Below are 72,089 nucleotides of genomic sequence, written 5' to 3' on the forward strand. Positions count from 1 at the left end.
TCAGACAGTGCCATTTGTACCTACTGTATATCGAAGGCAGAAATCTATGTTGGTGGTTGCAGAGTAGGCTGATCTGTGGTCTGACAGCATGCACTCCAACCGGCCAACCAAGCAGAGGAGGGGTGGCTATGGTTCCACCGTGTTTCTACACCTCTGCATTTGGGACACAGAAACGGGCTGTTCCCCTACCACTGGCTGTCCTGAGATTGGTTTTTCCTTTCGCCTGCAGTAAGGCGAATGATGGGACAGTTCCTAGTATATGTCATGGCCACCAAATATCTTGCCCTCACCACAAATCTCCTTGCTTAAGATGATGATGCCTGTTGATTAAAAGGGCCTAAAATCTAGTTCATTGTTTTAAGAGAAAGTACAACTAGGCAACCATCCCCTATATATATATTAGTAATCGGAGAGAAGAAATGGAAGGGGGCTGACACTAGGAAAAATGATGGTATCAGCTAGAAGGACCATGCCCTTTGAGGAAAATAAGACTCCCTAGGCCTCCATACATAATACAATCGGGGGCAGAAAAGAACAGGTCGTGATCGAGGTAGATCAGATAGGATAGATGAAAGTGGGAAGCCTGGCACAAGTAAGCGGAAGCAGTGCCAAAATTCAATTAAGGGCTCCGTGGTCGCCTACCCAAGCTCCCAAGTACAGAGCCCACATGGAACCCCTTTTAGTCGTCTCTTACAGCAGGCAGAGGATGCTGTGGCTGTTATTCTACTGCCCCTACCCACAGGGAGAAGAACTATGATAAGGCCAGTTGCTTTACGTTGCACCGACACAGATAGGTCTTATGACGATGATGGGACAGGAAAGGCCTAGGAATGGGAAGGAAGCAGCCGTGGCCTTAATTAAGGTACAGCCCCAGCATTTGTCTGGTGTGAAAATGGGAAACCACAGAAAATCATTTTCCGGGCTGCCGATAGTGGGGTTCGAACCTATCTCCCGAATACTGGATACTGGCCGCACATATGTTTCAAATTATCTGAAATTCATTTGCCTTGGTGTGGTATGTTTTCATGTTCTGGCCTCAGGAGATTAGTAAAACAAGAACAGTAAGGATGCTTACATCAAATATCTTGTACTTTTTCTTCAAACACGCAAACGAAGATAACAGATATACGCATACAAATCAAAGTAAAGCAAAATGTCACAAACGTCAAAAACGTGGTCGTCCCACGTGGTCCAAGTTGTCAAACTCAAATCAACCAATAGCAATCGGGAGATGTTTCTACCAATAGGAGCTGCCGTATTCGTCACGTGGGCTTAGGGTGAGTGACGTGATGAACAACAGCGCGCCCACGCGAGTGGAGGGTATAAGTTTTCAGTCTGAGCCGGGTACTCCGAAGGGTAGGACCTATGCCGCTGTCAAACCCTTTCACGTGGTGGTGGTGGGGGTAAGGTTCGGCAGTACGGTTCACTGCCGTCTCAATCCTACATATATAGATTGAGACGGCGGTGGTTCGGTTATTGATGTTGGGGAGGAAGGGGCGTTATCGTTGAACGAGGGATTGGATATGGGCGGGTATAGTAGCCATTACTGAATGAAAACAGCTCATTTGCGAGCTTTAATCTGAAAATGCAACAACCCGACAACATTATCGAGATCATTTTGCAGTTGCTCACAATCTTGTAACTTATTTATTACTTTGTACAGAATAACATATCTGCGAAAAGCCTTATCTCTGATTCCACTTCTTTACACATATCATTGATATATATAAGAAAACATAAAGGTCCAATAATACTGCCTTGAGGAATTCCCCTCTTAATTTTTACAGCTTCATCTACTATAATTCTCTGAGTTCTATTTTCTACAAACAGAGCCACCCATTCAGTCACTCTTTTATCTAGTCCAATTGCACTCATTTTTGCCAGTAGTCTCCCATGATCTACCCTATCAAATGCCTTAGACAGGTCAGTCGCGATACAGTCCAATTGACCTCCTGAATCCAGGATATCTGCTATATCTTGCTGGAATCCTACAAGTTGTGCTTCAGTGGAATAAACTTTGAAACAGTATGGCTTCTCTTCTGTGTGTGTCCGCATATGAACAGTTAGGTCAGACTGCCTTTCTTTGTGAATGATTAGCCACAGACATTGCACCTGTAAAACTTCTCGCCTGTATGGGTCCACATAAGATCGGTCAGACTGCCTTTCCTTGTGAATGATTTGCCACAGACATTGCAACTGTAAGGCTTCTCGCTTGTATGGGTCCGAATATGATCGGTTAGTTTTTCTCTCTTTATGACTCGCCTGTATGTCTCCGCATATGTTCGGTAAGATTGCCTCTCTTTATGAATGATTTGTCACAGACATTGCACCTCAAGGGCTTCACGCCTGTGTGGGTACGCATATGATCGGTCAGACTGCCTTTCCTTGTGAATGATTTGCCACAGACATTGCACTTGCATGGCTTCTCGCCTGTATGGGTCCGCATATGATCGGTCAGATTGCTTCTCTTTGTGAATGATTTGTCACAGACATTGCAACTGTACGGCTTCACGCCTGTGTGGGTACGCATATGATCGGTCAGACTGCCTTTCGTTGTGAATGATTTGCCACAGACATTGCACCTGTATGGCTCCGCATATGTTCGGTTAGTTTACCTCTCTTTATGAATGATTTGCCACAGACATTGCAACTGTATGGCTTCTCGCCTGCATGGGCACGCATATGATCGGTCAGACTGCCTTTCGTTGTGAATGATTTGCCACAGACATTGCAGCTGTATGGCTCCTCGCCTGTATGGTTCCTCATATGACCGGTTAGAGTGCCTTTCTGTATGAATGATTTGCCACAGACATTGCAGCACTATGGCTTCTCGCCTGTATGGGTCCTCCTATGACCGGTTAGAGTGCCTTTCTGTATGAATGATTTGCCACAGACATTGCAACTGTATGGCTTCTCGCCTGTATGTGTCCGCATATATTCGGTTAGTTTACCTCTCGTTATGAATGATTTTCCACAGACATTACAACTCTATAGCCCCTCGCCTGTATGGGTCCGCATATGTTCGGTTAGTTTACCTCTCTTTATGTACGATTTGCCACAGACATTACAACTGTAAGGCTTCTCTCCTGTATGGGTCCGCATATGTTCGGTTAGTTTACCTCTCTGTATGAATGATTTGCCACAGACATTGCACCTGTATGGCTTCTCGCCTGTTTTAGTCAGCTTGTGATAAGATAAACTGCTTTTCTTGACAAATGATTTGCAACATACAGTGCATAAGTGAGGCTTGTTGCCTGTGTGAATACCCATGTCACCAGCTAGTTTTTTCCAGCTGAAGGATTTTCCACAGACGTTGCAGCAGTATCGGTTCTCGCCCGTGTGAGACCCCATAACGTCCGGCCTTTTGCTGAAATTTTTATGAGATACTGAGCATTCGTTTATAATCCCACCTTTATGCAATCGCGTGTCACCAGTCAGCATTTTCCTCTTTGTAAAGCAATTATCAGAAAATCCGCACACTTGGAGCGGGTGGATCCTGAGGTCTTTCGACAAGCTGCTTCGGCTACATAACACCTTTCCGCAGTGATCGCACTTGAAGGGTCGATCTTCCTCGTGTCTCTTCAGATGCCGCAAGAGTTCCAACTTCCTAGCCAGGACTTCACTGCACACACTACACCTAAAACTAGATGATCCGCCGTGCGGTGGTTGATGATCTCTATAGCTCACCTCGGGTCTCGATCTACAGTGACAAATTAAAACCATGTGACCAATAGTTCAACAGCCAAATCCACTACAACTCTCACACAGGGGATTTGCTACTGGACATTCCAATCACTGATATCCAGTGCAGAGAGCTCGTTACTCATAAACATTACATTCCTGAGAGTAAACATCATCTGAGGTTAAATTTCAAAAGCTCTCACTTGTTACGAGAATATGTTGCTTCTTTTCTTAATCACGATATCAGGCAAAGAAACTTGTCACGGTTTAGAAATGTACGAGTTAATAGACAACCTCATTTGAAGAAAGCATGAGAAGTGGTCCAGCCTAAAAGGGTAAATACTCATACAAGCTCTTTAATCCAGCACATATTATTCTATGTCATAGAAAGAAAGAGATCCACCTTATCAATACATTATTAAATTTAGTATTGATAAGGTGGATCTCTTTCTTTCTATGACATACTATAGATATCAATACGGAACAACATGAAATTTATTAATCAAGACATATTATTCTATCGAAATCCGTAGTCTGTTCTCCTACATAAAGAATGGCATATGCTTTGGAGTTTTGATCTTGTTGAAGCACTCTGCGCTTTGTTGCAGGGAAGTAATGATTTTTGTAAAGGACCTTGTTCTTGAGGTTGTTTGAGAGAATGTCTGTGCTGTAGATATTAATAAAGTTGAGAACGTTTGCCGACATTCAGCAAGATCTGTTGAAACACGGCTAATCCTTTATGAATGTTACTTTGTCACACAAATATACATATTGTATTTGTACATTGTTATATCACTATAGCATTTTATTATGTCACTGCGTTGCTTTTCCGAAATATGTAACTTTGATGTGCAATCAAACATAGCCAACCTATATATAGGACGGTAGGTTTATATAAGGACGTTCATCCTTACTACCATGTACTACATCAGTCTACGTCTTAATTCCTGTATTTAACACGGTAGCCACTAATCCTGATGAAATCCTGGCAAAGCTGAAATATAACAAGTATACGACGGCTCTCTCGCTAGCATTGATACTGTCTTTTCTCCTCAAGACACTGTTGTTAAAGACATTATGAAGGCAACACAGAATATGGCATTGGTGGTAGCGTTTTATTACAATGTCCTAATATCCTAATTTTGAAACCAAACGCAACCTATCATGCCCTTGAATATTCTTACAAATATTACTTTAACAATACGGATAGAAGGAGCATGAAAATCAAGGCTTGAGCCAAAATTCGAGATGACAAGACGTTGAATTGCACCGTAGTGGATATTGATGCTATGTAAAGAAGGAATATTATTCTATTTATTTCAAAAGATCACTGGCAACGTGATTATTTTAGTGGATTCATAACATAGTTGGATAGCATCCAATTCTGAGCCTGTCTCCCCCACCACAGAGTAGTTCTACATATTCTATGGAAGAAGGGCGGGAAATGCAAATTTCTTGGTTAAAGGTGAGATCCGGTTACAACTGCGACATGGGAAAATCGATCACGCAGGCTAAAATATATTGTAACATGGACTGGTACATTCCAATTCATGCTGTATGAACTGAATTCACATGGCCCAGTCGAATGCATGACTGGCTCACAAGTAAAGTAATGGGAGGCTCGACCATGTATTGTTACTGCACTCTTTGGAGAAAATAAGTGGACAAATGAAAGGGGGACATTGATTCCAGATATGACAGACTAAATCTCTGGATCATCAAACAAGATATTGATGTTGACACCACTAGACAACAGGGGGCAGAAAATACGACACTGGATGGTATGTCATGCGTTCTGTGGCATATCACACCAAGCAAAGGTGCAAAAGTCTGTAACCCTTCTTCTTTACGTGAATACTTGATTCCTGTGACAAGTAATTTATCAGGTTCACAATTAGTTTTCAGTAAAATAATGTTTCATTTAGCATTGATAAATATTCTACACCAACCAGCTATATTGCTGTAACACGTGGCGCTTCCCAGGTGACGGATACGGGTTCCCCGCTGGCCTGCCGATGAACATGAGCAAAATATAAAAGCTCTCGCGTACCAAACATGTACAAAGTCTTTAATGGCAACTTTGGCGGAGATGGAGACGTTCACTAGGGACCAGATGGCGGAAGAGGTACACTAAATTTCTGGAAGTTAATGCAGAAAAGAAGGTAGCGTTTCTTCTCTAGAGGAGTGGCTGCAAAACGCATCTGTTCTCCATGTCCGCAGCTGCGTTACTACCTTCCGTCATGAGCACTTAAATGCTTCAAGACAAGCCGGCCGTAAAATAATGCCGTTACATCATTACAGAAATATGTCTCATGGTATCGGAGCCAAGCTTAGTGCAGCCCCTGGAAGGGACACGCATTGGCAGTGCCCAGTCAGCATGAAAAGTATGCTAGGGTTACCGTCGCACGGGCTGTGACGCCTAACCATGCAAGTACCCCCATTTTGTATCCCATCATTGAATTATGCCTGGGTGAAGTAGCGAATACGCCACTGCACTTGAGAGAAGGCTTGTAGGCATCTGAGAGGTGCGGAAAAAAGATGGAATGGGAAAAAGTCATGTGAAAAGAGGTGTGGTTACTAACTGGTGTACAACAGAAACCCAAGAACAGCTCATGGTGTTGACATTGTCATATCAGCTAAATTTGACGGTTCAGTCTCCGAGGTGCAAAAGTTTGACAATCGCTTGATGTAACTCGTCCGCATTGGAGAGAGAAGGAAATTCCAATTATTCAGCGCAACGCTCCACAAACTGACGTGCGCATGGAAACCAAAGATGCGTTCTGGGCACCGCCTGACAAGAAGACCGCTGAATATCTTATCGCTGCCGCTGATCTGAATGGACGTGTCGGACCGAGGAAAGAAGAACAAACAGTCCATGCCGTTCATGGACTAGTGAAAAGAACGACGAAGCCCAACAAATTCGCGATTATGCAGAAACTGATCACCGCAAACACACGGTTCAAAACGAGTGATATTCATCTACTCAGTACTACAGTGGCTCTCATCCAATTCGCATTGACTACATCCTTGTGAGAGGGTGAAATCTCGAAGATGTTCTAGGGATAACAGTTGTCCCTTATTAAATCCTTGCGATGCAACAACGACCAGTCATCTAAGCTGTGGATAAAGTCACCAAGAGCCCAATACTTCACAGGAAATGGACAAATTGGGATCAAATGGTTGCCCCTGAAGAAGGAGACTAACGTCGTTGCAAAAGTTACAGAGTCACAAATCACCATAGTTGAAGTGAGCCGGACTAAACTGAAAGACACCTTTCGCTCTATTCCTGGAACAATTAAGTCAGGGCGACGACAAAGAAGGATTAAACATGATATATGGCCAAGGAATGAAGTTAAATAAGCAGTACGGTTGAAGAAGCAGCTGTACCACGAGTTTCTTGCTCGTTGGAATGCCTACAAGGCAGCCACTCGTAAAATGAAGGAGGTATTTGCCGTAACAAAATCAAACCGGTAGGCAGGTCTAAATGTGAAACATGACATGCGCGAATTCGAGCGGTATTTTTAACGGCTAGTCCAATCGAGCCATCGCAAAACGTCTGAAGTCCAACGTTCTTACGGCATCAATGAGGAAACAGACGATTTGCTACTGGACAGGCGGGAAGCGCGAGTACACTGGTGGAACTATTTTGACAAGATTTCAATCATGGAATTTCTGTATCTACCAATCCTAATCACCTCCGCTGTTGAAGGTCCAACGTAGGAAAATGACGTCACTAAAGTCCAGACTATGCAGAAGGAAATGAAACCAGGGAAAGCCATCTGTCCCGATTATCTTCCAGCAGAGTTTTGTTTCCCTCAATGGGGGGATGCAGCAGTGTGGCTAAAGCAAGCTTTTCAACCATATCATCAAAGAAGGTCAAAAACAAACAGACTAGCGACGGATTATCAATTCAGAAATAGGGGAAGCCCTGCCAATATTTCTAATCACGGCCCGAACATACTTCTGAGCCTCGCAATGAGAGACTAAGAACAAATCTTCCACAAAAGGATTAGCGATTTAGACAAACATACAACAAGCCAAGCTGGATTTGTGTAAAATTGTGGCGCAATAGGAGAAACCCATGCTGTCGGACTATCACTTGAGAAACACTGTGAAAAGAATAAGACGCTTCATCACAAATTTCTGGACCCTTAGAAGCCCTTCCATCGGGTACTTCATGACCTAATCAGTCAGCCCTACAAGTACATGGCATTCCAGAGCACCTTGCTGAGAGGGTATAATTGCTCTACAAAGAACAAATGAGTTGTGTTCAAGCTGCCGCAGGAGCGTCTGATGACTTCCGCATAACTGTAGGAGTCCATCAAGGCCCCGGCTTATCACCACTTCAGCTTACTCTTGTGATGGACATAATTACCACAAACCTGCACAGTCCAATACCATGGACACTTCTCTAAGCAAATGATATCATTTGGCTGAAGAGAATAAGCTAGACCTGCAGCGTCAAACAGAAGACTGGAACAATCGACTAGCGCAATAAGCCCTGCGCCCCAACAAGAAAAAGACAGAATACATTGCATTACATCGTCGAGAAGTTGGAACCAAGAATGTTGACGTTGAAGATAATGCACGAGTAGAGATATTTAAGTATATTGGCTCCACAATCTATGATTATGGCCGACTTACTGATGAAATCAACTTAAGGATATACAAAGCCTGACTGAAGTGGAGAATGACAACAGGCGCCCTTCCTAACTTTGGACGAAGGGCCATCTCTAAACTAAGTTCTACCGAACTGATATCTGTCCTATCGATATCCATCCTGTCGTTTTCTATGGCAACGAACGCTGACCAGCTCTAGAGGTAGAACGCCAACTAAGCATCACGGATACAAAGTTGCTTAGGTGGAAGGCTGGCATAATTGGACTAGATCACATTTCAAATGATGTTATTAGAAAACGTTTTGGCATTGCAGCGATCGAGAAGAAAATTGGGGAAAGGCGTGTGCGCTGGTTTGGTAATGTGTTGTGTGTAGAGGACGATATATTGGGAAAGTCAGACTATTACACAGAAAGTCGGTGAAAAGAGGCGCTAGGGACGAACCAGACAGCATAGACTGATAAAGTGCACAACGGCCTGAAAGTTGGAAGACTACATGCAGACATGGCCCGAGACCGAACTAACTGGAGTCAATGAACCACAACACCGGACCCTGCCACCAGATGCAGACTGATGAATATTCTGTTACAAAAATGGAATGCAATGGATATTTTACACATCCTAACATTCAAATTAGTTTATTGCATGTTCAAATTTTCTCCCCTAATGCCTATGTCCGATATCTATAAACACTTATTTTCACAAAATAGTGTTTGAATGTCTGAACGCTTCTGGATTTCGTGATTAAGTGACTCCTATAAATGCATTGTGAAGAAAAACTTATAACTCAAAAAAATAAAAAAGGGTATATCTGTGTTTAATGGGAAGGACAGTTTGAATATCCGGTGAAATTCTACGAGTACCTACAAGAGGGGAGTCCGTCAGTGTATTCTAGCCTGAATAAAATTTTGCAATTCATATTTCTGCTTACATACGTCATAGACAGCAGACGATCATATTAATCAGTTTGTTATTTTCACTCCGATCACGCCTATAAATATGAAGACCCTGGAGGAGTGGCACAAAGTGGTCAGCTCAGGGCCATGTGACACTCAACGCTCTAAAGCTGGAAGTAAGCCACATAACTAAGTGGTTAGTTCAGGACCATGCGTCTCTACACAAACGGAAGTAAGCCTCATCACTATTTAGCTCAGGACGATGTGTCTCTCCACAAATGGAAGGTAATCTCATCACTAATTGGTAATCTCAGAAATACGTGTATTTCCACAAGTCAGCAATTAGGAAATTTTATGAATCTTAAAATCTTTTCTTATGTAATTCAATACCCAACTGGCATGGCAAATAGTTTAGACATTTTAAAGGAAGTCATTTAAGTTGCAGCATGATATTTGTAGACTGCTGAAATGAGAGTGAGGAAACAATAGCGCCTGAGGTGAGATATAAAACAAAGTGGGAAGTAGCAGATAAGATCCGGTCGACTGAATCCTTCAGAAGCATCTAAAATCTATGATGTAAAATGGACTAAGCTACGTAGACAATGGACTGTCCTCTGACATATATGCCAAGAAAAATGAAGACACATAAAATGCATGTCGCTTTGCTGGTCTCGGCACAAAATATGTTTAGAACGTAGAAAGCTAATTTAGACTCCATCAAAAATAGAAATATGATTTTGTGTGCGAAAAGGATTCATAAGCAACATTTTTACTGGTGGTCATAATACAAGATTGTTCTCTAACGTAGCCTATTGTGTCCTGTTACACATGAATTACAAAGAAACAGAGAGTGTGAGCTGGTACTGGGTAGTTCTGAGGACCGACATGAATATTTCTTGCCACTAGTTGTGAAAGTACAGTAGGAACAAGTCAGTGCATCACATAAGAGCCGAGAAGACTCTAACCACTCACAAAATCAAATAAACCATTCAGAATTCATAGTTTCCATCACAAATCTGGTTTGAAGTCAAACCTTAGGCTATGACTAGCCATCGCATGACCTGCTGATACAAGGGCTTGGCTAAGAGCACCAATCCGAGACTATACAATCATTTCCCACGGATTATCAAAGATCATTTCACACAGTAACCAACAAAGGTGTGACAGCAAAAAATTAATTAGCAATGTCACAATTACAGTTCAAAAACACTACTGCATTAAATGTTTTAAAACAGGACATACACTTGTGGTACTTTGTAAGGTCAGTGACAATATTTACACTTTTGAAAGAATATTATATCACTACGTTATTTACCTATTATTATTATTATTATTATTATTATTAGTATAGGGCAACAAGTTAGATACATATATACACATATATAGTATTTACAAATGTACACAGACAAGAAACATGTTTTATAGCAGAATGTCCAGTTGAGTGATCCTCTGTATGGCTTCCTCTGTTGGTTCCAAAAAGTCACTCGGGCTACCTGTGTAGGAACGTCGTGTACATTCACTTACAATATGGGGATCATCTGTCGAGATGCACCACAGTCGCACTCTGGTGATGAGATATATTTCCACTTATAAAGGGCATCCCTGCGTCGTCCATGATTTGTTCTCACCCAATTCAGTGTGGACCAAATCTTACGCGGTATATGATGTTCACCAGAAAAGATGTTGTGTAAGGAACTGTCTGTGGCAACTTTCCAGCGACTTCTCCATTCTTCTAAAGGGTGAAAATTCCCATCAGCCAATGCGACAGCATCACGCAAAGATGGACGTCATGACTCCAACCTCGTTACCTTGAGAACAGGAATATCATCCAAAACAGACAGTTGAGGCTTCATTTCTATCTTCTTGAACTCCCGGATGGGAGCATTTTATCTTTTTAAAACAGGTGGCATTATACCTGACAGAATTGAGAGCCAATAAAAGGATGTGGACTGGATAGTACCAGATATTAACTGCAAGCTAACATTCAGTTGAGTATCAATTAGTCTTGTATATGGGCTATCCAGCCAAATTGGTGCACAGTACTCACCACACGAGAATACCAGTCCCAAAGCAGATCATAAAGTCTTTGCTGATGATCCCCAACTTGAGCCATACAATTTCTGAAGGATAATATTACGTGTTTTGAGCTTTTTTGACAGATTCATAAGATGTTGTTTGTAAGATAGTGTGCGATCAAGTGTAATCCACAAATATTTGGGATAGCTGCTATGCCGAAGTTCTTGGTGACAAAAACGTATGTGAAGTTTAATGCCAGCTTGGCGATTATTCAGGTGAAAACATGACACTTCTGTTTTGTTAGAGTTAGGACACAGTTGCCATTTCTTGAAGTACGTTTCAAGTGAAATCAGGTCTCTTTGTAGCACTTCTTCTGTCACACTAAGGTATCGATTTTGAGTGGCTAGTGTTATGATATCAGCATAACAAAATGTTTACGATGATGTTTCTGGGAGATATACAAATTGAACAGTAGGGGAGACAGTACCGATCCTTGAGGTAATCCATTTTTGAGCTTCCTTTCTCTACTCATACTATTTCCCATACACACTCGAAATCTTCTGTCATTGAGCATATTGCTTATAACCTGCACGATGGTCCTACGGGGTGCAATTCGGAGAAGCTTGTAAATTAATCCTTCCCTCCAGACTGCGTCAAATGCTGCTGTAAGATCAATGAATACAGCTGAGGTCTTGAGTTGTTTCTGGAAACCTGCTTCCATGTGGAATGTCAGTGAAAGCACTTGATCGCAGCAGCTGCGATTTGGCCTGAATCCAGCTTGATCAACTGTAATACGCTGAAAAATAGTTGCGCTGATACTGTTGTGGAATAGCCTCTCATAAAGAAGGGCAACTGGTCTATAACTGCTTGGGTCATTGGCAGGCTTACCTGGTTTCAAGAAGGAAATAACTTTTGTTCGTTTGAATTCTGCCGGGAGTTGTCTGTTCTGTAGAAGGTCGGTAAAAAACCTTAACAGCCAACTTCTTGCATTCTTCCCTAAATGAATGCGAAATTCTGGATGAATGTCGTCAAAATCTGGAGCTGTACTTGGTTTAACATCTTTGAGAGCAGCATTGATGTCTTGCACCGTAAGCGGTTGTGAATACCTTGATGTGCGTGGTGTTCTTGATTCCAGAGTTTGGAGCTTGCGCCGTATGTATTTGGTATGTTTCTTATCTGATGGAGTTTGGGAAGTTGTGACGATGTGAGATGCTAGTTCATCCGGAGTAACTCCAGGCTGTTGCTTCACCAAAGGTGTCCTTCCTCCAAGTTTTCTGCGGTGCCCCCAAGATCTTCTACTGGAATGAGTTAGGTCGATATTCTCCACTGTCTCAATCCACCGTTCTCTGAGGGTAGTATCCATGCTGGAGGGAAGTTCATCAGCTATGTCTTCATCACCAGTATGCCGATATTCGTTATAGAGTGCATCAGTCTCTACATTCCAACCAGGGATGTATTCTTTTCTATGGCATACTCTTCTTAGCCGCCATCATAACTGCATCTACGAAACGCTTGTAATTGTGCTTGGGAGCAATCCACCGAACACATTTATCCAGTTCAGTGGTGAATGTTGACGAATTTGCTTTCGCGAAGTTCCTCCGAGCATGTGGTATTGACCGTACAACAGGAATTTTGATGCCAATGTCCACTATAATGGGGCCATGTTGACTGTGGGGAAAATGTCTTAACACTTTACGACTGGTATGTAAGGGCTGTCCTGCCTCATTGCAGCTAACAAATCACAAGTCAGGATTGAAATCCCTATTTCATGCAGCTGACTGGAAAGTACCAAGATCTTTTGGGTCAAAAATCAGATGGAGATTGTTCATTTCTGTCTATTCTACGAGTTTCTTTCCACATTCATTGTCATCGGAGTACTTCCATAGTTCCTGATGGCTGTTGAAGTTGCCTATATAAACTGCAGGGTGTTGAGCAGTCGGGGGTACGGTACCTGACCACTGTGCGTTTGGGGGTTTATAAATGTTAAACATAGTAACATGTGCCACTCGCACAGCAACACAATGAATGTCTTCGTCTTTGTCTTCGTTTTGAAAGAGGAGTGTGGCATCTTGGATATTATTACGAACATAAGTAGCTATACCATGTGCACTGTGATATGTTGCACCAAGAGCTGTGAAACCATCAATGAGGCCCCTTTTCCGAAACTCTTCTTCATTGGCTGTATGGGTTTCATGTATACCCACAACATCTATATTATTATTCAGGATAACTTTGGACAGGTAGTCACATTTTGCTCTGCTGATGCTTTCTACGTTAAGCTCGAAAACATGGATGAAAGGTCCGATGTTTCTTGTCTGGTAGCTCTGAGAAGAGCCCTTTCCATGAAATACTTCTGCCGTTGCTGGAGGATCTTTAAAAAGATAGGTCCAGCAGCCACAGTTATTGCTTTCTTAGCACCACCCGGGGGTCACGTGTAGGGCACTTTGAGGGTAAACCTATGGACGTGAAGCAATAATGTACCGCCTATTTATCTACTTTTATGAGATAATAAATTCACTTACTTGGAGAATTCTGAATTTTTTTAGGCAACCTGCACAAATTTAAAACTCCACTTGTACCTGTCCATTTTATTAGTTAATACTAATTTTGTAAGTATGTTTGCAATCAACACACTAGAAGCACCTGACTGACAATGAACACTAAAATGAAATAGAAAGTGTGACCACATCACTGGAATGAACATAAATTCAATAGCACAATCTTTTTATGCTTACAACAATGCACAAGTTTTATTTGAAAACTATGATACCGAAGATGTAGCATAACTGACCTCAAAGTTTCATTTCTACAACACATTATCTGCTTTGGCGTCCACAAATGGAGGAATCTGACTTAACACATAAGAGAACAGAAATGATCAGAAAAAAAGGAATCTAACCAAATAATTTCAAAATGACATTCTTCGATTCATCACATTATTGAACTCAGCCATCATTATATTGATTAATGAAACTGATTATGTTAGTTTTAAATATTTATTGTTTACAATGTACATAAAACTTAACAAATTCGAATTTGTAGATTTAATTTTTAATCTACAAATATCGCTTTTTCTGTGTGTCACTGTTGGCATGAATGTATAAAAATATTACTCAGAATATCTGGAAGCAATAGTTTCATATAGCATTTCAGATGATAGGAATGTGATGAACAAATGATGCACAGAAAGTGAAAGAAAGAACACTTTTTCATGGTTGCTTAAAGGTATTGTAAACAAATACACTTCAAAAATATCTAGCTTTACCAGAGATTCTTTTTGTAGATATATATTGAATAAAACTACGAGTACATGATGGAACATTAAAAATGATCTTAAAGTTCCTGAATATTTTAGATAAATTTTAACCAATAGAATTTTCAGATATTAGTGTTTAAATGTAACCTTGTAGAGACAGGATTGAACTGATGAAAATGGCCACTTTTGGAGATAAACCAGCCACTACTGAACAGAACAGTGAATAGGTACAACATATTCCATATTGTATAGGACTTGTAGTATACGTACTTTGTTTCTTCTTTGATGTATGGCAACAGCTGATCATCAGTTTGTTCCTCTATGAATATTTCCTCCTTAGTATCTTCGGAAGGCTGTCAGTAAGAAATAAGAAAAGTAGAATAAAGAATTAAGGAAATAAAAATATATAGGCCTAAAATAGAAACAGCTGAGAAAATAAATTTCATAGTGGCACAAGAAGAGTATAATTAATTTATCTCCCATTTAAAAAATATATAATGGAAAGGAACAATCAAATGAAAATCCCATTAAATGCAAGAGAGGTGTCTACCTTGGTGGCAAATGGTACCCAAAAATACATTATTATCAAGCACTAAATTTTAAAAGGAGAGAGAAGAAGACAATTTCCTGAAAACAGTATTATGCAATTTTTGCTATTTTGTTCTATTAAGCACACAGCTCATCCTTAATAAATGTATAGAATTTACAAACTCTTACTCATAATATTTTCTGTTTCACAAACATAGTCAACACACATGCCACCTGTGCGACTACTTCCAATAATACTATACAAATTCTATTAGGTTAAAATTTACATTGCATTTACTTATTTATTTTATTATTTACCCTTTTTGGAACCTAACGTGCACAATGACCTGCTGTGGTTTAACCTGAGTCCCTTTTGCCCATGCTTTTCAAACAATTGAGATATAAGAACATGAAAAGGAACACACTGTTGGACAGCAGTAGACACAGTAACATAGAAAGGGAGGAACATTGCAAATTTGTAAATTTAAAATCACCTACATATTTGTGAATATTCAGCAGAGTATATGTACACATACGTGTATGTGAACATGTACAATTTTAGGAAAATAAATAATAGTAAGCAGTATCTCTAAATCATTGCCCAGTACCATTCCTTGCTTCTGTTTCTCTTTCTGTTGATCTATAATTCCACAATGACTAGCCATTTTCTTCATCCTCTTATATTCATATTCCCCTGTTCCCACCTTCCTACATATGACTTGACTTGTCACCTCTTTGTTCATTTCCATGTTCCTATATACTTTCTTTCCAAAAACACTTCACTGTAATATCACATAATCCCACAGTACTCCCACCACTTTCCCAACAAGTGGACAATGCTTATATCAGAAGCATAGATATATCCATCATCCCCCTCTGTACATCACACTAAGACCAAAAGCATAAATCAGTTAATGTCCCAATCAATGAATGAATCAATCAATGAATCAAACCACAGCAATTAGGGCTGTTGGTTGTTTAAATAGAAAAAGATTGTGGAAATATATGAAACAAATTATTTCAATCACTAAATCATCTTCCTATAAGTGAACATTTGCCAAAATTTGTCCCCTTGAATTCAAACTTATCTTCATGTTGCGACCTTTCCTAAACTTAAAGAACATGATTTAAATGTATTCATCAACTAATGTCATTCCAAGACATCTCTCCTTTTTTTTTGCTAGGGGCTTTACGTCGCACCGACAGACAGGTCTTATGGCGACGATGGGATAGGAAAGGCCCAGGAGTTGGAGGGAAGCGGCCGTGGCCTTAATTAAGGTACAACCCCAGCATTTGCCTGGTGTGAAAATGGGAAACCACGGAAAACCATCTTCAGGGCTGCCGATAGTGGGATTCGAACCTACTATCTCCCGGATGCAAGCTCACAGCCGCGCGCCTCTCCGCGCACGGCCAACTCGCCCGGTAGACATCTCTCCAATGACATCTCAGAATATACTGCTTAATCAATCAACTTGTCTCCTTTCTCCAAGTCTCCCCAGCTGAAACTTTGCAACATCTCTGTACCACAACTCTTTTGTTAGAAACCACCCGCATGAAAGGGAGCTATTTCTGTGGATCATTTCCTGTTCTCTACTCAAGTAATACTGGTGAGGGTCTCACACTCTCATTGTGGCTTTGCTGGAGATTTATATGCCCTCTCCTTTACAACCCCTAAAAAAACTCAATCATATTAGGAGATCTGTAAATTTTATTTTCAATATGTTTAAATGAAGCTATATCCTTATTATGAATAGCTAGGTACTTATGGAGATCCCCATGAAGAAATTTCACCCATCAACACAATAATAAAACCGGAGAGGACTCTTTCTATTTGGAAACAAAGAAACTGACTTTTCACCACGTTTACAAATATAGCATTGCCCGATGTCCATCTTACAATATTGTCAAGGTCTTTTTCAGTTACTCATAATCCTGAAACTTATTTATTACAAAGAGCCTCATCACTTATTTCAGTTCATTATTCATATTGTTCATATATATCAGAGAATAAAGGTCTCATAATAATGCCCTGTGGGACCCAATCCCATAATTGTTACAGGATCAAATAAAGCTTCACCTACTCTTATGCTCTGAGTCCCATTTTGTAGAAATACACTAGACGTGGCCAAATTTTAATGGTAAAAGGCATATTTCTAACTTTATGTAAACTACCGACCTTTATAGCCTAATCCTTGAACTTGTTTCGAGGCAAAGTTTCCACTTGGGATATCCTGGTCAACACTATTGTATTTTTTCATACAGTGGCTACAGTGAGAACCACAATGTAATTTCATTATTCACACGGTTTTGTGTCATTTTTGTTAGTGAGCATTTTCTGTTGTTTATCTTTATTAACTGCATATTGTTGCTGTTTGGAAGTAAATAATGTGACCTATTGTTAAGACTGTGCATTCTGTAAATTACATGTATTATTGATACTATTCAGGAGTTCAGTTGTATTTCTTAAGAGTGGTTCTAGAGAACTGTCAAATTTTGAGGTTATGGGAAGACGAAGAGACCTTTTGCCAAGAAAGGTACTGTCAGAGAGCTACTTCTTGAGAAACGTCATTCACAACAAGAAATAGATTCTAGATTGCAAATACCACAGCAATCTGTAAGTAGAATTTTAAAATGTGAAGATAACGGGAAGACAAAATGTGATGATGATGATGATGATGATGATTGTTGTTTTAAGGGGCCTAACATCGAAGGTCATCGGCCCAAGACAAAATGTCAACAACATGTTGGAAACTGTGGGCAAAAGAAGAAACCAACCCAAGGAGGAAGCAAAACTGATTAATTTGTCAGTAAACAACCGCAAGGTTACTAGTTTGGATTTACGTAAGAAATTAGAAGAGTATGGGTCATTTGTATTAGCCAGGACTCTGAGGCGAGAGCTGTTTAATGCTGGAATGAAAGCAAGATGATCTCAAGGCAAAGCGAAGTTTACCCCTGCTATGGCTGCAAAGAGGTTCCAGTGTGCCAAGACTCTCCAGAATTGGTCATCTGATGAATGGAAACAGGCAAGTCCATGACAATTACTGTAATTCCTAAATTATCATTCATTATTCCATTATAACCCAATCTAAGTGATGTAACCGTACAGCACAGTAAATGTATGAAATTCTTCTTTTAAACCTTACAGCTTATTGCATTTAATGCTAGGCTTATTTGCTTTATTTATTTCAGGTTTGCTTTAGTGACGAATCGGTATTTCCTGTCGAAGAAGAGACAAGTCAATATGTCAGAAGATAAGGAGAAGCATTCCATCCAGATTGAGTGAGGCATCCAACTTCAGTGATGGTCTGGAGTGCGTTTTCTTGGTATGGCCATGGACGATTATATATTGTAGAAGGAACTATCAGATGTGAACAGTACAGTATTAAGAACCCATTTGGTAGCTCAGGTGTAAGAGTAGTTTGGCCAAAGTGAATTTATTTTTATGCTTTCCACAAAGCCTAGAAACAGTCCAGACATGAACCCCATAGATTATCCTTAGCCGATAGCAAAGAAAAGTCCAAGGAAAAATAACGACAAAAATTGGCTTGATTGAGAAGCTCGGTCAGATGTGGTGTCATGATGACGATTTAAAGAGGCAGTGTAAAATACTGTTTGAGGGTATGCCCAGTCTAATCAAGTCGCTCATGAAAGCTTGTGCATACCAAGTACTAATGTCATGAAGTTAAAAATTGGTAACATCTCATGTGTTCAATTCTCAAATTTTTAATGTTTAATAATTTGGCCATATCTTTATAGTCACCCATTTAGCCATTGTTTTATCTATCCCAAACGCACTAATTTTTTGTCAGTAGTTTCCCGAGATCTACCCTAAGAAAATCCTTAGATATTGTAACAGTAAATGTGGTACTTCGGTAGAGATGAGACGCAGGGCGTGTACCATTCGTTGAAGTGCATACAGAGGGAGAGGGTTTTTGAAAATAAATCTTAATTTTTTTTTCAGAGTTTATTAAGAAATTGAAAGTAATGTCACCTCTGTACAGCGGATACAGTAGAAAATGTTCCTCGTCCTATGGCTGGCGATGTCCTTGGATTCCGTCAGCTCCATTTTCCATATCAGCGAACCACCATTCGTCCCCCGATGGAAGTTCTCGAAAATCCATTCGATGTCTTGAAGATCCATACGACGTTAATGAATGGCGTTGATATGGTCATTGTGAATGGTGAACATGAATGAACATCGTTAAGCCCTGGGGCGAGTTAATGTAAAGGCTGCTTCTGCACAGATGAAAGGAACGTTTATAAATGGTTTTAACAAAGTTCAAACACAAAATGTATCTTTATCACACGGTGAAATGTCACTCAATTTTGTCCCGTGTTAAGTGAAGGAATGCCACTAGACTCGAATAAGCATGTAAGTTAATACTCATAAAATAAAGGTCCACTCGAAACTTATCGTCGAGTTTAACAGAGTCTCTTAAAGTTTGTGGCACTTGGTACAACGTAAGGTAATGCCGCATGACTTAGTTCTTTGAAGCACTGTTCAACATAATTCATTGAAAATAAAGATGTTCCACTCGTGAATTAGAACTCATTCACGTATTGAAAATAACATGAAATCAAAAGACGAAATTAATGGAGTACTGACAGTCCTTAGTTCGACTGTTCGTAAACTGAATGTTCGCAGAATTGAAATGTGCTGTTTATTAGAATTGAAATGCACTGTTCACACATGCACAGTTCACAGTTCATGACCTAAATATTGACACAGTTCATAGAATGGTAAAATAAATTCGGATTCAAACACAGTCTTATAACTCGAAGTATTTAGTACTCGGTAAGGAGCAATCAGTTCTAAGTCCTGTCCATAACATAAAACTTCAATTTCGAGCACTCGAAAACGTTTGCGAGTCTTAGACACTCGTATAGAGTAACAGTCAATAGATAATGTCCAGACGATACACAATTTCTCTCACGTCCTATCGGAGTAAAATGTTGTCACACTATAAAGAAATCTGCATAAGTCCATATTCAACACGATTAGGTTAAAGTCCATGGACTTGAAACTTAATAGCGGCTTCACACTCGATCACGGTGCCCGCGAACCGATTGTGCGAACACTACAGTCTAGCGTGCACATAGATACTCCGGCCACACACTGGCAACATGCTGTAACACACTGCAGCGCACTGCAGCACACTCTAACATGCTGGAACACACACTGGTCTGCTGAGCGAAGCAGTACGTATTTATATCTGATCCGGGCCTCCACCCTTTGTTCCATAACTTTATCGTCCCACGATCCGGGCCTCCACCCCTTGTTCCATAACTTTATCGTCCCAAGTCAGATTCACGTGAAATTCGGTAGGAACATAGCTAAGGGATCAAGTTATATGGTGATGTTGTTCAATTTGTTCAATTATTATCGTGGGAAAAGTTATTACCCGTCGAAACTCGAAGAACATTCTACATCAGTCTAGGCTCTGTAGTGCGGCGAGGCATGCTGTGACGTCACCCGCTCACAGCTGTTGCTCGCCGGCCAGTCATTCCTTCGTAAGCGGCCCGGAGCGTAACACGTAAGTTTTAAAATTTCTTTGTTTGTACCGCCGTTACCGGTACAATATGTCAATCGTGATACATTTGACTTCCTGAATCTAATATATCTGCCGTATCCTGTTGGAATCCACAAGATGAGCTTCAGTGGAATAATATTTCCTAAACCTGAACTACCTTCTATCGAGCCAGTTGGTAATTTCTTAAATGTGTATAACATAATCAGAAAGTATGCATTCCAAGAGCTTGCATGCAACACAAGTCAAGACGACTATTGTGTAATTACTAGCTTTAAGTTTAGCACATTTTCTCTATACACAGAGTGCTACTACACTAAGTATTCATTCATCTGGTATAGCTGTTTCATACATACTCTAATCAATATCTCAGTTGAGCGACAGATTTCTTAGCCACAGGTTCCTCAAAGACAATTCTTTCCCTGTGTTCTGTGGAGTCTTTTGTGAAAGCCAATTTATATACAGGGAAAGAATTGTCTTTGAGGAACCTGTGGATAAGAAATCTCTATCTGAACTGCATGACCGGAAGTAACAAGGTCACTTTAATTTCCTCAAAAGGAAACATTTCCCTGAGAATCTGACTGCACCATCATTCTCAACATTCCACGAAGAGCATCCCTGATTTCTCTGTCAGTATAGTTCTGATACACCTTGTACACAGGTCATTACAATGAGTGCGTCTTGATTGAGATTTATATACAGTATGCCTTCGTCTTATCCTACAACTCTTCTTGGACTGCAATCATCCATAGGAACGTTAGATATTCAATACAAGAGGAACTAGGTTATATCGTACCCAAGGTTACTGTGACGGTTGCAGTGAAAGATCTGTAGAATGTGTCTACATGTTGTCAAATGCATTAAGATCAACAAGAGGAAAATTTATGTTGCTGCTAGGGTCTCCTTCTAGTCTTTAAGCTTCCACCACTTGATGTTCTCATGGGCATAGAGGTCCTTAAATCCGCTATGCCTACTTTACGCAGAGGTGGAATACAGTCAGATGATATGACATTCACATTCTTTCTTCGTCGTAGATCACGGTGCTGAACAACGATAAGGTCAATTTGCTTGCTGCAGTCACCACAAGTGAAACCTCAAATATGAGCTCCATCATCATATCAGGTACCGAAAGTATTACCACCATGGCAGCTATAAAAATTCTTAGTGACCATCATGCGCATTAAGGTCATCACAGTGAAGTGGAAACTCATCTTCAGGATACGCTGCAACATGACCTCGTAGTTCCTGCCAATGCTCTTCCTTATCCAGGTCGTCACAGCCAGATTGTGACATAGAAAACACAAGTTCGTGAGGATGCAACGTCGAATGTAATTCACATAAGGCTGTCGGAATAGCACTGAACCTCAGCAACTCAATCTTGCATGCTTGCGCACACAATGAAATCAACACCATTCCTGCTGGATGTAATCTGGCAGATAAGTTCACAGACATCTTTGATGTCATGAGATTTCTGGCCTTTCCAAAGCGAGCAACTTAAAATCTAATTACATAGCTACACTTCAATTCTAAACTGGACTTACATTATCCAAATTGCAACAGGTTAACAGGAACAATAGAATGAAAAGATTAAGTAATAATAAAGCAAGAATGATATTTACTAATAAAATAATTATTCTACAATAATTCTAAGCCAATTTAGATGTATCCTAACTACAATAGTTTAACTGAAGCAACAAATATTCCTAAAGTATAAATTTATGGAACTTATGAGAATGTAAATATTCATTGACTATGTACATAAAATTTAGTTTCCTTGATTCATCAAAGAGACAAAAACATGAATAGTTTGAATGTAATTATCAGTCAAAGAACAGTGGCCAGTTATAATCATAAATTTAAGCCATATTAATGAAAGTTAATTGAATATAACCTACGGCATATTGTTTATTTGATGGTTTCTACCATTTCTCTTTCACACCGACACAGATAGGTCATATGGCGATGATGAGCTAAAAATGGCTAGGAATGAGAAGGAAGCAATTGTGGCCTTAATTAAGGTACATTCGCACCATTTGTTTGCTGTGAAAATGTGAAACATGCACTTCAGGGCTGTCGACAGTGGGTTCAAGCCCAGCATCTTATAAATGCAGGCCAAGAGCTACATGGCCAGCTATTCAGTACAACAAGGAAGCAATTGCTTGAATTCCTTCTCTTCCAATACTTACTGTGAGAGTATATTAATATGTAATTTCAAACAATACGTTAAAAAGTAAGTTTTTATTTTAGAAATTCAGCTTTCACAGATCCCCAGATGTACATGCACATTTGGACATAAGTTTTCATATAAATGTCCAAAAGTAGTAAAGTAGATTCCCAAAATTCTATGCAGAGCATGCCTTCACCCTTGAAGTCAAGATGGGCTGCCTACGTATGCTCTTCGGATCTTGGATCGAGGGGGCCCTTACTTCTGCGAAGCTTCTCTGTATGCCCTTCACCAAGAATCTCTTTAAGAGACTTATCAAGCTTATCGGCATTGTAATTACGTTGGACAATGCTTCCAAATTTATGCTTATATTCTTGCAACACATTCCGAAGTAACCCCATGAAAGAACCTTACTCAGAAGAACAGCCAAATACATGATTCTTGAGGTGATGAAGCTAATGCAAGTTGAACCTAACAGCACTTCAGTTAGAGTAAAACAATTCACTTCAACTAACATTTCTTGACAATGTGAACATTTGGTACCACACGATACAACAAGCAACGTCTCTCACTGAGGGACAAAGAAAAAGAGACAACAATCAAGAAAAAGGTTTATCACAATAGTTCTATGAACATTGACTGTCCTACATCAACACAGATCTATCCATATTAAGAAACAAAGTACACATATATGTGAAGATAAACCGACGTCCAGAATTATCGCATGGAATATTTGGAAGAGAAGTGTACGAAAATACTAATCAATTGCAGGGTATATGCTGTAAACAGGAATCATGGATCAAAGGTATCTGGGCATAGAGAAATACTCACAGGTCAATTTATCTCCAAAAGTGAGGAGACAGGGTTGGATCAAACACATTTCAATGACACATGTGCTTCTATTAAGGGATAAATAAGGTATGTCCATTTTATCTGGCCAAAGAATGAATTTCCAGATTTTTCTGAATTCCCTGACATTTCCTGGTTTTCCCGCTATTAATCGAATTCTCTGACATTCCCGATTTGCGGTTTTCCATGCAGGTGGACACCCTGTTAAACCCTTATTTGGGCCGATGGCCTTCGATGTTAGGCCCCTTAAAACTACAAGCAGCATCAAACCCATATTTGTATGGGGAGGCCACTCACTTTTTATTTTCGTTGAAGTGAAAAAAGGTTCATGACCGTGTGTTGCTATGTATGTTTTTACTAGTTGATGTGGTAACCTCCTTTTGTCGAATTAGTCAAGTGGAGACGCTCATGCTTGAAGTTGGCTACAGCTTCAATGTTGAAATCGACTACTGAGGGATGTGTAATGAAGAATCAGTAACGAGAGGAGGGTAGAACGATATTTAAGATCAGAGAAAAAAGGGTTAAATTTTGTGAAAAACACTGTGTATACATTTACCTACACCGTCAACCTTTCTGGTATGAACTAGTTGCCTTTGTAGCGTCAGAACAAATGACACTTGCACTTCTTGTATTGTATCTGTGTGGTATTGAGGGAAGGGGGTGTGGCGGAGGAGAGGAGATGGGCAGAGCATTGAGCTTATGCACTGTTGGCTGTAGGCTGAACATTTACAGCGATAATGGCACAAACTTCTTCAGAGTAGCTAAAGAAATCAAGACCTATCTGTAAAACAACCTTCAGAAAACCAACTCTTCACACAACTGCAGGCATGGGACTAAGTTTCCTCCTCTTTATAACTCACGGTCCCCTATGTAACACTTTGACTAGAGTAATCAGGATCGTGATTTTAATCCCTTAGGCATGAGATCACGGCTGATGATGCACATGCAATGGGCGAAACATGTCCCCTTAAATTAGTATGACAAGATGAAATTCTTAATTTTAAGAACCCAATATGTATTGAATACGAGGATTTCAATAAACTTTTGTAACCTCGTTGAATTAATGTACATTTCAATATGGACCCGTCATGAGATTTGTAACATATAATTATCTGAGATTGTTGTAAACAACCAACGGAGTGAAATTAAAGTTCACCGTTTGTATCGGAGTTGAACCCTTTACACAAATATTATATTAATGTTGTGCAGGAAACTAACAACTCATATAAAGACTATTAATCCAATCATAGATCAAGAGGCCATCTTCTTGTCAGTGGATGACTGCACAATACTCCAATACTAGCGGACTGGAAACATTAGAAATTCTGTATCACCTCACAAATATAATTATGATGGCAGAACACCTTGGACCACTTCATCCTGGCACTCAACACTCTGAGAGACAAGTTTAGGATCTCTTCAGAAAGGGGAACAGAAAGAAGCCACACTCATACACATCTCAGGTGTTACATCGTGTCATACTAATTTATGTTTCGCCCATTGCATATGCATCACCAGCCGTGATCTCACGCCTGGGGGAATAAAAATCAGGATCCTGATTACTCTATGCAAAGTGTTACATAAAGGAATAATTAATGAGAAATACACAAATGGTGCCTTTAACCCTGACATACCCATTCCTTAAAACTAGAACAGACTATGTTGGCTCAAATCTAATAAAAAAATTGTGTGAAATCGAACAAGACCAGACTGCTAGCTAATAAGGCTCTCTATTTAGACATGATACCCGATCTCACCACAACAACATTTCTCTCCGCACTTTATCAACTTAGTTCTCATAGAGGTCAACCCCTAAACATTTACAGCAATAATGGCACAAACTTCAACGGAGCAGCTACAGCAATCAAGGCCTTCCTGCAAAATAACCCTCAGAAAACCAACTCTGCACAACTGCAGGCATGGGACTGATGTGGCATTTCATCCCTCCTGCAACACCACACTTTGGTGGAATCTAGGAAGTAGCTGTCATGAGTCTGATTTAACGCCCCAGACAAGTGATGGATCCTTATCGCTTCACCAACAAAGAATGTACCATTAATGAAACACATACATCCTCTCACCAAAGCTAAATGATGAACCTTTTGACACTTCTTACCTAACTACAACCAATTTCCTTATAGGAGAGCCAATTACTACACTCTCTGGTCATGATTATACTTCCTCTCTCATCACAACCTTGCCCACATTGCTATATTTTCAGCAGCTAACCCAGAACTCCTGGATGAGATGGTGAAATGAATATCTCAATAAATGGGCAATGAAATACCCCATAGCAACATAGTCATAGTAAAAGAAGATGACACGCATGCTATGAAGTGGACGATGACAGTGATCAAATGTGCATTCTGGTAATGATGAATTATTCATGTAACGAATGTTCAGGTGAGTAATGGTGAACTTACAAGATCTATTCACAAACACTATCCCTTACGAAGTATGAAACAGAAAGGCAAGATAACTCTTCAATGGCTTATTTATTCATTGCATGTTTAAGTAATATTGTTCCCAGATTATCTGTGGAACGCAGAGAGGTGAAAGAAGGTGTCAGCATTAATGGGTCTATCTACGATATCAAAGATTAATTTAAACTTTAAAACAAAGGTTATATTTCTTTTCAGATCTCAAATTTAACAAAATTCTTCACTAGGTCAAGGAACAAAATATCAGGTACAAAATAGCAAACAAGAATAGAAATTAAAGGGTTGGAAATTACAAGTTTTGAGCTTCCAGCTCCAATTTACAAGTTTACAACGTCACAAATGTTGCGTTTGGTTAGATAACGAGAGATATCTCCCAAGACACAGTTCCAGACCACCTTGCTCCAAACGTTACACATACGGCCTTCCAAAGGCCCGACTGAAAATTGCACCAATATCAGACAAGAGTTTACATGCTCTTTAAATTCAACCAAGGATGCTGTGCTCCCAATTCATTACAGTCTACTCAAGGAAACATTAGACAAAACTATACAATTTCTGGCATCTCTAGGCACAACCTACAATTCCTTTACACAGCGGTATCTAGTACCCATACTTCTGGACCTTCATGGAAGAGAACAACAGGTTATATTACTGATCCAAACTCAAAATGTATGCAGTCGTAAACTTGCACCCCTTGAAAACCAACTTTTGAAACCCTATGTGGCCCGATGATGCAGAGGCTAATTCTACACAACTGAGGTGACTCGAAAGAGAAGTTAATGAGTGATTTACAGAAGAAAAAGGTTACAAAATCGTAGTCACCTCAAGATAAACTGAAGGGGAATTCGAGTGGGTAACGCACTCTCTATCCCCAATTTACAGTTTAAGCCTGTATGAAATTTTACATTAGCAGAATGAAAGCTTACATTTTTGAAAACAGATGATTACATAGTTAAACATTAGAAGCTTCCCCTCCTGTGAGTTTAAGGAGACAGCTACAGATATAGAAAACTGGTGGCCATTACCTGGGCTGACGTTCTGTCTGCCAAAGAATTAGGCCTCCCGTCTTAACACACACACTCAGAAATTTGACGAGAATAAGACAAGGTAACTAGAAAAAGTCGCGGCTTTTATACCCGAGGGGAGGGTTCGAGAAGGCTCTGGGCAAAATCTGACCACACCCTCTCATTTTATTTGATACTCAAAAAGTTACAAGAAGCTTATGATTGGCTGAAAAATAAATACAGAAAATTTGTGATTGGCCAGACTTCAAAGCTGGCGAGATGAGAAGGAAGTGTTGCAAAACATTGAAGTATCAAAATAAATGAAAGTAAATTTAGTTGAAAAAACTTATAAACCCAAAACTTCTTTAAATCAGTAATTATTCCACCTTGCACCAGAGTGCATGACCGTAGCTTTTTGTGGGGACATCTATGGAGAAAAATTCAAACTTTTTGATGTACACCAAAACAAAACAAACAAATCCAGTCAGTTTAGGAAACGATAAAATAACATACTCAGTTATTCAGTAGTGACATCTTCTGATCAATGTCCCAACTTTATGCATTAGTGGTTTCAAGTTTTGTTCGATAGATAGTGTTCCCTAAGGCGCTTCTTTTCAATGTGCGGGGTTGAGGTGCACCTCCCGGTACAAATATTATAAGTCACATTGGACTAGTACCATCACAGACCACATTAGGGAGAAAAAGAATATTTTTCACTTGCCAAGAGATGGCTACAATGTGTGTAGTATACAGGCGAACAATCACAGTAAACAAGCATATCACCTGCAACTTGTATCAATAAATTACTGTATTATTTAGAAAACAATAATTAATATAATCAATAAGATAACAAAGGAGTTTCATTTGGAAACGACTAGTAAAATACTCTGTAACAGTAACAAAAGAATGTACCTTTCAGCTACTTTGTGTTCAAAACTAATTAACGAATTCAAAAGTATTAGTAGGAATGATACCAGCTACCAAATGACATACAGTAGAGTTCTTTGGAATAATCCTAACTGCTGCACAATTCATAACGCAAGATCGTGGAACAACTTGAAGGAAAAGTGAAAACTAGATATGTAAACAGTCAATCTCATAAAAAAGTATATTATCGATAGGACTATCAATCATGTGCACTAAAAAGATGGATCAAGCCCTGGTATCTGTTGAGCTATTTTCTACCCATTTCCATTATCTGACGATGGATTATCAAATTATATACATTACCTCAAGAGAGTCTTCCTGCGATGACTCTGGCTCGGTTAACTCTGATTTAACTTCTTCTTTCAGAGTTATCACTTCTGATACATGTTCAAAATTTTCCTGTGGAAAATAAGAAATATTAGGTATGCTCATAACACGCATCTACAAATACAGTCACCAACAAATGAGCATCTTAATTCATTAATTTCCAGTATTACAGTTACTTTCAGAATTTCACTAATGTTTAAGGAAGATTTCTACCAGCAGAGGATTGTTATAGCCAAATGCTGTACTGAGAATGGTGTTACTATTCTTGCTCACTCCTCATCTCAGAGAAAGGATGAGACTGAGAACAAAATATAAAATGCCAAACGTTTTCTAGCCATACCAGAAGATATAATACCAGAGATGGAATGGGGGCTATCTCACACAGAATTTGGAAGGACGCAGCCATAGGCATAAACACTAAATTGTATGAACTGTTTTCATATGTTCAATCATATCAATCAAATGATAAAGTTGTCTGAACCAATTAGAAGCGTTACATTTCTATATAATTTTTTGTTCTCAGCATAGAGTTTGTTTATAGACAGATTAAAATTACTTGAAATAATGGAATCACATTCTCTACTATGGTTTTGCTGAGATCACAGGGGCTACATAAAACATTAATACAGTTCTGTTTGAAACAGCATATTTCAATGCTTCCAAGTGTAAAATAAAAAACATAAACATGAAAGAAGCAGACTTATCACTGTCATATAACAGTGAAAGATGTGATGTAACCCAAAGTCAAAGCAGCTTGAAATTAAATATTGCACTAATATAAGCATGTTATCTAGTGTTCTGTGAGGAGCTGAGGGGATGAGGACACCGTCAGTGGAGAATCAGCAGTGTTGGAGTGTATATCTGCAGTTTCAGAAGATATTTTATGATCTACTACGAGACATTTAAATTTCACTCTTAGATTCATAAAACCTTGTCAGCATTACAGGGGGGAGGGACTGTGATTAAAAGCTTATGTTCTCATGTAAATTAAGTAACTAATAAAAGTGAATTAAAGTAACAAGTTCTAGAATATGCCAACTTAACACATTCAATACAGAAGAGAAGAGTAGCTGAACTAAGGAATAGATGAAAAGGATGCACAAAAAGGACAGGGAAATAATGACAAAGAGGAAAGAAAAAAATCTGTTTAATGTGCCTTAAGTCCTTAAAGTGTCAGAGCCCACTAAGAAGGGGCATATAAAAGTAATCATTCTCAAAAATCATACATTCTAGAGCCCTTAGACATGGTTCTCTATATAACATAGAATCTGACCTGTATTTGAGGAATAAAATGAACTAATCACTATTCTGTCTTTCTAGAAGAATTCAACATCTGAGCAAAATACTTATTTTGAGAGAACGTACATTCAGATTTTGAGCTATTACATCCCTCGTATGTCATAGGTAAATCTGCTCGTTCCTTAAAACACATATCATCTTCCAGCACATTGTGGATGTGAGGGTAACCCAGAATAATCACACCTGTATTGACATTTCGTTTAGCAGACTGGTGTATCCAGGCTCTAAAACACTAATGAAAGATTTGTGATTTAACTTCTTCTACACTAATTATGGTAGGAGTAATAATTTTTAACATGTGGTGCTCATACTGGTGCAGTAGTGTAGGAGGATATTAGTTTTTTAAAGTACAATTGGCCAACCTTCCTCTATTTTAATCAGAGGGGAAAAATAAAAAAGTGCAACCCCTAAACCAAAGTAATTTCGATACTGACAGTAAAAAGTACAGACTAATCCAAGCCCAACCTTAAGTTCCTAACAGTTGGCAGCTTTGTGTAGTGCGTTGTGGTGTATTCCCAGACAAATAAGCAAAACAGAGTTGTACTACGCATAGATGCTCATTCAGCAATTGGTGACTGCTGGTGTTAATACTGAGGAAGCACATAGAAAATTATGCCCCTGCCAAACTTATTCAGCTATTAAGGGTTAATTTCTGACCTCTATGAAGTTATCTGGAATGAGACTTACAAGTGATGCAGTTGTTTTTCCTTCAAGCCAGGCTGGTTCCGCTTTGATCTTCGCTTCCAGGTCCATTTTGCACTGCAAACTGAAGTAGTTAGAAGGCACTGGTATGGTTGATTACTTCCACTGACCTTACACTGAAACATAAGCCAGAAAAATATAATACCTTATTGATGTCATTGATACTTATGGTGTTTGTGAACAAACTAAGCAACAATCGTGTCATTTAAACGACCATCAATATTATGATCATACCAAAAAACCCGAAATTTTACATGACAGTTGATACTATGATCATACCTATAGGACTTCAATCAAAGATAAGGACCTGCAGTTTTATATGATTTCTAAAACAGTGATCACTTTCATAGGAAATATAATTTAACTTATCTGTCGATATCAAGATCATAGTCAAAGGACCCCTGGTATTACATGACCAAGCTTGATAGCTGCAGTCGCATAAGTGCGGACAGTATCCAGTATTCGGGAGATAGTGGGTTCGAACCCCACTGTCGGCAGTCCTGAAGATGGTTTTCCGTGGTTTCCCATTTTCACACCAGGCAAATGCTGGGGCTGTACCTTTATTAAGGCCACGGCCACTTCCTTCCCACTCCCAGCCATTTTCTGTCCAATTGTCGCCATAAGACATATCTGTGTTCGTGCAATGTAAAGCCAATAGCAAAAAAAATAGTATTACATGACACCTTATATCGTATTAATAGCTATCATACAGTTTTATATGCAACTGAAACTGCAACAAGATGACCTTTCTTGAAAATTCAGTGACTGTACGGTTTGCATATCACTCTGATCACCGGGGTCTATATACTGGAATCTTCCTACCATTTTTATCCTTTGCAATCGGCTTCAAAACTAACTGAACAAGTTCACAGTTCTTTGAGATGTGTCCTATCAAAATTTTCCTTCCCAGGATCAAATTCTCTCAAACCATTCTCCTCTCATTAAGCTTTTTCACTATCTCTTTATTTGAGACATGTTCTATCAAAATGATCTTCAAGAACTTCTGATAACACGGCATTTAAAAGGCTTCAAACTCTGTTTTTCTTGGCACCTGTTATTATCTGTGTTTCACTTCCATACGGTGTCATACTCCTTACTCAGTGTAAACATAATTTTAAAAGTTTTCAATCTGTTCAACCTAGAGAACATGATATTGAACAGATGGGAATTTAGGCTGGATTCAGTGATGATAATTATCGATATTGAGAAGGCATATGTCAGTGTACCATGACAAGTGGTCTCGGATGTATTGATAAAAAAGAAGGCAGGGAGAGGTGAAGAACATATTATAAAAGCCATGAACGAAAAGTGAGTAAGTAGTATGAATACTAAGATAGGAAAAACAAACTGGTTCAAAGTAGAAACAGAACTTCAAAATGGATGTGTTTTATCCCCTCCAATCTTAATTACAATCATTGATGAAATCCATAAGAGTATACAACAAAAAAATGGGAAACAAGGAGGCAAAGGCCTCACTCTTTGCAGATTAGACAGTAATATGTGGAGAAGATGAAATGGAAGGACAAGAACAAGATAATGTAAGGAATCAGGAGATGGAGGAATATGGAACGAAAATCAGCGTGGAAAAGAGTACGATAGTAGCGGTGTCAAGAGGTAATAGAGAAGGAATTGGGAATATTGAAGTAAATGGAAGACCATTAGAAGTTGTGGAAAGCTTCAAGTATTCAGGGAGAATAATTGATGAAGATGGGAAAATAAATTCAGAAACTGGATAGAGACTTGAACAAGCCAATGAGTTTTACCAATGTGTGAGATGTATATGTAGCTGGGACATCCAACGGAATGCAAGAAAATTTTGCATCCAATGTATTACACACCATGGACAACAAAAATCCATGATGAACACAGAATGCAAGAGGCCAAGATGAAATTATTTAGAGAAGTAATAGGGAGGGCATAAAGGGATAAAGTCAGAAATATAGAAATGAGGGAGTGAATTGGATTCCCTGAACTGAAAGGCAAGATAGAGACACATAAGCTGAAATGGTATGGACACATGATGAGAATGGAAGAGGATAGAGTTCCACAGTAAGTATTTACAGAGAAAGTCATAGGAGAATGACATCGGAGAATGCCCAGAAAGGGGTGAATGGATACGGTAAGGAGAGTACAGAGAAGAGTGGAGTAAAATTAGAAAAAATATTCAAGGAACGAAAGGAGTGGTGGAGAGAGAAAAACTGAGGAGGTTCTTGATTCACATTTCTACCCAGAAGACTGGAAATGGAAAATGAAGAAAATTCTGTTGAAATGAAGACAAAAGTTTATACAATACTGCTATCAGCTCATTTCATCGAACAATGCCAGCAAACTTTACTTAAATGCCTTTTCTTTATTTTTCTATGCATGTCATGTCTAATGACACAACCAAGTGGTGTTTAACAGAGAGCCACTTGTAGGGAGTTCCATGTCAAACGAGTGGTTTAAATGTTAAGCAGTTTTTATTTTTCGCAGGTGGTACGAAAATTGTCTATGTTGAATACACACAATATTAAACAAAAGGAAGGATCCACCTTTCAATACTCAATTTTAAGTTGAACCAAATAGAGGTTACAACTTGTCCATTTGGGACCGGTTTCAACACATTTGAAGTGTCATCATCAGCCAATTGGCAAAGCAGTGCAAAAATTAAGTCATAAATGTCTAAAAAAAACTAACACAGTGATCATAACTTAACAACGGAGTACTGAAAGGTGGATCCTTCCTTCTGTTTAATATTGTGTGTTTCTCTATTCAATACGGGAAAATCATGAAATTTTTAAATTTATATGTTGAATACCTCGAGTAGTGCCCCAGAGAATTTATTTCACCCAATTGCAGTGTTCATTAGTCACTTTGTGATATTTTACTGTAAATGTAAACATACTGCACAAACAATGAATACTACAATTTCTCCTACAGGTAATACAAGCTTCGTTCCTGTGGCTAATTTTGTAGATTCTTACACATTGCCAGGGAACAGATTTCTATGTAGGCTATACAGGAAACTATGCTCAATTGTATTTTGTATATTTTACCATAGGGGACAATACTGAAATGTGCCGTGTTTACTTGTTCTGACTACCGTTTACAGTTTCTACAGCCAGAATTTATTCCTGAAGATTGTTCTTCCATTCCTGAAAGCAGTTTAATGTTGCACTAACAACTCCAAGGTAAAGGGTTAAGATTAGGTATGCAGTGGCATTAATTAAGGTTAATTAATGATAAAATGGGGAAACCACGGAAACGTTTTTCAGGGCTGCAGATACTAGTATTCAACCCCACGCAATCTCACCACCACTCACTCCTGAAAATCTTTTACACAGCAATAAATCAGAAAGACAGCCGACAGTAACCTAAATCATCACCAAAAAATACCAGAAATAGCTGCTGCGGGGTATTGATGTGACACAGAAGAATCTCCATAACAACACTGATAAAACAAGATACAGATATCCTAAATGGAAACCTCCCAGGAATTTGAACCCTACTTCCATATGTCGCATCATACAGAGTAATGAACAACTCAACATTCACAGCCTCACTATAAAATTGCACACAGAGGTAAATAACACAGCAAAACAATATCGGTAATTAAAATTACACACTAAATATTGCAATTTTTTGTCTAACTACCATCCGCATTTCTCCATCTGCGATGATCTTCAGAAAAAAAAATCTTCATTCCACAAAATGATAGATTGCTACTACACACAACTTGCAGGCACTTGCAACGCAAAGGCTGGGAGTTTTCTAAAAAGCATGCTAGTTATATGCGTATTCATTTTTAATGCTAAATTAATATTAACTTCTAATATTATTACTTGAGATCTATACATTTAGCAAATGTACATTATTGAACTTGAACATTACCAACAATATGTTAGAGATTGTGGACGCAGTGTAAAAAGACATAAATCACAATTCCTCAATGAAGAAAATCCGTAACTTTCTTAACGGAATAAGCTGTAGAATTGGCCTTATATAACAACATACCAGCCACTTCGAAACAAAACCGGATATTTGAATGTTGTTCAACCACTTAAAACAAACTCTTGAAGTACAAATTTGATTTCTAACAGTCAGTAGAACCTTAGCCTACAATGGAATACAAAGCCTGCCCGATAGCCACTGATAGCTGTCCGCCCTGTGGATGCTATATTTGCCGCTATAGGCGCCGCAATTCTTCTTCTTCTTCTACTCCTTGGGATTTTCTTGGGCGCTGCTAAAAAGCCATTACCCAGTCGCAACACTTATTTTATCACTAATCTTCAATAGAAATTTATACTGAGTTTTACTTATAACTGATAGAGTTGATCAACATTTGTAGAAACACTCAAGAAACACTAGGGTTACAGGTCGAGAACGTGACGTCTTCATAGGTTACAGCAAAGAGATTGAGTTACAATTATGTAGAGGAGGATGCGAGTTAAGTAGCTCATCAGACTCTCTAGTCAAAAGAAGTTAGAGTTTAATGTTACAATTATCCAAAAATTCTTCGCCGCAATTCAACCTCACATCAATACCTTGGTTGGCGGTATTTCTACACGTTGTCTGCCTACTGGTGACGTCGTATTGATAAAATACCTCAATTATATGACAATGGTGTACTGTTGCGTACCGCTTTGTAAACAAGGCTCTAGAAATATAGTTCCTGGAATTATGGGTTAAAGCAATAAGCAGACAAGGTATGGTACAGTAAATACGCAGACCATGTGACGGCAAAAGTTAGGTTACTTATTATTAGGCTGTTGCTCCTGTTCTGATGATAATAATATTATCTTCGATATACATCTCCTGGCTCGAGAGACAGTGTCACCGTCTAGGAAGCCCACATCCCTCTTCAGGGGAGGAATGAAAGTATTTAGTAGTTACATGATCCGCCAACATTAGCATCAGTGGCGTATCCTGGAATCTCCACTGAGGCATGCAACTAGTAACCATGCAGTTAACACAATGTATTAAGTAAATTTCAATTCTACTAACCCTAATTACATGTAGGTGAACTCGAGCCAAACAGTTTTCCTGTAAGTTTCTGGATTGAACGTGCGTACACAATTCTTGTTTTCTCTTTCTAAATTTACGAGGGTCCGCCTCTGTGGTGTAGTAGTTAATGTAATTAGCTGCCACCCCCGGAGGCCCGGGTTCGCTTCCCGCCTCTGCCACGAAATTTGAAAAGTGGTACGAGTGCTGGAACGGGGTCCACTCAGCCTCGGGAGGTCAACTGAGTAGAGGTGGGTTCGATTCCCACCTCAGCCATCCTCGAAGTGGTTTTCCGTGTTTTCCCTCTTCTCCAGGCAAATGCCGGGATGGTACCTAACTTCAGGCCACGGCCGCTTCCTTCCCTCTTCCTTGTCTATCCCTTCCAATATTCCCATCCCCCGCAAGGCCCCTGTTCAGCATAGCAGGTGAGGCAGCCTGAGCGAGGTACTGGTCATCCTCCCCAGTTGTATCCCTCGACCCAGAGTCTGAAGCTCCAGGACACTGCCCTTGAGGCGGTAGAGGAGGGATCCCTCGCTGAGTCCGAGGGAAAAGCCTACCCTGGAGGGTAAGCAGATTAAGAAGAAGAAGAAGAAATTTACGAGGGAAGGTAGAGGTCTCGCGGCTTTAACTATTTGCATTCAAACTGATTTACAATTATATCCGTTTTAGACTCATCCATCGTTAATACCACATTGCGCAAAATATAATAAAACAACGAAAACGACGAATAGCACAGGAACAGCGCACACAGAATGAACTCACTAATCAGCAAAACACACAATGAATTAACTCACTAGTTAGCCACAACTCAAGCACTGGAGGTAAGTCACCCCAGTAGCATTGGTCAGTTTCGTCACGTTGGGTTCTCGGTAGGGGGTAATCTGTGTGTCCCGTTCGCTGTAAACATGTCGACTTTCTCCAAGTTGCTAAAAGATGGCAGAGGGTAGCACGGGTATGGGGTGACAAATTCTGACCAAGTTTCAATTGCAGCGACATTGTTCGGAGGGTTTCAGAACTACGTCTGCCACTGAATGCAATTTTAGGTTTGAATGCCTTACGTCGTTAACTCCTCCATTTGCTGTCTCTTTCTTCCGAGAGTGGAGTAGACGGCGAGACTACACCAGCACCACACGTAATCAAGCAACGGAACTAGTACAGTTGCGCGGACCTTTTGAACTTCTGAGAGATAAAATCTTTCATATTTGACCTGAAACAACCTAAAATCGTAAATCAGACAGTTCTTTGTGTTATCATAACGCATGCAATGAATGCCGTGCATTCAAGGAGAATACGCCCCTGATTAGCATATTATTTGGGAAGGTATAAGCAATGCCAAACTCCTAGGGTGTCATGGCCGTCGTATTTGGCACAAATATTGGAGTAGGTACCCCGGACTTGAAGGCTCTCTCATGCTTCCATTATTTCCGTGGTATACTCTACATGAAACTCACACTGAGAATTGCCAGTGTCGAAACTGTGATTTGAAACTTGGAATATTCGAAGTGTGCAGCTGCCCATTCTTATCATGGAGCGTAAGTTAATGTGCTCGTCTATGCAGGAGGAAGAGATGAATAGTTGTGGAATGTAAAGTGACACAATATACTGTACAAGTAGTTCCTTTTTACCTTTCAGTTTTTCGTGAAAAACAACCAGAAAAGGAATAAATGGTCTCCTATAAGTTTCTAAATGGCTTTCGTCTTATTTTTCGGAACAAAATAAATAAAATGTGTCTTTTCCAACTTTTGCAACCGTTAGTTAGTGAACAAATCACACACGCGGATGAACCGGCAGCAACGAATCCTGAGTTAGCAAGAAATTTTTAAACACAACTGGAAAGCATCGAAAAGGAAGCCGAAGGAGCACCATGAGTTTCTATGTCGAGTGCTGCAATGGCATATGTTGGAGGGTATTTGGCAAAAGTCGTCAAAGATTACATGCCATGTCAAGAGTGTGTTGATGAAATTAGTAGTATCAAGAGTCGATCGCCACTAACGTCATTAATAAAAATCAAAGACAGAGGTGGTCTCAGGTATCCAAAGCCAAGGTTTGTCTCACTGCTGATGAAACTGGGGAAAGTAACGGACGAAATTATATCGGTAACGCTGGGCGGGCCAAAAATAGCACAAACATTAACCGAAATACTGTTGCCGCATGTTGCTAAAAATCATATTCTACAGTGTGGGAAAAGTGATCATCCTGAGGAACTAAGCAGAATAATACTGCACAAGTTTCTGGGCCCCTCTGTCACTAACTACGATAACGACATGACAGATGAGTATCGCCGAGAATATTTCTTGGGAAGAAAAACAATCTATGAGAAGAAAATATCAAGAAAAATGGTTAAAGTCGTTCCTTTTCAGTGAAAATCTACGGTGCGGAAGTAAAAATATCTAGTGCAGACCTTATATCCTTTTAAATGCCAGACATAAATTTCGACAGTTATGTGTGTTATCTGAAATTAAAATACACAGCTGAATTGAACTCCTAGGGGTTAAAGGTGAACATTTATTATTTTCTACTTCATTCTGTTCAGTAAGGTGTATAATATACAGGAAGTATGGTTTTAACTCCCGTTAGCAATGCTAGTGAGTGCTGATTTGAGGTGGTATACTAGCGCTGCAGTGGTCAAGGCGCGCACTGCCAGGCGGACACTGTTTCTGAAGAGAGCACTGCGAGTGAGCGGGCTTTGTATTCCTTGTAGGCTAAGGTAGAACAGGCTGAATTTAGGAAAGGATGTATTACTTAAGACTTCTTCTTCTTCTTCTTCTTGATACTAATGAACTTTTTTACTGTCGTCCAGCCACTATGCGTATAAAAAGGAGATCACACGCCAAATAGAGTCCAAAAAACATAGGATAAGTGCATTTTGCACATATTATAGAGGGTTGAAAAAACTTATATCTTGAAAGCAGTCTAAGGGTTCACTGTTCACATACAACCAAAACTTGCACTGGATTCAAAGATGGAAGCCAGAACAGCACGCAATAATGATAGCTATAAACTTGTGGAGAGAACAAAATATATGGAGCACCAGTAAATATGATCGAACTGCGAACATGTCATGTAAATTCTTGTATGGAACGTAACAATGTAAAGCAGGTGAGAAGGGGGAAAATAAGGGTGTGTGACACAGAAAAAAGCACAGGGACACAAAGGTACTAAACTTCATGCCGAAGTGGCCTGTCCTGGCGACTTGTCTACTACTCAAACACAACACCGGGCCTACAATTGGGATATACAAACACTTAGGAAAAATGTAGTAGGGAGAAAGGAAAAAATTAAAGCTAATAGGAGTATTAATTGAAGGAATATGGAGGAGTTGAGGTATAGGCCTATACCAGAGAATTCAGTGCAGAAATGAGAATACTATCCTAAAAACAGTAGTGCGCAATGTTCTGATTTAGTTGGTGAAAGACGAATGTACCGGAATTACGTATAGTAATGTTTGAAGGAGAAGTGCAAGGATGTCGAAGACTGTATGGTCTTGGGAAAGGTAGATGCTGCATACAGGAAAATCAACGAAACCTTTGGAGAAAGGTAATCTAGGTGCATGAATATTAAGAGCTCAGGTGGAAAGCCACTTCTAGGGAAAGAAGACAAAGCAGAAAGATGGCAGGAGCATATCCAACAGTTGTATCAAGGTAACGATGTAGATAATTTGGTTCTGGAACATGAAGAGGCTGTTGATGCTGATGAAATGGGAGACCCAATTTTGAGGTCAGAGTTTGACAGAGCTGTGAGAAACCTAAATAGGAGCAAGGCACCTGGAATTGATGACATTCCCTCTGAACTACTGACTGCCTTTGGAGAAACCAGCATGGTAAGGTTATTTCATTTAGTGTGCAGGATGTATGAGACAGGAGAAGTCCCATCCGATTTTCGGCAGAATGTTGTTATACCTATTCCCAAGAAAGCCGGTGCTGACAGGTGTGAAAACTACCGCACCATTAGTTTAGTATCTCATGCCTGCAAAATTTTAACACGTATTATTTACAGAAGAATGGAAAAACAAGTTGAAGCTGAGTTGGGAGAAGATCAATTTGGCTTCAGGAGAAATGTAGGAACACGTGAAGCAATCCTGACTTTACGTCTGATCTTAGAGGATCGAATCAAGAAGGACAAGCCCATGTACTTGGCATTCGTAGATCTAGAAAAGGCATTCGATAATGTTGATTGGAACAAGCTATTTATGATTCTGAGGATGATAGGGATCAGATACCGAGAACGAAGAATTATCTACAACCTGTATAAAAATCAGTCTGCAGTGATAAGAATCGAGGGCTTTGAAAAAGAAGCAGCAATCCAGAAAGGAGTGAGGCAAGGCTGCAGTTTGTCCCCTCTCCTTTTCAATGTTTACATAGAACAGGCAGTAAATGAAATCAAAGAGAAATTTGGAAAAGGAATCACAGTCCAATGAGAGGAAATCAAAACCTTGAGATTTGCTGATGATATTGTTATTTTATCTGAGACTGCAGAAGATCTCGAGAAGTTGCTGAATGGTATGGATGAAGTCTTGGGTAAGGAGCACAAGATGAAAATAAATAAGTCCAAAACAAAAGTAATGGAGTGCAGTCGAACGAAGGCAGGTGATGTAGGAAATATTAGATTAGGAAACGAAGTCTTAAAGGAAGTCGATGAATATTGTTAGTTGGGTAGTAAAGTAACTAACGATGGCAGAAGTAAGGAGGACATAAAATGCAGACTAGCACAAGCAAGGAAGAGCTTTCTTAAGAAAAGAAATTTGCTCACTTCAAACATTGATATCGGAATTAGAAAGATGTTTTTGAAGACTTTTGTGTGGAGCGTGGCATTGTATGGAAGTGAAACATGGACAATAACTAGCTCAGAAAGAAAGAGAATAGAAGCTTTTGAAGTGTGGTGTTACAGAAGAATGCTGAAGGTGAGATGGATAGATCGAATCACGAATGAAGAGATACTGAATCGAATTGGTGAGAGGAGATCGATTTGGCTAAATTTGACGAGAAGAAGAGATAGAATGATAGGACACATCTTAAGACACCCAGGACTTGTTCAGTTGGTTTTTGAAGGAAGTGTAGGTGGTAAGAACGGTAGGGGTAGACCAAGGTATGAATATGACAAACAGATTAGAGCAGATGTAGGATGCAATAGTTACGTAGAAATGAAAAGGTTAGCACATGATAGGGTGGCATGGAGGGCTGCATCAAACCAGTCTATGGACTGATGACTCAAACACACAACACACAATGTTTGAAGCACGAGGAACGGGAGTAACAAAAGATTGTAGCTGTGGAAAGTAGCAAGACAAGCAGTAGCAACTAAAGTGAAGTATAACGGGAGCCAAATTAAAACTAAGATCAAATGAAAATGAGTGAATAAACGTATATACCAGTGAAATATGTAATTAAAGGACCAAAAGCGTGGTATGATTAGAGGGTCAAATGAGCATCTTCAATAAATTGATTAAGAACTGAAATGATATCAGATGAGAGATCAACTAATAGACAAGTAAGACTTGTAGGAAAGGGAATTTTCATTCGTGTCAGGCTAGCGAGTAACTTACGCCGGGGTGGAGAATAGACAGGACATTGAAAAAACAGATGGTTACTACCCCCTTCTAATTCACCACATACACAGTTAGGATGATTAACTAAATGAAAACGAAACTTGTATTGCGGCGTAAGGGAATGATTGAAACGTAATCGAATTATGTTAGTGATATGTCGACGTGTGTATGAACCCTTGGCAAACCAGGGTTTTGTGGTAATATGTGGTTGTAGCTGATAATAATACGTGCCTCTAGAACGTACAGTTTGATTCCAGTCATCTTGCCAGGAGCTGTAGGTGGTGTCCTTAAGACTGGGATAGAAATCAAGAGGGGGTATAGCTACTGTGAGAGGGGGCGTGGGGAGTCGACTAGCTTCTTTAGCAGCAGTGTCCGCTAGATCATTACCAAGAATATTGGAATGTCCCGGTATCCATACGAGTGTAATATATATGCCGTTTTGCTCAAGGTGATAAAGTAAGGATTTAACAGTATAAATATATAAATTTAAGGATGGAGTAACAGAGGATAATGCCTGTAATACACTTTTAGCGTCGGTATAAATAGTAGCTTTTGGCAAGGAATGTTGTTGTATGTAAATTAATGCTTGTTGAATGGCAAATAACTCTGCAGAAAAGATGGAGAAAGTAGTCGGAAGATGAAAACTTTCAATTGTGTTGGAATCTCTAATAACAAAAGCAGCACCGACTCCTTGGGTGTGTTTTGCCCCATCTGTGTAAAAGTCTACACCGATAACAGAGGGAGATATGCGCATTCTTTTTGACATGGGGTAGGCGCAATCAGCGATAGCTGACGATCCTGTTAATGAAGATGTGTGAGAGAAAATTATTGTGGGTGTGTAGTGTAAGCTTGCAAATGGAGTAGAATACATGGGTATGGAAGGAGTTCTAAGAATCGAAGTGCAGAATCTGTTTATAATGGTATATGCAGTATATATAGCTGGCACGCGTCCCGATCTAGGCGGACATTGTTGATAGTAGTCATGTAAGAGCTGTAGCTTTGGAGTTAAAGGGGAAGATGAAAAAGCAAGCCTTTTAATCAGATATTTTTGTGAGAGCAGTAAACGCCTTATCACAAGTGGGACTTCACTCGTTTCCACTAATAATGCATTGGTTGGGGTAGTCTTAAGTGCTCCAATACTAAGGCGTAAAGCTTGAAATTGGAGGGTATTGAGTGGAATAAGCGAGGTAACTGAATCGAAGTCTATTATGTGAGCTGAATAATCAAAAATGGAGCGTATAAATGCTTTGTATAAGGAACGAGCAGTATTGGGGTCGGCGCCCCAGTTACGACGAACTACAGTTTTAAGAATTTTGATAAATCCATCAACGTTTTGACGTATCAAAGTAATATGACATTGCCAGGTGAGTTTGTGATCAAAGATTATGCCAAGGTATTTATGATGAGTAGTGAGAGGGATACTATATCCCTCAAAAGTAAAGGGAGAGTGATCATATGAACGCTTATGAGTAAATATCATTGCCGCACATTTTTCGATGGATAGTTGAAGGCCATTATCTTGAAACCATATATACACGTGACTCATGACCTGGTTCATCAGCTGTCGGGCAACATCAATGTTGTCTTGCGATGTGTAAAGAACTATATCATCTGCATTAATAAGTGCTCGGTTATATTGTGAAATGAGATGTTCCAATTCACTGATATAAAGGGCAAATAAAATTCCGCTTCATATATCACCCTGAGGCAAACCATTACAAGCAGAGCGGCTGGATACGTGATGATACGATTATTTAATATTTAATGAGCGATATGTATATAATTTTTGCAGGATAACAATAAAGGCGGGAGGTATTCCTTTTACCGCTAATTTTTCCCAAGGACAGTGGAGTCATATGCACCTTTTATATCTAAAAATATAGAAAGAGTACTTTGCTTTCGATGTTTGGCTAGGAGCAGGTCAATAGTAAAAATATTAATAGGATCTTGGGTGCTTTTGCCTTTAAGGAAAGCATATTGATATTTAGGTATTAACTGATAATACTCAATAGTCCATAATAGTCTTTGTAATAATACTTTTAAGAATGTCTTACGAATACAAGATCCAAGTACAATACCACGATAACTGTTTGGATCTGTTGGGGATTTTTGTGGTTTGAGGATCGGTATCAGAAAAAAATTCAGTCCAATGCGGTGGAATATGCTTATTCAGTAAAATATCATTATAAGAATTTAGAAGTGCATTTTGTGCTCGTAAGGGTAAGAGCCGGAGCATAGTGTATGAAATATAGTCCGGGCCTGGGGTGGATTTAGAGGCGGAATGAAGGACAGCTGATATTTCACTTAATTGAATGGGTTGAATTAGAGTGGAGTACTATGAGCGAACATTATACGAGGGAAGTTCAAAATAAGGTATCACATAGTCTGGGGTCAGAGAATGCAGAAACTTATTGATGATATCACGTGGGATGATTCGATGTACTTGATGTTGAGAGGCACGCGACAACATAGGAATAGCGTTCCATAAATGCAGAGCTAACATATGAGAATTGAGAGAGGACATGAACGACTTCCACGCAGCACGTCTTTTCTGATTAAGGATAAGTTTAGTTTTGACAATATGATTCTTTAAACGTAAATAATTATCTCGCGTTAGAGAACGACGATATGTGCGGAATAAAGCCTTGCGGGTTAATATTAATTGGTGACATTCCTTATCCCACCAATGCATATAATGGAACGGGCGAAGAGTAGAAGAGGCGAGTGGTTTGGGAGGATGATAAATATCAAGATACTGATGAAGAAGTGACATAAGGGAAGAGTACGTGTTGATGCGCTCGGAGCTATGACGAAGATGATATTGCCTATAAGATATATGTGTCTGTTCATCAAATGAACTTATTGAACGTACATTGCTGGATGACATTGAAGTGGGCTGGTCTTGTATGGGTCTACCAACTCCATACGTAATCCATATGGGATAATGGTCGCTGGTGTAGGTGTCTGAGAGTCTTGACCACGTAATTATAGGGGTCAAGATTGATCGACAGAATGTTAAATCAACCGCACTAGGTGGGGATCCAGGTACAGTGAGGCGAGTGGGGGATCCATCATTAAGAAGAGTTAGGTCATGCTGCTGAGACGCTATGAGGCGATATGAGCCTCGTGGGGTATCACTAATGCCACCCCATGCTGTATGGTGCAGATTGAAGTCCCCAAAGATGATAATATGAGACAAATGATGAAATTGATGGAAAAAGCGAGACCAACTCGAACTCGAAATATAAATATCAGGGGGGCAATACAGGTTAATAAGGTGTAGTTGCCGATAAGAAATGGCGACAAGAAAAGTATGTGGAATGTAATACTGTATAGGTAATGATTGATATGAGATCGTATAATGAATAAGTAATGCAGCCCCTCCATACCCCGGGCCATCATGCCGCACAAGATCATATCCGGGAAGTAGAAAATTTGTTTGTTCGGAAAACCATGTTTCCTGTAAAGCAATAACATGTGCATGAGTTTCATTAATTATTAACTGAATATCACTCTTCTTATGAAGGACACTCCTAGCATTCCGTTGGACGATATTGATCATATAACGAAAAAATATCACTTAACCTGTCACGTAATTGGTAAATAACATGCTGTAAAGAAGGGTAACCGCCTACCGCCTGCAGTAGGAGGATAAGAATTTTATGTATGTCCTGTTGTAAGTCGTCTTTTTGGCGATAAACGGGACGTTGTGGCTGGTCAGAAGATGGAAGGGGGGAAATTACATTTGCCAAAGGAGCCGGGAATTGCGGCTATGAAAGGGGTGGGGGGAGCATTATGTTCATAAGCACAGTAAGTGGATTAGGGGTATCCCGAAGGATAGCCATGTGTGCAGCTCGATCATACCCCTGAGCGGGTTGCGGTCTGGGTGATTGAGTAATAATCTGAGTAAACTTTCGTTTTCTCGGATTTGAAATAGGAGGAGGGGAGTGTTCAGCAACAAGAGGGGGAAATTGTTAGGGGTGTTGCGCTGGGCAGTAGCTAGGTGGTGAAATCTTGGACTTGGTCTCAAGAAAAGATACATGCTCGGTGCTCATTATTTTCTTAATAAGCTGTTGTTGTTTGTGCTCGGGGCATGACTCATGTCCTGTGGGATGGTCCCCATTATAATGAGCACATTTGGTATACTGCTCCGTACACTTATCCGTAGCATGCGACAAGGTGCATTTGCCGCATCGGAACGTTTGCGAACGACACTGACGTACTGTATGGCCGTATCGCTGGCATTTTTTACAAATTATGGGATTAAAGATAAATGGTTCCACCTCCAGAAAGACACTATATAGAGAGACATATCGTGGCAACTGCTGGGATCGGAAAACTACTTTTACTGATCCAGTAGGAAGGTATTCGATAGCCTCATTAATAACCGCTTTACGTTTTAATCTCTGGACAGATTTAACAATGTAGTCAGATTTGAGGTGTTGGAGTATAGATTCCTCAGTCAAATTTTTATCAACCCCTCTTATGATACCAATACGGAATATGCTTGTGCTTGGAATATATGCCCGTGCACAAATAGATTCTAATAACGGGTGACACAAAAATTTATTTGCTTGGGTAGCATGCTCAAATTGCACCTGAACACGATTTCTGCCCTTACATATGATGGATTTTACTGGTAAATTTCGATCATAAAATAAACGACCTAAGTTCATAGGATGCAGCTCTCCAAGTATTTTGTCCGTTACAGATTCTACTAGAAAAAATGTAAGGACCATAATGTTCTAGAGTGTATTCGTCCGAACTAATCAAAGATGTCGACTTTAGAGTATTCTGAGTGATTTGTTTGTTAGGTATTGGATCTTAAGAACTTTGATTATTAGATTGACTATTTAGAGAAATATCGTCCATTTCCACCTCAATCTCCTTTTCAACTGGTAACTTGGAGATATCCAGAAGGGACCTCATCACACGCTAACTTCACAAGACACAAAGCACGAACAAACTCCTCGCGACCACCAAGTAAATACCGTGCACACTGTACAACCGAACTGATTCGCAGCACAGCGTAGACTGTATTACTTAAGACAACTACAGAGTATGAGACACTTCTTCCGCTACTTGAAATGTGAATGGGCTTGTTATATAGCCCAGTTCCATACTTGTAATAAATCACACTGTAACACTCATACTAAAATACACAACTGTGGGGAGAGTTGTAGTTGAACACATCCGTAATGTCTACTGTTACAAGTGAACTATGTAGGATGAGTGGAATGTAATTTTTTTTTAAAGACTAACCCTCAAGGCATCCAAGGTTTCCTTCGCACAACCCCAGATGTCCTTCTTAGGACATATCGTGTCGGGGAGGGGTGTCGCAATCGATCAGTCTCGTACTGCCGCCATCCAGAATTTTCCCCCTCCAAAGGACGTCAAGGCTGTAGCCAGATTCATTGGCATGGTGAATTTCTTTCGCAAGTTTATTCCTAATTTTGCTGAACGTGCAGCTCCATTGAACGATTTGAGAAGAAAGGATGCCAAATTTGTGTGGGGTGATGCCCAACGTGAAGCCTTCATGGACTTGAAATCTGCCTTATGTAACGCCCCTGTACTGGCTATGCCAGACTTTTCTAAACGCTTCATCCTTCAGACTGACGCCTCTTCCTCAGGCATATCCGGAGTTCTTCTACAGGAATTTCAAGAAGGGCGTCGTCCTATTTCTTATGCTTCCCGTGCCCTAAATCCTGCTGAGCGCAATTATTCCATTTATGAGTTGGAAGCCCTGGCTGTTGTCTTCTCCTTAGAACGCTTCAGAATGTACCTGGAACATCTCCCTTTCGATCTGGAAACTGACAATCAGGCGTTGAGTTGGGTACTGGCCAAGCCGCGAAAGACCGGTCGTCTAGCACGATGGGCAGTGCGCATCTCAGCCTTCCAATTTCAAGCCCGCCACATTCGTGGCACCGAAAACGTTGTGGCTGATGGCCTCAGTAGGATGTTCCATCCAGACAGCTCAGACCCTCAATCCGAGCCAGTTGACTCATCTCCCGAACAAGTATCAGCTTTTGTCAATGTAGTTCTCACTGACTCTCCCTTCCTTTTCAAGGATATTGCCAAACATCAAGAGGATGATCCTGAGTTGAAAGCCATTGCGACAGGATTAAATCCGGTGAGCATGTTAAGCCCTATATTCTTAAGAATGGTGTCTTGTGTTGTCCTGCTCGTGGTCGCAGAGACCCCAAAATTGTAGTCCCAACTAACCTGGTCCCGGCTCCCTTCAAATACTTTCATGAATCCCCAGTGGGCGGTCATCTGGGCGTTTTCAAAACAAGAGAAAAAATCCGTAACCACTTTATTTGGAAATCCATGGATAGTGAGATCCGTACCCTTGTCAAGTCCTGTAAGACTTGCAACATCAGTAAACCTGCCCCGAATACTCGTCTAGGTCTCTTATCTTCTGAGCAAGCTTCTCGCCCCATGGAAAGACTGTTCATAGACTATATTGGTCCTTTCCCGAGATCTCGGAATGGTCATCGTTTCATACTCGTGTGTGTTGACGCCTTTTCGCGTTTTACGTGGCTGTTCCCCACTCGGATGGCTAACGCCAACACCACCATCTCGTGCTTGAAACAGATATTCGCCTCGTTTGGACCCTGTCAATTCTTGGTAAGTGATAACGCAAGAGCCTTTACTTCTGCCCAGTTCCGGAATTTCTGTTTTGATCTATCCATTGCTCATGTAACCACTACCCCGTATTACCCGAAGCCCAATTATGCTGAGAGAGTGAATCGTAACCTGCGATCTGCCCTAATCGCTTATCACTCCTCAGACCACTCCAAGTGGGATTCCTCATTGAATTGTTTGTCATTTGCATTTAACACTGCTGTCCATGAAAGCCACAAGCAAACCCCTGCTTCGTTGATGTTGGCTTTTACTCCAAATTCTCCTCTATCTAACCTATGGTCAATTAATGATCTTCTGCCCGACGATGCCAGCCCAGAAAAGATCCGAGCTAATTGGCACCGTGCACGAAAGAACTTGAAGGTTTATTACGCTAAGGTCCAGCATAATTACAACCACGGGCGAAGACCGCACAATCTCTCTGTGGGTGACCAGGTATTTATTAGAACTCATCCCGTCAGTAGTGCTGCGGACCATGTTATCAGTAAGTTGGCCCCCAGATTTCGAGGTCCCTGCACCATCTTAAAGTTCCTTAACCCGGTGACATTATTGGTGAGCGATCCCGAAAGGAAAAGGATCAGCAGAGTACATCTCTCGCAGATCAAGGTACCTTAAGTCTGGTAGGGAAGGGTAAATACCATTGTTGGTGACCTTGTAGATTTAGTTGTAAGTTATTTGTAAGAATTTAGTTATAAAATAATTTTATTGTGAGGTTATTTATAATGTTTTGGTAATAAGATAATAATAAGTTTTATTGTAAGTTAGTTGTAAGTAATTGTGTAAGTGAATACTTTAGGTATCCTCTAGTGTAATCGATTTAGTATTATAAGTTAGATAAGTTTTACTTTAGGGTCACTACTTGGAATTTTTCTTCCTTTTATGGTCAGGTTTAGGGCACCCTCCTGTAGTTTCTTTTCACCCCCACCATAATCTGGTCATGTGAATTGTAGATAGCAGTGCTTACCCCAGGGCTGGTGCTCTAATATCCCTTGTATGCGAGGGAGTCCCTACTGCATATTCATTAAGGCTCCCATCGGGTGACTCTACGCGAGATCTTCAGCCCAGCAGCATACTTTTTCCTCAAAGTATTCCCCTGTCTGCTGCGGTTTGTGTGTGTTACAGTGGCTGCAGTGACCAGGTTTTTCGGGCAGCAACCTGAAGTGCCAAATTGGGGGCACACTGTGTGCCTTGGGCGTCAACATCCGGCATCTCTATCCTGCGGGGAATGTCCTGTTGGTGGCAGGCGGACTGGACGGTGTCTCACCCCTGCTTATTTGGTGCAAGAGACCACTGAACTGCATCTCACCTAGGTGTCCGGTTTGGACTGACATTGAATGGAGGCTGGCGTCAAACGGCCGTGTCGGCAGCCGCAGCATCAGCAAGAACCGGTGCCCTAGCTGTGCTGTGACGGTTGTGGGAAAGTAGTGCATAAGTGTTAGCAACAAGTGAGAAGTTTTGGTATCTCTAACATTTGGAAGAAAGTATGGTGTACATGATTTGGTGGACAGACTACAAATTGTCTAATCATATGTGAAAGAAGGCATTTTGAAGTGCAATGTGACAATCCATGTGGATTTTGTGATATTTATTCAAGAGGTAGATCTATATTATTTTTGAAAATTATGTGACAGTTTGTGTTGGTTGGTTATCGCAAAGGCTACTTCAAGAAATCGTGTGTGTTAAAGTACTATTGGTACTGTGTGAAAACGTTCTATCGCTTGCTCCCCAGTGATGTTATATTATTGGTCGAGCAGGGCTCGACTTTCGGGGGGAGGAAGATGTTACAAATGAACTATGTAGGATGAGTGGAATGTAATTTTTTTTAAAGACTTTATTGGCGAAGTACCATATAATGTTTCATTTATCATGACCTAACCTGTACTGTTATTTGTAGAGCATAAGATAATTTAATGGCCTAACCTGTACTATATAATGTTGTAACATAGGCATTTGTAAATAGTAGAATTCTGTCTGTAGTTCCTGGAAAGATCTAGAAAGTTGCATAACTTTTGTACTGGGTATGTTACTTTGTTGGTATGTGTTCTAGAAAGTGTGTTCTGTTTATTCTGGAAAAATACGACTTTCGCGATCGTGCGTATTCTAGAATGTTAGTCTGAGTTCTCGATCCAAAGTAAGGTTGTGATTGGTGAGTCTAGGTGGCGATAGGGAAGACGTGCACGCTGATTGGTTGCCTCCAAGGCCAGTAATTCCTATATTTAGTGAGCGAGGTAGTGTTCGAAGAGATTCTGTATCCCGAATTCTGTTGGTCTCGGTTATCTGTCTGCGAGCAGCCTATCTGGATGACGCCCCTCCAGTTTTCGGGATGGCACACTCCTCGGGTAAGCACTCTTGAATCCCGTTCCTGCAAAAATTGCGTAATATTCCGATTTGGTTTTCATACAGGAGTCTGCCCTAACCTCGCCTAGATTCACCAAAATTAGTTACTTATGACGCCTTAGTTTTTCTGCTAGACTTACCTGTTCGTTTTCCGAGGCATTCCCGTTTTGTTTCACTAAAATATGTATATTGTAGTTTAATAGTATTTCCCTTGGGGCTTGCCTCTCATAGTTTTGTATCACTTTAGGTACGGTACCCTAGATTTTGGATAACCTGTAAATTGCATTGTACTACTGCACTGGTAACTAGATGTACAGCTGATTTGTAATTTGAATTTACACTGCTACGAACAACCTATGTATATCACTGAACTTATAGCTCATAACTTGGAATGTATATGTAGAATTATCTTGTAAATAATATTTTTAAAACTAAGGATCACGGTGATTCATTTCGGAATCCGCTATCTAAGCCATGTCCATGCCTTTGGTAGGTTCCCAGCCCTTCCATCTTCCCTTATTGTCGTTCACTAGTTGGCCCTACTGATAGTTACGTACTTGTTTTGTTGGAGATCTGCGTATGCTAGCTACTGTTTTTCCGAGTGTGTAGTGTTTACTTATATTGTGTATTGTGCTCTTACCCTCCCTTTTAACTGTGTTTGTGCCTTGTTTAGTGTTACCACTGTAGTAGAGGTAACATCTACAATTGTAGTATGAGTCACTTACTGAAAAGTGCACTGTTGGCACTGAGTGAAATGAGTAGTGTTTAAGAACCTTGTGTCCCGCTATGTCTAGCTCAAAGAGGATATATAAGGGAGCAGGAACCTCTCCGCGTGAAAGAAAGAGAATACGAAAGCAGGTCCGTAAGTCTAAACGAATGTGGACAGCCATGGAAGGAGGAATCAACTGCCTGAACTTTACGATCCAATTCTTCGTACACTAACGGAAATAAAATCATACGGTTTTAATACATATATACATGCATTATCATTAAAGTCCGTTATGCCATTCAGCGTACAGTCTGCAAGCCTCTGTGAATTTACCAAAACGGCACGTCACGACAATCCTCTATTTGCAACCAGTGCCGTGGCCTCATTTAGTTCTATACCTCTTATGATTAAATCGTAAAAAACTGAATCAAACCATTGTCAACTTGGTCTCCCGCTACTACTCTTACCCACCATAATAGAGACTATTATTTTTCTAGGTAACCTATCCTCCTGCATTCGGCGCACATGTGCCGACCACCGAAGACGGTTTACGCGTGCAGCTTCATCCATCGAGTTCATTCCTAACTTAGCCTTTATCTGCTAGTTCCGAGTAGGCCTACTCTCCTTCCATTATTCCCACCTGTTTTAAAAGCAACAATTCTCGCTACTTTCATGTCTGTTACTTCAATTTTATGAATAATATATCCTGAGCCCACCCAGCTTTCGTTCTCGTAAAGCAAAGATGGTCTGGAAACACACCGATGTAAATACAGTTTCGTCCGGGAGATGACTTCCTTCTTACAGAACAATGTTGATCGCAACTGCCAACTCACTACATTGGTTTTACTAGACCTTGATTTAATCTCACTTACTATATTACCATCCTGGGGGAACAACCAACAAAAAAACTTAAAATTATCTACCTGTTCCATGTTTGTATCACCAATCTGACATTCACTTCTGTTGACTTTCTTACCTACTGACATCAATTTAGTCTTGGAGAGGCTAATTGTTATTCCATACTCACTGCACCTATTTTCAAGTTCCAGGACATTAGACTGCAGGCTTTTGGCACAATCTGCCATTAAGACGAAGTCGTCAGCAGAGGCCAGACGGCATACTAAGTTTCCACCCGCCTGAATAATTCCTTGCCAATTTATACCTTTCATCAGATGATCCACGTAAACTACGAAGAGCAAATGTGAAAGATTACAGCCTTGTCTAACCCCTGTAAGTATCCTGAACCAAGATCCCGTTCTACCATCAATTCTTACTGGAGCCCAATTGTCATCACGAATGCCTTTGATTGATTTTAATAATCTACCATTAATGTCATCCCCCCCGGAGTATTGTGAACATCATTTCCTTCGGTACCCTGTCATATGCTTTCCCTAAATCTACTAAACCAATACACAGCTGTCTATTCATTTCCTAACATTTTACATTCACCTCGTACGTACTGAACATCGGATCTTGACAGCCCCTCCGTGCTCTGTAACCGCACTGGATCTCATGCAACTTCCTCTCTGATCGCACCCTCTCTTCCGAGATGCCGGTGAATACTTTGCTTGGTAACTTATAGTAATCATACAGGGAACGGATTTATATGTACTAATATTTATTGAAATATGTACATATATATTTAGTTATCTTTATTCAAATATGGAATTATATATGGACTTAAAATTGCACGTATAACATTCATTTCAATTTTTATCAAAGTTCAAAGAAGCTAAACAAAGTAGATCTACATGCAACATAATGTTGCACTTCGCATTTTAATATATTTGAAGAACACACAATATTTTATTCTCTGTTACAAAAAGAATGGATGACAAAATGTTCTTTTAAGTGCAGCAAAGTGAATCTCCATCCATTATCTGTAAGGACAGTTTTATATTGACTGAAACTGCGTTCAACATCGGAAGACGTAATGGGGGCATAATTCAACATCACAATACCTACTGGCGTTAAATCCAGTGTTAATTTTACACTTAAATCTCCACACAGCATTGCAGCAACCTTTGTCATTTCTTCATATCCGGGATTATTTGAAAGCACAGTGGCCATCTCTTGTTTGCTTCATTTGCAGGATTTAGTTGTTCCACAGTTTCATTCACAATTTCACAACTTTCAGAAAGTGGGAGATGCGAGTTTTGGAGCCTTTTCAGTGTTTTTTTGATGCATAAAAAATTATGCTGAATGTAACATAAGTCATTTTTCACATATATATGTCGCAAACAACTGTTTTCGCGGCTTCAATTGAGGCTGCATCTTCAGAGTTCATGGTATGCAGAACGTTCTTAATACAGTCTATATATATTCAACATAATATTCAATCGCTTGCAGCCACGTACCCCACCTAGTTAGAATCGGCTTAGGCGGCACTGGAATCTCTGGGTACATTTCTTTCAAAAGATGAACTCTTCTGTGGGCTTTGAGAAAAACTGTTTTCACTGAGGAAATCAATAAATTTACCTTGGGGTAACTGCCTTTTACCACTTCAGCCACACGATGAAAGGCATGTGGTACACATGTTAAATGAGTCATCTTTGGATATCCAGCACATACTGCTTCTCCGGCGTTCATCATATAACGTGCAGACTCGCTAATAAAAAGTACTTCTTAATTATACTTAACACCCTGTGGCCAGAGGTTACTCATAGCCTCACTGAACAGTTTTGCTATAGTTTTGTTACCGCACTTTTCTAGAACATCACAGTGTAAGAGAATCCGTTTACAATAATCTTCGCTTAAAAAGCCAACGATTACGTTGCCAATTAGCCTGCCTTCTTTGTCTGTTGTCTCATCAATGGAAACCGAAATTGGACCGTCTTTAATCTCTTGCCTTATCTTCCGAACTGTTTCATCGTATATGGCTGAACAGTACGTTTTTCTGAACGTTGACTCATCCGGGATGGATCGTTTGGTATATTTCTGGAGGAATTCCATGAAGCGCTGATTATAAGAGAGGTATGTCAGCAGAGATGAGAGCACGGCAGAGATCGGTGTTGAACTCGAACGTTGCACTGGATGTTGCTGGTTGTGTCAGAAACAACTGTCTCTGCTTGGAATCTCCTTGTTTGTTAGCCTGGTTTTTACTGGTTGAAACGTGCTGTTGCACTAGGAACATTTGAGTATATGTCACTACACAATGACACAAATTACAAAATAATATCTTACTGTCAGTTGATAAACCATCTTCTTTAAATTCTGATACGTAACTTTTCAATTTTAAACTGGTTGACTGAGCTACTTTAGGCACATTGTAACAATGTTAATGTCTTCAATGAATATCAATATACAACTGCACACACTGAACGTACTAGAACACTATGATCCGTCTCACTGATAATTCAAACTGTGAAGACTGGTAGTGAACTAGATGGAGTTATGAAGCAATCGACGGGAATGCCCGAATTAACTAATCCGGAAACCACTAGCACATCGTCGTTGAATGAGATTTCCCTAGTTACGAAAGCATGGCACAGACACAGTCGATGTTATGTAATGCAGCTTATCAGTGCTGTACGTGTGATTCAGATAGTCACGGTACTGATCATCTGATCTCCACCACTTCCGGGCTCAACCTCTCTCTTTCTTCGCACCGCTTTTCAGCTTACTTTATCAGCCCAGACCTAGACAGGCGTGATAATGACCTGCACACCACTTAAAATATTAATTTTTTGAATATTGATTTTTAATTTATTTCTTCGTTATTGAGATGACTGCTAATTTAATATAATTTAATACTTTTTAACCGAAATATGGACTATATTGATTTTAATGACGAAGAATATGGAACATATGTACCGGTACTAAACTCCGAAATATGGAAAAATATGGAAAAAGAATACTCCTTTTTTAACTCCACGCGTCATGAATCGTAAAGATAATGAAAAATATAATTAATTTTATCTTCCTAAAGCGATATGCATTTACATATAAATCCGTTCCCTGCTAATCAATGAGATACCTCGATAGTTGTTGGAATCCTTCCTGTTCCATTCCTTATAGATAGGTGCAATTACTGCTTTTGTCCAATCTGAAGGTACCTGACCAACACTCCATTCTAATCCTACTACTCTATAAAGCAATTTCATTCCTGCCTTCCCAGTATACTTCACCATTTTGGGTCTAAATTCATCTATTCCTGCTGCCTTATGACAATGGAGTTTATTTACCATCCTTTCCACTTCATCAAGCGTAATTTCACCAACATCACATTCTTCCTGCCCATTAGCTAGGTTGTTCGCGACACCACCAGGAAGATTTCCTTTTACATTGAGAAGATGTTCAAAATATTCCCTCCACCTCTCCAGTGATTCCCTGGGATCTATTATGAGTTCACCTGAATTACCCAAAACACTGCTCATTTCCTTTTTCCTTTACTTCCTAAGATTCTTTATTACTGTCCGGAAAGGTTTCGCTGCTGCTTGACATAGTCTTTCCAGGTTATTACCAAATTTCTCTCACGGTTTCTTTTTGGATTCAACAAATATTTGTTTCGCTCTGTTTCATTCAACTACGTGTAATTCCCTGTCTGCATCAGCCCTTGTGTGGAGCCATTTCTGATAAGCCTTCTTTTTACGTTTATAAGTTGCCGTCACTTCATCAATCCACCAAGATGTTCGCTTTTCCCCACCTTTACACATACGCGTTCCTAGGCATTCCCTTACTGTTCCTGCTACAGCATCCCTGTATGCCACCTATTCTCTTTTTATATCCTGAAGCTGCTTACCGTCCACTGTTCGAAGCTTCTCACTAATCATATCCATGTACTTCTGTGTAATCTCCTCGTCCTGGAGATTTTCTACTCTTGTTCGTTTGCAGATAGATTTCATTTTCTGTATTCTAGGCTTAGAGATACTTAGTTCACTACAGATCGGATAGTGGTCTGTATCACCGAAAAATCCCCGTAAAACTCATATTTTCCTACCAGACTTCCAGAATTTAAAATCGGTTAAGATATAATATATTTTGTGGACCTGTTACCCTTAGCTCCCCAACCGAATAGCCTTATGCTTGAAGAATATATTCGTAACAGCTAAACACAAACTAGCATAGAAGTCGAACAAACGCTTCCCGTTCCCATTAGCTTCCATGTATTCCCTACATTTACCAATTACCATTTCGAATACTTCAGTTCTGTTTCCAACTCTCGCATTGATATCGCCCAATCGGCTAACGTATGCGGCTGTTGGCCGCAAAATTTTTAACCAGCTCGCCGTTTCGTCTCGGCGCATCACAGTGTAATGGAAGGAGCCAGTATTCCTAAGTTACACCCTTCCCCATTAGGCGGCACGGTTTCCAAGGAGGCGCCCAGTGCGTCTTCTAAGTTCATAGGTGTCAGATCGGCGGCTGTCTGGCGCACGTTAGCCAGTGTGTCTCAGCTCTTTGTCACAATGTAAGTGTATGTTATTATTATTATTTTGTTTTGTGGATTGCTTTGTAAATAGGTGTTTTCAACGATATTAAATATAAAATTATTAATGTCTAATACAAATAAGTACATACTACAAAAAAAATTTTTCATAATAAAATAATATACGCATCCTTACTTAGAAACTTGACCAGCTACTACTACTTCTGTAGCTAAACGCTTGCTGAGCATCTTCTGAAGAATAGCATTACATTCCTTGGGATTCTGCGTGAAGCCTTTGCAGTGTGATTTTCGAAAGTTCCAGAAATTACTTAGTGCCTTTACTTTCTTTTGTACGAGCGTTAATCAATCAATCAATCAATCAATCAATCAATCAATCAATCAATCATTAAACCAATCAGTCAATCAATCAATACTGATCTGCATTTACAACAGTCGGCCAGGTTGCAAATTCCCTATCTGTTGTTCTCCTAGACTTTTCTCAAATGATTATAAAGAAAATGGAAATTTATTGAACGTTTCCCTTGGTAAGTTATTCCAATCCCTAACTCCACATCCTATGAACGTACATTTGCCCCAATTTTTCCTCTTGAATTCCAGCCTTATCTTCGTATTTTAATCTTTCCTACTTTTAAAGAAACCACTCAAACTTATTCGTCTACTGATGTCATTCCGCGCTATCTCTCCACTGACAGCTCGGAACATACCACTTAGTCGACCAGCTCGTCTCCTTTATTCCAATTTTCCCAGCCCAAACTTTGCAACATTTTTGTAAAGCTATTCTTTTGTCACATATCACCCAGAACAAATCAAGCTGCTTTCTTTTCGATTTTCTCAGTTTCTTTCTCTCATCAATAACCTGTAAGAGAGATTATTCGGCATATTTTCAGTTTACAGGCAGGTTATGTCTTCAAGCTTATCCAGGAAACATAGAGGAGAACTAATGTGCTAAGCTATGTGAACGGAAATTAGGTCAGCTTTCAAGCTCATTTCTGAATTGAGAATAATAATGTTAATATTTCTACTAACTAAATCTATGGTTTTTATAAAGTACAAGGAGCCAGAATTTCGTCCGACAAGAATTCTTTTACGTACCGGTATGTCTGCAGACATGAGACTGGCGTATTTGAACACCCTCAAAAACTGCCGGACTCGAACCCGCCAACCCGAGCTAGTCATACGTTCCCTCCTTCATCAGCTTAAATTAAATGTAAGTTAAATATTTCCTGCCTTTATTTTGATTTAGGCATTAGTATAACCGTATTGTCAACGGGAGGGGGGAGCGAGAGGGAAAAGGAGAGAGATCTAGATTGTATATTTTATTGCAATTTCCATAAGTTCAAGGACTGACCACGTAGGACCTATACATCCATCCTTTGGCTTGGATGTTTTTTATTCTTCTTCTCTCTTCAATAAGCAGTAGGGGACAGGAGGGTCATTTTAAACATATTTTGAACTTTCACTTTGGTGTATCTCAAGCTTACCACATTAGGGGAGCCCAGGAATTCTCCAGGGGCACTAATGAGTCAAACAAAATTACCAGATTTTTTAAATATATTGGCCTAAGTCACACTGATAGAGGACATGTTGTAAGGAAAGAATGGGATAGGAAAGAGGGCTAATACTAAAATGAAAGGAAGCGGTCTTTGCCTTAATAAAGGTACAGCCACAGAATTAGCCTAAAGTGAAAACGAGGGAACCAAGGAAAAAAATAAATATAACTTCAGATCTACCGACTGAGGGGTTGGAATCCATCACCTCCTGAAAGCAAGCTCACAGCAGTGTAATCGAACTGCACAGCCAATTCACTCAGTTTCTTGTGACGCGCAGTACCACATGGGCTTACTCTCTCCCAAATTACACATTTTCGATTTATACCAGTTATAACCGTATATGGATCTTCAGATCTTTAATTATACCAATAAGTAAGAACGTTATGTACTGCAATGAAAGGCACTTCCCTAGTCTATAGTCTAATTGGTGCGGGTATAATTAACCGAGTGATGATGGTGGTACTTTTTGCTTGAAGGGGCCTAACATCTAGGTCATCAGTCCCTAATGGTATGAAATGAGACGAAAGAGAATGACAATTTAAAAATTCAAAATCGTCCACAGAGCAGAATAAAAACGTGATGAAGAATTAAGGGTGGATATGAATTTAAAACAATCGGTGGATCCGACCCAGAAACTGTCATAAACGATAGTATTACTGACCAAGGGACTGCTTCTAAAGCATAATCCTGAATCGAGGATGCTTGTTGTCTAAAGGGGTCCAAAATGCTGGTCAATGGCCCGTCATAATGACACGTATCGCTAGTAAAGTAAAATCATAGTATTTGTAATGTTGCAGTACTAATAAAAAATAGTGTAGACTCATAGTGTTCCACACATTATGGTATGACTCAAAAGTATTTTACTTAGCACAGGTAACGGAGACCAATGGTGTTTCTCACATTATGACGCTACTTATAGGCAACGCAAACCCCATAGTGTTCCTCACCTAGGTGTACTAATCACGGGTTCCACTATTCCCTTGGTCTTCTTCATATAGTGGGTACTAATTACAGGCAACGCAGACCCACGATGTCGCTGATATAGTGGTGCTAATCGCAGACAACGCCCAGACCCGTGGTGTTTCGCACAATGGCACCAATCACGGGTACTGGAAAACCCATACAGACTCATCTTATGTTGCTACTAATCACCAACCTATTGTGTACCTAACATAGTGGTACCACTCGCAAGTAAAGGTGACCCATGGAGTTCCCCGCATGATGCTACTAATCACAATTATATTCATGGCTCTAACACTATCATCCCTTGGTCGTCCCTTATAATCGCCTCCTATAACAGACAGAGTACATCGTGGGTGTATTCTTCATCTTCGTCCCTCACCCACACGGGGTGTATAACAAATCTATTTGGGAAGAAATACTTTTGTACTGTGTCTACATCATAAAGAAGTGATCTTGCCATAGCGATAACAATATGCAATAAAATAAATGAATCCAAAGAGATAAGCATAATTTAATATATTAAATATTAGTTTATTTACATTTTAAGAGATACCGTATGTAATATTAATAATAATAATAATAACAACAACAAAAGTATGCAATACAAAATAAATGAACGGTAATTTTCAAAAACAAGAGCCATTCCATGAACACTGAATTACCTACAGAGCAGGGAGTGTGAATAAACGAACATAATAAACATGAGTATTTGTATTTAAAAAGGAAAAAACAAAATCATCTCCGTACAAGCAATGGGGGCCATTGGAATGGTGAAAGGTAAAGGCTTCCACTGTTCATAACTTTGGCACTTGGTGGGGTAGAGTGTTAGCTCTACATTCAGCATTAACATTGGAACTTGCTCACTGACCGCAAGTTCTTCCCGCCAAGTGACATTGATTTGTTAATGGGTACAGAACATTTCTTTTCATTATTGAACTTGGTCACAGAACTCGATCACCAGATTATCCTCTTCCTCAAGACACAGAACTAGGATGGATTATTGCTGGACACTACCATCAGGGGGAAGAGAATAATGTCTTACATTAATAACATGTTTCTCGAAGTCAGAGGACAGGTTAGACACGCAGCTACAGCAGTCCAGGGATATAGAAGAGATTACGTCCCCAATCATGACAAGAGAAGAGATAGCAACAGAAAGGCACTTTACAGTACCACTAGGGAAGCTACAAGTAGATTTATAGTTTAGTTACCCCTCAAGCAGAAACCTGAGATTCTGGGAAACTCCTTCAGTCATGCCATGTCAAGACTGGCACAACTAGAACTGCATTTCAGTAGGCAGCCCTCACTTGAGCACGAGTTCTGTAACCTTCTTCACTAGTATGAGGCCATGTGGTATATGGATAAGGTCAGGGAATGAAGGTGGAAACTATTATCTACTACATCATCCAGTTTTTAAGCTTAGTAGCTCAACTACAAAAACGAGGTTAGTATTTGATTAACTTGCTAAAACTTCTAACAATATTTCATTTAATGATATATTAATGGCTGGAATGACAACACAAGATGATCATTACTCCATTATTCTAAGATTTAGAATTCATATCTTTGCCTTCACTGCAGATATTGCTGAAATGTATCGGCAAGTCATGGTTCATGCAGATGATAGGAACGCTCAGCGTATTATTTGGAGTGAATCTCCTAGGAACCCACCCAGTCATTATGGACTGACAACTGTAGCATATGGTACAGCAGCAGCAGCCTTCCTAGCTACCAGACCACAGAAGCAACTTGCTGAAGATGAAGAATCAAGGTTTCCCCAGAGACGCACAACTTGTTCTCAGAGATTTTTATGCTGATGACCGAGTAAGCGGCTGTGAAAATATAGAGGATGCTCTTCAGTTGCAGTCGGAAGCTATTAATTTACTAGAGAGTGGAGAATTTCACCTCTAGAAATGGTGTGCAAACCACCCAGCATTACTGGAAGCATTTAGGACAGTCGCCCAGGCGGCAGATGTTACCCAATAAACAGAATAGAAATATAAATGAAACATCGCTGTAATAATACACATGAGCAAGTATATTGCATACGCATATGCCGTAAGTCAATAAGAATACACAAAGGTAGGTCTGCAAACCGCATTAAAATTCGAGACAAGACATGTTTAGGTTAGGTTTGGTTAGGATAGGTTCATAACGAAGTATTTTTCCATTTCAACTGATTCTCATTGTCAGAAACTTATCACAGGAATAAAGTTAAAATTAACACTTGCCCTAATTAATTGTGAAACTCTTGCCATAAAGTCCATATCACTAAGAGTGACAACTCATCGCCTTCCTTTTTCAATACCACGTAGCACGGTCTGAAGTGTTCTGTGAACGAGGTAAAGTTGCTTTCATTTCGTGGGAGTCCTTGATGACATTTCGTGCTCGTTAGACATCCTAACTGTTTCCTCTACGTAAGTATTGGACGAAATAAAACCAAATTAATAAACCAAAATTAATAAAATGCTGCGTTCGTCATTTGTCATAAACTACGTTATCAAATGCCACCTGGTATTAGCCAAACAGATTTACAATGACACCCGCAAACGTAAGACTAGTGACTGCATTGGCAATACGTAATTCAGGCAATTCACGAGATAAATCCTGACTGTATAGTGCCAACGTGCCGGACGTCGTATCGGAAAGTAGGGTCCCTAAACTGTATGGTTAGCGAAACTGAATAGAAACCCAACAGTTAGAAAGGTAACTATAAATCACTATCTTTACATTACAGGGGAGAAAGAGTGAGGTTGACCCTTAGTGTACGAGCTTACGTGCTCAGGAGTACAACAATGGTCATTTGAGTGTTGCAGCCAATGGCCAGAGATGAAAGTGAAGAAGTGAATGACAACAGGGAAACGATCCAGATTCTCTGCCTGTGTAAGTTGAAAGCTCAAGGGGAGAAGATGTTAATGTTTTCCATCAGGTTTCTCGCAAGAACAATGCTGTTCGCAGGTTAAAAACAGCGGAAAGGGAAAATCTTATACCACTTTAGAGCCATAGTAATGGAACCACTTAGCGACTATCGATCAAAGTGTAAAGAGAGACCTCGTGAAGACGTACGAGAAACATTATTGAAAGAATATTGGTCTCTTGGCAGCAGAGGTAAGAGAACACCACATGTTGATACTGATAAGGAGACATTTAGAATTGTGTCATGTGTTTCATATCTTAAGACAGATGTAGTGTGAGTAAAAGTGCGCAGGGGAGAACACCACATGTTGATACAGAACAGGAGATCCTGATGAGGGGACATTTATAACATGGTGTTCAGGGAAGCTATGAAATCGTTCATACAGGTAGGATGGGGATTGTAAGGTCAAGATTTGGTGCAATGAAGTCAGGGTATGCAGCTTCCATCTATTTTCAAAGCGTAGCCATCCGAGGTCGACGTAAAACTGGGTAAGATGATCTCAATATTTCAGATTACATATTCTGTGCACATTGTACTTTATCTCGAAGCTCAGTTTTCATGTCTGTGTAAACTACGTCACAATCATTGAATATTGGAAATACAAGGGCTTCAAATAGTTTCATCTTTAAACTGAACAGGAAAGTAAATTTGAAATTGTTTAATATGTGCAACATTGCAAAAAATCATCTATTCACAGATATTGCCTGATCCATCCAAGAGAAGCGCTGGTTAATGATCACTCTGAGATTGTTTACCTCTTGCAAGAGGGTAAAGCTTCATACTGAAGTCATACATCAGGGATGGACATGTGGTAATTACTGGAAATAAGTATTGGATGAGCAAATGCAATGATTTGGGATTTTTTGGGGTTTATAATAAGTCCATGCTGGAAAGACCATTTGCTTATGGCCTCTAGATCCATGTTAATTTGCTCAATTGCTTTCAAAACATCTGTTGGTTTTGCATGGATGTACAATTGTACGTTGTCAGCATAAATGTGACATTTACAATGTGTCAGCTCTTTAGCTAAGTCATTTACATAAACAGAACAGCATGTTGACGTTCATGTAAATAGGCTCCCATCCATTTCAGAGTACTGTAGGAGAACTCTAGGCGATAAAGATTGGATAGGGGCAACTCATGGTCTACAGAGTTGAATGCTTTACTGAAGTCCAATAAGACTAGAATTGTCAGTTTTTGCTCATCAGTAGCCTGCCTTTCAGTCATGCTTAGTAAGGTAGTACATGAACTGTGATTTCGGCGGAAGCCTCACTGGTGTGGGTCCAGTATGTCATCGTCGTTGAGATAGTTCGTGATTTGATTATGCACCATGTGTTCGAGTCTCTTGGTTGTTATAGACAGTATATTAATAGGTCTGAAGTTACAGTTTAGTGTAGGAGATATTATTTTCAGTACAGGATGTACCAGGGCCATTTTACAGACATTTGGGAAAACACTGTTTTGAAGGGAGAAGTTGAATATGAATGTCAATACTGTAATAATGGTGTCGACATAGATTGTCCACCCCTGTGGATTTAGATAGCCGCTTTCACTTGCAGGGGTGAGACAGAACTACAATAAAATTTATCTCTGCCTATGGGTGGTGTGTTGTTATTTTCCCTCAAAAGATTTTCTTTTGCTTCTTCGATTAATTGAACATGGGAGGATACAAGGTGATCATTTAATTCATCAAGAGAAATCTCCAAATTGTCTACCTTGTCCGGTTTATTTAAGCCAAATAGTCGCATTGACTTCCATAAGGTAGCGGGTCTTAGTAGGGTTTTATAAGTTCATGGGCGTAATATAGTTGAGCGTTTCTTTATTATGTAGTCATTTGTAATAGATAAGGATTCCTCCTTCGGGTAATGTTTATATTTCGTAAGAGCTGCATCCTGCTTAGGCATCATTGCTCTATCATCATTCAGCCACGGGGAGAGTCTTTTACAGATGCGTGCTGTTCATAGAGGGGCGTGCTTGTCAAAAGTATGTAGTATCATGGTACTGAAAGTCATGACCATGTCCTCAATGATAGTTTTATGAGTTATATCCTGCCACGGCATCGAAAAAGAGTCTTCTAATAAGTTAGCATTGTCAATACGGCTAGAGTCTCTGTAAGTCACGTACTTAGGTTTATGTCTGGGGCACTGCAGTGCGTAAGACATAATGATAATGTCATGGGCTGACAGTCTGGGAGCAGACGTCTGGCCATGATATAATACTCTGTCAGGGTGGTTCGTTACTATCAGGTCCAGTAATGTGTGTGGTTTTAGTGTGCTGAGTGGGGGAAAGTGGCAGGATCGCCATACTGCATGCCTGAAACGTATTCAATAGATGGGTGGTTTCAGATGAAACAGGATATAGAAGGTTTGTACTGAAGTTGCCCATCATTATAACATGTTTGCATATAGGTAACAGTCTGTTAAGATCAGTCTCTAAGTCCTTCAGATGGCGAGCTTTATGCGGCTTGTATAGAACACCTACTAAGCATTTCACAGTAGAGACCTGCATCACTATGAACATGTCCTCAGGTTTTCGCTCATACTGTTGAGGCGACTGACAGATAATTTGAAGTTTAAAGCGCTAAGAGACAAAAGCACAGACCCCACCTCCCCCTTTGCCAAGTCTGTCATTCCTCAGACGGCAGTAGGCAGGTAATTCCAGATTCTTAGCCTGATATTAGACTTTCAAACAACATTCACTGCATAAGATTATATCAAAGGACAGTGGTATGAAAATCGCTTTTATTTCATCTATACGAGTTTGAGAAACTAAACTCTCGGCATTAAGGTGACATGTCAAGTGCGCTTTTATGTCTATTTAGGGCTGACTAGAGAATGTGTGTTGTAAGTTCAAGGGGTGGAGTTTGGGTCAATGGACTAGCAGGTAGACAGTTTGAAGGGATGGGTGGGGAAGGGGAAATGTGACAAGGTAAGTACTGAGGTCACAGGGATTACGGCTGTTTGTGGTATGCATTACCAACTGCTAAAATGAAACTAACTAGAAAACAGCATGCGACTACATCCTAAGAACGGTCAGCAATTTATGTATTTTAGATAATTAAATTGTGAGTAGTAATAATAATAATAATAATAATAATAATAATAATAATAATAATAATAATAATAGTGTGCCCGTTCGCACGTCCACGATAGATTACAAAATTCACAATGAAGTATTTATTTATTTTCCACCTAGTCGATACAATGATTGCCTAAGGCAATTTTTATTGGTCAAAAGTGGTACATGTTTCGTATATTATCAACATCTTCAGCCACATAACACTGTTTAGATGAAAAATATATAAAATTGACAAAGTAATGCTTTAGAGGAAGTGTCAATCTTATGTTAATTTCAAGGACACTTCCTCTAAAGCATTACTTTGTCAATTTTATATATTTTTCATCTAAACAGTGTTATGTGGCTGAAGATGTTGATAATATACGAAACATGTACCACTTTTGACCAATAAAAATTGCCTTAGGCGATCATTGTATCGACTAGGTGGAAAATAAATAAATACTTCATTGTGAATCTATTGAAGTGCGATACGGACCATGAAGCTGATTTTATGTAATCCAAGATTACAAAATGGCGCCGACCGAAGGTATGGGCCTTGTAATCTAAAACAAGCAAGGAATAGTCACCTGCTATGATGTCTCAGAGGGCCATATACTTCTCGGAATGGTCATGTATTCGAGTAAAACGGACAGTGGACGGTCTACAGTATTGTTTTCAAAAAAATAGAAAAAACATTATTATTAAATAATCTTCATCTTGAATTTTCACGACATCGAGAGCGGACGCAATTACCGTCATCGGATATTTCTTTTGGAGAAGCAAAGGATTGAATAAGAGAAAAGAAAGAATACAGCGATTGAATAAGAATAAAATATAAGTCTTCGCCTGAATTCAAAATCAGTTGAGACGAAAATAAATGTACTGAAGTCATTACGTAAGAAATTGCGGATACATCGAAGAGTTGTGAAGGAAGATAAAAATAAATTAAGGATAAACGACGTCAGATAAGAATATTAAAATGGCAATATATTGCATTATTATCTTCAACATTGAGACTATCAAGAAGATGATCAAGATGATGTGCTAAATTCAAATGATGGACCGACCTGGGAACAATTCATCTTTCCATACGACCTGGAAATGACGAGGAAGGCGACGGGTAACCATCCGACCGAGCCATGACGAAGGAAGGAGACGGGTAACCAGAAAGTACTACCAGAACGAAGGAGCCAATGACGTTCCAGATGTCTAACCCGTGACCGAACCGAAGACCCATCTACATCCAATGGGAATGGAACAGCTGGACCAGGGACAACCATGAGCGAGCTAAGTCATTCATAACATTTCATTGCATAATTTTTGGTTTGCTTACACATGTACCTTAGGTATGTGCTGATGGCAATTGTAGACCGATAATATAGCAATGCAAGTGATGATTACCAACAAAGTCTAAGATAATTAAGTTCGAAGTTACGATTTAATAATATAGCAATAGGTTATGCTATATCGACCTGAACATTTGAAAGAAGCGTGAGGTTTGTAGAGAAATATGAAACAGCTGATTGAAATGACATACTGGGAGTGTATAGAGATTTCATTGAAGTAATGCATGAAGTTGACGTCACGTATGGTTGTGCGCGGTGTAGAAAGAAACATGGAATTACGCATTTGTTTGGTTCATAGAAAGGGCATTGAACTTCGTATGTAAGTTATGAGAATCTGCGACTTGTAAATTTTGTTAAGAATCAATGTGGTATTCTATCGTAGTCGTCAAGTTGGGAAACGCGATATATTTTTATGGCGGCTACGGTGTTTATAATGGATTGATGTTGTTTTGAGAATATGAATATGGTAATTAGATGGAAGTTTCGAGTTATGTATTGTGATTTGAGAAGGTTTTTACGCGATGCAGGATCTTCGTGTACCTGCTATTCAAGTTATACCACACTACAAGTGAATTATATGATTTATTTGCGTAAGAGTGCCCACACCGCGGGAGCTACATAAGCCAAGGTACGAACTGGATTTATTAGTATAGATGTATGCTCGTGACGAAATTGTATCTCAGTATAGATGACTTATTATGAACATAGAATAATACGACTTTGAATAGCTGTAGTTAACCAGAAGCATTACGACACCGATATATATGAGATTATGTTTTTCAAACCTCACAGCTTAGCGCTTCCATGTTAATTGCAAGAAAGTTAAGTAGCTTGCATTGTGGTTGAATGTTATTGAAAGATAACTATTAAAAGGGACATTGAACCTATAAGGGCATGTGTGAGACAGCCAAAGATTACGCTGAAGTTAGATAGATAGCTAGATTGGTTAATATTCTCCGTTTTGAACATACATTTCTTTAACGAACTTCAGCTAGGGAAAGGCTAGAGTAGGAGCCGTATTTAACTGGCACTAGGAAAGAATGCCTTAGTTCGTAAGGAGTTTCAATGCACAACGAGATCGTTGCAACAAAATCATGTCTTCGGATTTTATTAAAACCTAACTTAATATATTCAGTTCTATTTTCGATTTCCTATAATTCACTCAGATCTACTTAAACGTAATTCCAATTAATTCACACTTAATTTATTAATCTATTTGTGATGCACTGCGGCTGGATATTATATCCAAGTGAGATTGTTTAAATACGACAAAAGGAAGTGAACTTTCGGAACGAGTTAATTGTGTTGATGTTATACGTATAATTTGAATGCGAGGTGGACCTCAGATGTGTCCAGTGATCTGTTGTAAATGAGCAAATACTGAACTTCAACTTCACAAAGGAACTGATCATTTAACAATTTCAATACTCAATATTATCTTTTGTTTGTCATACGAGCCAGCGCTGACTCATTTTCATTACGTATTTTCAGTTAATTTGAATAATGCGTTGCATAATATGAAGTTAGTTATTTAATATTTTATTAATAAATATTTTGTTATTTTTCTAATTGCTGGTGTCATGAGTTCTTTAATTACTGTCTAGATTGTAAGTTAACTACTAGTTAAGTAAGGTACCGTACAATTAAGTGTTTATTTTACCATGGCTAGTTTCTCTCGAGGTCAAACTCTAATTAGGTTGTCGGCGATGATTATCATTATGTCGTGAGTAACGATAGGTATCACCCGTGAGTTGGAATTCTCTTGGACTCACGTAAAGCGAATTCTACAGTAGGATTACATGTCCTACTTGCCATAAGTAAACCCTGAGGTATCCGCTGAGCGACTCCATTCGTCAAATTAGGCTGCCCAACGACGAGTTAGAAAATGGAGGTATCGGGCAAAGTATGTTTAACCCGGAGCGGTTGCAATAGTGATAACGTGCAACAGCAGATTAGGCGTGCAGAATACTCAAGTAGGAGCTTACTCTATGTAGAGTTGATGTTAGATCTATGTAGACGTAATACAGAGGCCCGACTTAAATTAGATCCAGATAGGAAAATTTTATTAAAGAGTAAGTGGATGGACAGGTGGTAGGATAAGAAAACAGATAAGCGAATAGATATTTAGATAGATAGATAAATCAATTTGGTAAATGGATAGATACGTAGATAGATGAATGATACCTAGATAGATAGATAAAGTTACTTGAAAAAAATTAAAAAAGCTAGCTTCTCAGCTGCGACTTACGGTAAAGGATGGGAGTTGACTCACATTGTCAAGTGATAAGGCAGCACTGCAACAGAAGCTTATGCCATAGGAAGTTCCTTTAACTGGCACACTCTTAATTCCATCCTGTCTGCCTTCTTGATTACGATGTCTCCTGAGTCAGTCCAAGTGTTTGTAAGAACAAAACACTGGATTGCTGTCTTCAAGATGGACATTCTGATAGCAGTAAAATCTTCATGGATTGTTGTGGATAAGCCTTTCAGTTTCGTTTTCCTAGTGAAGACATCCTGCTGTGACCGATAAGACACAAATATCACCAGGATATGCCTTGTTTTCTCTGGTAATCATGGTCCTACTCTGTGACACCTATCAATGTCATTAAGTCTAACATCCGCACCTACTACTTTGCACACGTTGAGCACTAGTTCATCACAGTTTCCGTTCGAACATTCAGGGATGCTGAAATTTCTTACATTACTTCTCCTTCTGTACTGCTCCACTGAATTGCACTTGGCATCCATATCCTCCTTCAGTTTGCGGATTCCTGCCTCCTTGTTAGCATGTTCTTCAGTTAACTCTGAAAATGCTTCGATATTAAAATTTAAACACTTTTCAAATTCTTTTACAACCAGCTGTGTCATGCGGGTCAAAATGGCCTGCACAATTTTTTCAAAGAAGCTGACCGAGTTATTGAAATCATCCAGCACACACTTCACGAGGCAGTCTACGCTGGCAGCACTGGTAGTGGCTGGGCTTCCAACTCCATTGTTTCCCCATTTCCTTTATATTGCAAATTTGGAAGAAAAAGATCAACGCCGACAAAATATATGGGTATATCGATTCGTAAATACAAATGTAACACTTCCGCAAGTTTCTATCACTTCCACTGATGTACAACACCTTCAAATCACTTGATTACTGTGGAGCCTCACTCACTGACGTCCGTCACCAACCATTTCATCAGATAGGCTAGAAACTCAACATGGCGCGACTCGAACAGTGTCACATTGCTGGTCACATTTACACAAGGTTTACCTACATCAGCACATTTAATAATTGTAATAATAATAATAATCATAATAATAATGAGCACTCGAAGGAGTATTAAGTTTAAGCGAATTTCACACTTTCCTGCATTGAGTCAGTGTCTTTTCTCTTTTTACATTTTATGAGGTAGTGACTATCGCACACGTCATTACATAGTAAACAAACAGTAATTTGTTGGGTAGCGGAATTTTGTCTATATGCATATTTTGCTGTGGAAGCCATACATTTAAGCGATTAGAAAACTGAGAACGCAACATAAGCCTCACCATTCCCCAACAACACAGAATATACAATAGTAAGCAGATCAAAACATTGAAAATTCGATCGAACATAGTCGCTACTGCTTGCTATGTGCTATTCATATAGCTATTGAAGATATCAGTTACTTCATATTCGAGATCACATTTGGTTTTGTTAATGTTTACTCAGGTTTCTTTACAATTTATTCCTGGCATAAAAGACATTCCTAAGATTAATCTTAAAAAAATTGAAAAATATGCTTCTATTAACGGACAAATAGGGTATGTCCATTTTATCTGGCAGAAGAACGAATTTCCAGATTGTTTTCTGAATTTCCTGGTTTTCCCACTATTTCAGAAAATTCTCTGACATTCCCCGGTTGCCAGTATTCCATATGGGTGGACACCCTGTTAATCCCGTATTTGTTTGATGAGGCCACAGTCTTCTTATTTTTGTTGAAAACGTGAAAAAAGGTTCACGACTGTGTGTTGCCGTGTGTGTCTTTACTAGCTGATGTGATAGCCTCATCTTGTCCTATTAGTCAAATGGGGATGCTTGTGCTAGAAGTTGGCTACAGCTTCATTGTTGAAATTGAATACTGAGGGATGTGTGATGAAGAATCTGTAACGAGAGGAGGCTAGAAGGATTTTTAAGATTATAGCAAAAAGGGAAAAATTAGACGAAAAATGCTGTGTACAAAATTACTCACCCCGTCGACCTTTCTGGTGGGAAGTAGTTGCCTTTGCAGCATCACAACCAATGACAGTTGCACTTCTTGTATTGTATCTGTGTGTAATTCATGGAAGGGGGTGTGGTGGAGGAGAGAAGATGGGCGGAACATTGAGCTTATGCGCTGCAGGCTGTAGGCTGAACATTTACAGTGATAATGGCACAAACTTCTTTGAAGCAGCAAAAGAAATCAAGGCCTTTCTGCAAAACAACCCTCAGAAAACCAACTCTTCCACAACTGCAGGCATGGGACTGACATGGCATTTCATCCCTCCTGCAGCACCACACTTTGGTGGAATCTGGGAAGCAGCTGTCAAGAGTCTGATATATCACCTGAGAAGAGTGATGGATTCTTATTGCTTCGCCAACAAAGAAGGTACCACTCTTATAACACATACATCCTCTCACCAAAGATTTTTTTAACGTGTCTTAATTGTGTAAATTGTTGTTTGTGAACTTACAAGTTTCCTCATTTTTATAAACACACATTCCTCTATGTAACACCTTGACTAGAGTGATCAGGATCCTGATTATAATCCATTAGGCATGAGATCATAGCTGATGATGCCCAAACAATGGGCGGAACATGTCCCCTTAAATTAGTATTACAATATATAAATCTTAATTTTAAGACCCCAATGCATATTGAATACGTGGATTTCAATAACTTTTTTTAACATTGTTAAATTCATTTACATTTCAATACGGACCAGTCATGAGATTTGTAACATATAATTATCTGAGATTGTTGTAAACAACCCACGGAGTGAAATTAAAGTCCACTATTTGTATCGGAGTTGAACCCTGTACACAAATATTATATTAATATTGTGCAGGAAACTAGAAGGCCATCTTCTTGTTGGCGGGAGACTCTAATATTAGTGGAGTAAAAAATTTAGAAATTCTGTACCATCTCACAAATATAATTATGATGGCGGAACACCTCTGACTATTTCATCCTGACACTCAACTCTCTTAGGATCTCATCAGCAAGGGGGACAGAAAGAAGCCTCACTGATACATGTCTCAGGTGTTCTATGATGAATGCAGATACCTCAGAACAATTAACGTGTAATACACAAATGGTGCCTGTAACCCAGAATCACCCATGCCTTAGAACCGCTGGCCAAATTCTAATGAAAAATTGTGTGAAATAGAACAAGACCAGACTGCCTAGCTACCAAGGCTGTCTACATAGACATGATATCTGATCTCACCACAACATTTTTCTCTGCACTTTATAGACTTAGTTCTCATAGAGTACATTTAGAGTAATTACAGCACAAACTTCTTCGGAGCAGCTACAGAATTCAAGGCCTTTCTGCAAAACCACCCTCAGAAACCATCTTTTCACACAACTGCAGACATGGGACTGATGTGGCATTTCATCCCTTGTGCAGCATCACACTTTGGTGGAATCTAGGAAGCAGCTGTCAAGATTCTGATATAACACCTCAGATGAGTGATGGATTCTTATCACTTCACCAAAAAAGAATGGACCATTCTTACTATACATACTCTCACATCCTATCACCAAAGCTAAATTATGACCCTTTTGACACTTCTTACCTAACTACATCCCATTTCCTTATAGGAGAGCCAATTACTACACTCCCTGATATTGATTTTACTTCCCCTCTCATCACAACCTTGCCCACATAGCTATATTTTCAGCAGCTAACCCAGAACTCCTGGAAGAGATGGTGAAATGAATATCTCAATAAATGGGCAATGAAATACCCCATAGCAACATAGTCATACTGAAAGAAGATGACACTCATGCTATGAAGTGGACAAAGACAGTGATCCAATGTGCATCCTGGTAATGACGAATTCATTCATGCAACGAATTTTCAGGTGAGTAATGGTGAAATTATAAGGCCTATCACAAACACTATCTCTTATGAAGTATGAAACCTCTTGAATGGCTTATTTATTCCATTTGTAACGGTTCAAATCCCGTTACAAGATGATATCTGTATTTTTATTATTGTATGATTTTATCTGTATTTTATTATTATTATTATTATTATTATTATTATTATTATTATTATTATTATTATTATTATGTCAGTATTATTATTATGTTATCTGTGATATTGTACTATTATTGTAATTATCCGTTTTATTCAATTTTGCAATTGCCTGTTGCTTGCAAGATTGCACTTAGATGTATACA

The sequence above is a fragment of the Anabrus simplex genome, chromosome X (assembly GCF_040414725.1).
Source record: "Anabrus simplex isolate iqAnaSimp1 chromosome X, ASM4041472v1, whole genome shotgun sequence".
Lineage (NCBI taxonomy): Eukaryota > Metazoa > Arthropoda > Insecta > Orthoptera > Tettigoniidae > Anabrus > Anabrus simplex.